This window comes from Erinaceus europaeus, chromosome 19, assembly GCF_950295315.1.
Source record: "Erinaceus europaeus chromosome 19, mEriEur2.1, whole genome shotgun sequence".
NCBI classification, from domain to species: domain Eukaryota; kingdom Metazoa; phylum Chordata; class Mammalia; order Eulipotyphla; family Erinaceidae; genus Erinaceus; species Erinaceus europaeus.
The window spans coordinates 57,903,991-57,960,631 of record NC_080180.1 but is presented as its reverse complement, the minus strand read 5'-3'; the positions used below and the strand labels follow the sequence as shown (position 1 = coordinate 57,960,631).

General features: G+C 44.9%; 1 protein-coding gene across 2 annotated transcripts; it reads right to left on the bottom strand.

The window, feature by feature from the left end:
- Positions 1 to 5,259: 5,259 nt before the first annotated feature.
- GYPA (glycophorin A (MNS blood group)) lies at positions 5,260 to 32,555 on the bottom strand. Of its 2 annotated transcripts, none has more exons than XM_060179023.1 (7): positions 32,454 to 32,555; positions 27,786 to 27,878; positions 26,374 to 26,433; positions 15,971 to 16,042; positions 15,205 to 15,240; positions 12,781 to 12,866; positions 5,260 to 6,457 (listed from the first exon to the last, which is right to left on the bottom strand). In XM_060179023.1, exons 1-7 carry the CDS (start codon positions 32,488 to 32,490, stop codon positions 6,446 to 6,448), a joined length of 396 nt encoding a protein of 131 aa, XP_060035006.1. In that variant the 5' UTR covers positions 32,491 to 32,555; the 3' UTR covers positions 5,260 to 6,445. The 2 variants fall into 2 exon arrangements, with proteins under 2 accessions (XP_060035006.1, XP_060035007.1); XM_060179024.1 differs by lacking the exon at positions 15,971 to 16,042 and adding an exon at positions 10,543 to 10,599.
- Positions 32,556 to 56,641: the final 24,086 nt, after the last annotated feature.

Here is a 56,641-nt window from a genome sequence, read left to right as displayed (position 1 = left end):
TTTCATCTTTACTGATGGAGTGAACGGTAGGCTCATTCAAGTCATAATGCGGGCAACCTCCATGGTATCTTTGCCATCTTTGATCACATCCAAGAGTTTCACCTGCTCTGGGATGGTGAGCATCTTCCTCCAGCCCTTAGTTTCATTGTCAGAAGGCTTAGAAGAAGCAGCATGTTTAGAAGCCATCATGGGACTTAGAGAAAGGTTCTCAGAAAAAGCAAACACAAGAGCAAAGGTGCTTCCCATGCAGAGTGATGGAAAAGCATGTCTGAGAGAAACCCGCTCTGAGCAGCTTGTTCTCCCCACAGCTGATTTCAAACACACACAAGGAGTGGCTGAGCGGCTGCACCTGGCGGTGAAGGATCTACAGGGGGTCCTCGAATACGCAGGCCTGCAGTCCACACGGACAGTCATTTTAATTTTAATAGCAACATGGGGGTGTGTAATTGACTCAGACAACCGAGCAGGGCGCTGTGTCATTTTTTCTTTTTCTTGCCTCCAGGGTTGTCACTGGGGCTCGGTGCCTGTATTACGTATCCACTGCTCCTGATGGCCATTCCCCCCCTTTTTGTTGCCTTTGTTTTTGTTGTTATTTTTGCTATTACTGTTGTTGTTGTTGTTGTTGGATAAGACAGAGAGAAATTGAGAGAGGAGAGGGGGAGAGAAAGATAGACACCTGCAGACCTGCTTCATCGAAGTCTGTGAAACGACCCCCCTGCAGGTGGGGAGCCTGGGGCTCAAACTGGGATCCTCAAGCCCATTCTTGCACTTGGCACCATATACGCTTAACCCACTGTGCTATCACATGGCCCCCTCGATCAACTTTTAAATGAATATGTTTGAAAAAAAGCACTACAGTGTGTAGCCAAACAAGTCGAAGCACAAAGTGGTAAGAGAGGACTGAATATTATTATTATTTTTTATATTTATTTATTTATTCCCTTTTTGTTGCCCTTGTTTTTTTATTGTTGTTGTAGTTATTACTGTTGTTATTGATGTTGTCATTGTTGGATAGGACAGAGAGAAATGGAGAGAGGAAGGGAAGACAGAGAGCGGGAGAGAAAGACAGACACCTGCAGACCTGCTTCATCACCTGTGAAGTGACTCTCCTGCAGGTGGGGAGCTGGGGGCTCAAACCGGGATACTTGTGCCAGTCCTTGTACTTTGAGCCACATGTGCTTAACCTGCTGTGCTATCACCGGACTCCCTGAATATTATTATTTTTAACTAGAGCACCACTCAGCTCTGCTTATGGTAATGCAGGGGACTGAACCTGAGACTTTGGAGGCTAGGGCATGAGTCAGTCTCTTTGCATAACCATTATGCTATCTATCCCCACCCAGAAGGTTTTGCTTTGTAAAATGATAAAGTTTGACATTCTATGGCTTCAGAGAGACTGCTGCTTGTAAATTGTGACTTCAGAGCCTAAGTATAATATTGAATTTCACCCAAGCCATTCAGATAAAGCCAAGCATCCAAAGAAAATTAAAAGTCTGGCTTTGTTTAAATGTATTGATTGTGGATTCACATGAGTATGTCAAAATGGGACACACCTCCTCCAATTTGTATGTAGCCCATTACTTTGGGTCTGCAAAGAAATCTTTGGCATGTTGTTTAATTTCATCTTAAACAAGCATTTAGTTAGGAAATATGATCATGACTGCCTTCTTTCCCCTTGTGAGAAGAAAGGAAATAATAAACAAATGTGGCCGATCACTGTTACTCAGTACAAACAAGCAAGCTAGCAATCAGACGGAAACAATCTCTAGAAATGCACCTGATCTCTGGGGAAAGGAGACCAACGCAATTATTGAACTAGACCTTCTGGAGTGGAGAGTAGCTGAGGTCTGTCTATACCTCTGATATGCTCTGGAATTCTTGGAGGGGAGATGATAGAGATGGGGGTTGAGCTGGGTATTGCTTCATGTTCCTAGATCATTTGAGTTTCTTTTCATGCTTTTTTGTTTTTGTCCAGAACACTGCTCAGCTCAAGCTCAGGCTACTGACGATGACAGAGACTCAGGCTGGGACCTTATACAGGCCCTATGCTCTATTACTGTATTTTTGACCCTGGATCATTTGAGTTTTCTTTTTTAAAATATTTAACTTATTTTTAATGATATATATATATATCATTTTGTATATGTATATATATATATATATATATAATGGAGGAAGGGAAGAGGAGAGAGAGATATCATAATGCTTATGCAAAGAGACTCATGTCTGAGGCTCCAAAGTCAGAACCACCATAAACCAGAGCTGATTAGTGCTCTGGGAGAGAGAGAGAAAGGGAGAGAGAGAGAGAAGAGGGAGACTAGAGCACTGCTCAGCTCTGACTTTTGGTAGAACAGATTTCTCTTTGTGGTTTGATTTAACATGTGATATATTTTAATATTTATTTATTTATTTATTCCTCCAGGGTTATTGCTGGGCTCGGTGCCTGCACCATGAATCCACCGCTCCTGGAGGCCATTTTTCCCCCTTTTTGTTGCCCTAGTTGTTGCAGCCTCGTTGCGGTTATTATTGCCATTGTTGACGTTGCTTTGTTGTTGGATAGGACAGCGAGAAATGGAGAGAGGAGGGGAAGACAGAGAGAGAGGGGAGAGAAAGACAGACACCTGCAGACCTGCTTCACCGCCCGTGAAGCGACTCCCCTGCAGGTGGGGAGCCGGGGGCTCGAACCGGGATCCTTACGCCGGTCCCTGCGCTTTGTGCCACGTGTGCTTAACCCACTGCGCCACCGCCCGACTCCCAATTTTTATTTATTTTATTTCAGCAAGAGAGACAGAGAAAGAGGCAGGAGGGAGGTGTTTATCAGAGCACTGCTCAGCTCTGGTTTATGGTTGGTTCTGGAGCTTGAACCTGAGAACTCAGAGCCTCAGGCATGAGAGTCTTTTGCATGACCATTATGCTTCCTCTCTAGTCTCCCTTTAATTTTTTTTTTTTGAAGATTTATCTTATGTACTAGATAGATCTAGACTAGAGTATTATCACTCTGGCATGTTCAGTGCTGGGCATTGAACTTGGGACATCGTACTTGCAAGTCCAACTGTTTGTTCATCGTGCTACCTCCCAGGCTACACTGTTTTCTGATGTGCACATTTTAAGTTTTGATGGAATTTGGATTGCTTGTTTTTTTTTTTCTTCCTGTAGATATTTAGAGATATTTCCTGACTCTGTGATCATGTGTTCTTTTAACAACTCTGAAATTGTTCTTTGTGTCTTCATCCTCTTTTTTTTTTTCTTCCTCCAAACTTTTTCTATGTAAGCTTTTTATTAGTAGCATATGAGGTCAGCTACTAATTGAATTTTCCCAGTGCCCTGGATCTGCTTATGCATAGGGATGTCTTCTGCCTTTCTGCTCCTCATCATCGATCAGTCTTTCCACACCTAAGATCTGCCCTAGTTTCCATGACTGCACTTCTCCAATATGCTTTAACATAGTTTAAGACAAGTTCATTTTCTGTTGTTTTTTTAAAAGTTTGTTTAAAAAATTCATTTTTTCAATACCAAAGGAGACCACCTGGGACCACAACAAGACAGGACTAGAACGACCATAATGCTGTCTCCCCCACTCACAGTGCTGTCTTCCCACCTTCCTTCCTTCCTTCCTTCCTTCCTTCCTTCCTTCCTTCCTTCCTTCCTTTTTTTAAAGTTCATTTCATTTGGGTGTGCTCTTACAAACACTGCTCATCTTCTGTGAGATTCATCCTTTCATTTCTGCCTGGAAATTGTGACTTTTTTTTTTTGCCTCCAGGGTTATCGCTGGGGCTTACTGCCTGCACTATGAATCCACTGCTCCTGACAGCCAATTTCTCCATTTCATTGTCCTTGTTGTTTTGTTGCCATTGTTGTTGTTGTTGGATAGGACAGAGAGAAATGGAGAGAGGCGGGGAAGACAAAGAGGGGGAGAGAAAGACAGACACCTATAGACCTGCTTCACTGCTTGTGAGGCAACCCCCCCCACAGGTGGGGAGCTGGGGGCTCGAACCAGGATCCTTACACCGATCCTTGCACTTTGTGCCATGTGCGCTTAACCCGATGCACTACCTCCAGGCCCCTACAGGTAGCTTTCCTCCCCTCCTCTCCCCTCCCCTACCCTCCTCTTCTTTTTTTGCTTCCTGGGTTGTTATTGGGGCTTGGTGCCTGCATTACGAATCCTTTAGGTTCATGATTAGTCAGCAACTTGTTTGGCTTTGTATGTAAACTCTCATTTCAGTCACCAGGTTCCAGATGCTGCCATAATGCCAACCAGACTTCCCTGGACAGACAACCCCACCAATGTGTCCTGGAGCCCCGCCTCCCCAGAGCCCTGCCCCACCAGGGAAAGAGAGAGACAGGATGGGAGTATAGATTGACCTGTTCAGCAGGGAAGCAATTACAGAAGCCAAACCTTCCACCTTCTGCATCCCATAATGTCCCTTGGTCCATATTCCCAGAGGGATAAAGAATAGGAAAGCTAACAAGGGAGGGGATGGGATACAAAGTTCTGGTGGTGGGAATTGTGTGGAGTTGTACCCCTCTTATCCTATGGTTTTTGTCAGTGTGTCCTTTTTATAAATAAAATTAAAAAACAAACAACAACAACAACAACAACAAAACCCACCCAGGCCTGTGAGACACATTTTTCTAATCAATGACCCTTCCATTCTCTACTCAGTTCCATTTTTAAGAAATTCACTGTGTACCATTTGTGGGTTATGTTGGCTTACTACAGTTTTATATTTCTATTAATTTCATTATAAATATAGGAAGAAAATGAAGGCCATTTGTGTCAATAAATATTGGGTTTAAATGTAAAAAGTCTATGGCGAAAAGCACAGAGCTATTGACTAGAAAAATTCAATGTTTTTGAACTTCATTTTGAATTTTAGCAATTCCTACTTTGGTCTCTAAGTTGCTTAGTTCTGCTGCTAAGGCACAGTTGGTCTAATCTCTTGTCTTAAGTTACAGAGCTAAGGCTAGTCTCTCATTCTCTTGGTCAACATTGCATTTGTTTGTTTTTCAAGATCTTATTTTTAATTGAAAAATTGCATTTAAAGTTGCGTTGGCGCCTGGTCATTCGATTGAATGATCCAAATTGTTAAAACTACTGGACAGGATTTACCCAGAGAAATGTGCTGTTATTTTTCTTATAATAGTCAACTTAGTACAAGAACACTCTTTGAACACACAAGTAGGTTAAGATTTAGATTTTGTAATTTATTGAAAAATAAATTTAATATACATACACATTATGTACTTATCACACAACAATGGGAAGAAATTCATGGTTTTATTAATTTGGAAAGAGACTGTCACAATAAAGCACATCTTTGCTCTTATATTGTTTTTCAAGTCTCACTGCAAATGAGTGACTAGTGTATAGTCACAAATACTTAGTGACATATCTAGAAGTTTCTTTTAGATTATGAACCAATTTCCAAGGGTTTAATAACAAGAGAAACTAGGACTGGAGGAATTAAAGAATTTGATTTAATTCTTCATTAAGAATGTGGTTAATCTATAATGTACATTTGGTTTTTATGAACAGAACCTACAGGGATTTGCTGAAATACTTCCCTGTGTGTCAAGTTTGCATAACTTGCAGCACTTGCAGGAAAGGTTTCTTTGCGAAGAAAACTCATCAATTCTGCTGTTTCTTAGGATACAGGGGCCCCTTAGATAAACAATTCTTACAGTGGGTCCTGGTGCCCTAACGGAGTTAATGTTCTCTGGGCAGACCAGTGATCTCAAATAGGTCATTTATACCTGTATCACATCTTAAGATTTTTTTCAACTTTTTATTTAAGTGAAAAAAAAATCCTTTGTGTTGATTTATTTGCAACAGATGAGTGTGAGTGTACTCTCAAGGCATATATTTATAACTACTGATAGGTATGCAAAGCATATTCAAACACAAGCTTTAATAGTGTGACGGAGATATCGTCATCATTAGTGTAGTATCATGTCTTGCCAGTTCAGCAATGGAGGGGATAATACACTATATATATTCCTGTGAATTACTGAAAACAAGAAAAACAGAGTCATAAGTTTAGAAAGAGAACTTATGTGTCATGTAGATATTATAAGCTTCTTATTTGACAGCATAATCATTAAAAATTCAACATGATACACTAAGCTTGACTTAAAGCAGATGCAGTTTACAAGATTTAGATCATAATTCTAAATCCATTAATTCTAAAAAAAAATAGCACTAAGATTAGGCAAAAGCAAGCATGAAAGGGAATATTCGTTCTTCATTTTGAAATAGTCACGAGTGGAGATATTTCCGACCACTGAGACACTGAACTCATTACAATGAAGCTTTCATCCAGAAGATGTACAACTTGGGAAGGTTTACGTGTGGTGGTGTTGTCCAGTTTAAATGTTGATGTTGCACTTGACCAAAGTACTGTGTTTTTGAGTTCTTCCAAAATTTAGCTTGAGGAGCAGGTCTTTGTTAATTTCTCTTCTGTAGAAGGATTACGGGGGGGGGGGAGCGTCAGTGGTAGGAGACATAGTTATAGTTAAACATGGCATGAAATCAAATGCCTTTTAAAGTAAACATTAGGATTCAGAATTCCTACAGAGTTGTGTTTGAATATAACTTCAAAAAAAAAAAAAGAAAGACGTCATTTTTAGATAAACTCTTAATGTTAAGTGTAAAAATGAATACTATTCTGTGAGAACTGAATGTCTTCCATGTGGAGTGTACCTATGTAGTGCCCAGGAGTGGAAATGAGAAGCATGAAGTTGACTGGGCAGGTGGGCAGGGAGGCTTCCTTGAGAGTGTGGCCAAGGACACTTACAGCAGCTCCTACCCATGAGTGTTGACTATGGCCAAGAACTTGACCTAAAAGCTTTACTTGTGGCCCATTTAGTCCTCACACAAGTCTGAGACTAACACTTTCATTCTATACATATATCTATTTTAATCTTTTGTTTTTTACTTTAGAGAAACATGCAGGGAAGTGAGCCCCACCCCAGAGATTCCAGGATTGGGAGAAACATAGGCTCTACAGAGGAAGAGGGAGATTCCTGTTGTCTTAGGGCTTAAGAAGACAATAGATAGTTATTGCAATAATCACATTGCTTGGCAATTGGGTTAACTTTGAAAAATCCCTTTGTTAGGATTTGCTGTATCATACACACCCTCGCCATATTTTATGTCCTTTGACATACATTATTTGCATATAGCTATGCCACCAGTTGCTTTTGTTCTCCCTGGACTAAGCTTTTAAGAGAGTCAACATATCAAAGACTCAGCCTATGTATTAAAAAGACACTGTGCTTTAAAAAGTTTGAGACATATTTAACCATCTCCCTGTCCACCTTGGTTTTCTCCATGTTTGTAGCTATCCTGGGGTTACACAGCTAACAAAGTGTTGGATTCAAATCCAGGTGTGAGTTAGTACTCTTTTTTTTTATTTATTTCTTTATGGGGGGGAGTAATGGTTTACAGTCAAGAGCAAAATACAATAGTTTGTACATTCATAACATTTCTCAGTTTTCCACGTAACAATTCAACCCCCACTAGGTCCTCCTCTGTCATCAAGTTCCAGGATCTGATCCCTCCCCCCAACGCACCCCAGTGTCTTTTACTTTGGTGCAATACACCAACTCCAGTCCAAGTTCTGCTTTGTGTTTTCCCTTCTGTTCTTATTTTTCAATCTCCATGAGTGAGATCATCCCATATTCATCCTTCTCTTTCTGACTGATCTCACTTGCCATGATTATTTCAAGCTCCATCCAGACGGGGTGAAGGTGAAATCACCATTTTTTAAAATATATTTTTAATATATTTTTATTTCTTTTTGTTGCACTAGTTGTTTTATTGTGTAGTTATTGTTGTAGTTATTGATGTCGTCGTTGTTGGATAGGACAGAGAGAAATGGAGAGAGGAGGGGAAGACAGAGAGACACCTGCAGACCTGCTTCACCGCCTGTGAAGCGACTCCCCTGCAGGTGGGGAGCTGGGGGCTTGAACCAGGATCCTAATGCCAATCCTTGTGCTTAACCCACTGAGCTACCGGTCGACTCCCCGAAATCACCATTTAAAAAAAATTATATTTATTTCTTTACTTTCCCTTTTGTTGCCCTTGTTTTATTGTTGTTGTAGTTATTGTTGTTATTGATGTCATTATTGGATAGGACAGAGAGAAATGGAGAGAGGAGGGGAAGACAGAGAAGGGGAAGAGAAAGACACCTGCAGACCTGCTTCACCACCTGTGAAGTGACTCCCTTGTAGATGGGGAGCCGGGGGATCGAACCGGGATCCTTACACTGGTCCTTGTGCTTCGCACCACCTGCGCTTAACCCGGTGCTGCGCTACCTCCGGACTCCCGAAATCACCATTTTTATTTGCCTCCAGGGTTATCGCTGGGGCTTGGTGCCAGCACTACGAATCCACTGCTCCTGGAGGCTATTTTTTCCCATTTTGTTGCCCTTGTTATTATAGCTGTTGTTAGATAGGACAGAGAGAAGTCGAGAGAGGAAGGTAAGACAGAGAGGATGAGAGAAAGATAGACACCTACAGACCTGCTTCACTGCTTGCGAAGTGACGCCCCCTGTAGGTGGGGAGCCAGGGGCTCGAACTGGAATCCTTACGCTGAAGGTGGGGAGCAGAGGGCTCGAACCCGGATCCTTACGTCCATCCTTGTGCTTTGCCTGGTGTGTGCTTAACCCACTGCACTACCGCCTGACCCCCAAGTACTCTTTTTTTTTTTTTTTTTAAGCCCCTTTCTCATTGACATCTTGCAGAGCTTTTGTGATAAGGCAGGAGGAGCTGGGATGGTTGTGGTAAGCGAAATCGGTCAGGAAGTGAAAGGCAACTTCTGGGTAGCCCCAAGCAGGTGTGGAATATGAGAGACTGAATCAGAAACAGAGGAACTAGCACAAACCGACCAAGCGAGCTCTGAGACTCTGAGAACTATGGCACTTACCAGAGGGAAGAGAGAATGAGCAGTTGGGGACATAGTTCAGTGGGTAGAGCACTGCACTCGCATGGCTCAGGTTCCTGGTTCTATTCCTGGAGCGGCATGTACCACAGTGGTGCTCTGGTTTACTTCTTTCTCATGTGAAATGCTTTTTTCTTTCACATGCAATAAATAAATAAATCTTTAAAAAAAATAAAGGAAGGGGGCGAGCAGGTGGTACAACTGTGCACAGATTATCATGTGCAAGGACTCAGGTTCAAGGCACCAGCATCTCCACCGGTGGGGCGGGGGGAAGCTTCACAAACGATAAATCAGTGATGCAGGTGTCTTATTTCTTTGTTTGTTTACTTTTAGCAGAGCACTGTTCAGCTCTGGCTGATGGTGGTACAGGGGATTGAACTTGGGACTTTGAAGTCTCAGGCACTAGAAACTCTTTGCATAACTATTATACTATCTACCTCTGCCTGCAGGTGTCTCTCTTTGTCTCTCCCTATCTTTCCCTTCTCTCTTTCAATGTCTCTGTGTCTATCCAATAAATGAACACATTTTTAAAAATTGAAGAAAAAGGGGGCCGGGTGGTAGCGCAGCGGGTTAAACGCAGGTGGCGCAAAGCACAAGGACCGGCCTAAGGATCCTGGTTCGAGCCCCCGGCTCCCCACCTGCAGTGAAGTTGCTTCACAGGCGGTGAAGCAGGTCTGCAGGTGTCTATCTTTCTCTCCCCCCTCTCTGTCTTCCCTATCTCTCTCGGTTTCTCTCTGTCCTATCCTGCAACAACTGCAGTGACAATAATAATAATGACAACAACAAGGGTGACAACAAAGGCAACAAAATGGGGAACATGGCCTCCAGGAGCGGTGGATCTGTAGTGCAGGCACCAAGCCCCACAATAACCCTGGAGGCAATATATACATACATACATACATATATATATATATATATATATATATATACAAAAAAATTGAAGAAAAAGAAGAGAGGGGGAGAAAAAGGAAAGAGGTGGGAGAATGGGTGGAGGAGTCATTTGGAGAGTGGGACAGTGCAAGCTGGCTGGTGAATGCTGTGAGGAGATGCATGTTGGAGACGTGAAGTTGTGTTCCACAAATTCCACAGTATTGTCAGCCATCATTCATCAGACACTGGATGAAAAAACATTAACTAGGGAGTCGGGCTGTAGTGCAGCGGGCTAAGCGCAGGTGGTGCAAAGCGCAAGGACCGGCGTAAGGATCCCGGTTCGAACCCCGGTTCCCCACCTGCAGGGGAGTCGCTTCACAGGCGGTGAAGCAGGTCTGCAGGTGTCTGTCTCTCCTCCTCTCTGTCTTCCCCTCCCTCTCTCCATTTCTCTCTGTCCTATCCAACAACGACAACAACAATAATAACTACAACAATAAAAAACAACAAGGACAACAAAAGGGAATAAATAAATAAAATAAATATTAAAAAAAAAGAAAAAACATTAACTGGATAGGGCAGCAGGTATGCGTACACACACACACACACACACACACACACACACACACACACGTACACATACATCCTAACTGGGCACACTTCTCCCAACTCAGGCATGAGCAGCTCAAGAATTTATTTCTCTTCCAAAAAGTCAGAAAACAAGAGCCACCAACCTGTATTTCTTAAATGGCGGCTGTGTCATTGGGCATTTGTATATCATGTGAAGTTGTCTATGAAAAAAAAATTCCAACAGAAACATGTTAATATCATAATTCTTTTTTTTTAATTTAGGAACTATTATTTTGCAAGACTATGTCTCAATACAATTATACATTTATTTATATTGGCTACAGACAGGGAGTGGAGGAGAGGGAGAGGGGAAGACAGCTGCAGCACTGCTTCACCGTTTCTGAAGCTTTCCCCTTGCAAGTGGAGACAAGGGGCTTGAACCCGGTTCCTTGTGCACTGTAATGTGTGTGCTCGACCAGGTGGACCATCACCCAGTCCCTCAACATAATTTTCTTCTTTTAAAAAATATGTTATTTATTTATTTATTTATTTACTGGGTAGAGACAGAGAGGAATTGAGAGGAAGGAAAGAGAGAGAGGGCGAGAGAAACACCTGCAGTACTGCTTCAGCACTTATGAAGCTCCCCCCACCCACTGCAGATGGGGACCCAGGGGCTTGAACCTTGCATCCTTGAGCATTGGAACATGTGCACTCAACCAGGTGTGCCACCACTCAGCCACTCAACACAACAAACTGAGGACACTGTGAAGAAAAATGCCCTCGGAGTAAAAAAAAAAAAAAAAAAACATATCTATTTTTTTCCTGAACTTTTTTTTTGGTATGTGAATATGAACTTAATGGGGGGAGTGTTTGAAAAAAGTGGTTAATTCATAGACACTGAAAAGCACTAATTAAAACTTGTCTTTGTTTTTGTGATAGTATGTAGAAGTAGTAAAAAAAAAAAAAAGAAGAAGAAGGAAGAAAAAAAAAGGACAAGGAACTCAATGCAGATTAAAACCAGTCCTGTTACAGTCCCACTGCGGTGTGCTAATACTTCTAAAGAAGAAGAAGAAGAGAAAGCAGGGCGGTAGCGCAGCGGGCTAAGCGCACATGGCCGGAAGCGCAAGGACCGGCGGAAGGATCCCGGTTCGAGCCCTCGGCTCCCTACCGCTTCACAGGTGGTGAAGCAGGTCTGCAGGTGTCTCTCTGTCTTCCCCTCCTCTCTCCATTTCGTTCTGTCCTATCCAACAACGACAACAATAATAACTACAACAATAAAAAAACAAAGGCAACAGAAAGGAATAAATAAAAGAAATAATTTTTTTTTTTTTTAAAGAATATGTATGGAGTAGTTCATTATAGAAGCCACAAGGAAAGGTCAAGAATAGAAGATGAGTGAGAACTCAATGTCCCCAGGTACTTCTGACTGAGGATTGCGGTTCCAGCTACAGCCTCATAAGCATGCTCACCAAGGTTGTGTCTTAGATGGAAGGTTAAGGTAAGGCTGTATGTCTTGGAAGTTCATGGCATAAAGACTTGAAATGAGTGTCAATAGTGAAAAGAAAAATCACTTATGCCAGAAAATTTATGGTGGGGGGGAGAGTTAAAACGCTATTTAAAAATGTCAATGTCTTTAAAATTTATTTATTTATTGGATAGAAACAGAGAAACTGAGGGAAGAGATAGAGAGGGAGAGAGACAGAGAGACACCTGCAGCCCTGCTTCACCACTCCTGCTCCTGAATCTTTCCCCCCGCAGGTGGGGACCAGGGGCTTGAATCCTGGTCCTTGTGCACTGTAATGTGAGCATGTAACCAGGTGCGCCACTGCCTGGCCCAAACATGTAGATGTTTTAAACCTAATGTTCTGAAGGCTTTCCATACAAACAGTAAATAAACTACATAATATAGTTACTAATTTGACAGTTTATGTACAGCTCTTGAAATATATTAGCTCAAGCTAGACAAAAATATTTAAAATATTTTTTATTATTTATTGGATAGAAATAGTCAGAAATCAAGAGAGTGGAGGGAGATAGAACACACACACTCTCTCTCTCTCTCTCTCTTTCTCTCTTTCTCTTCTAGTGATGGGCTGGGAGGTAGGGCACCTAGTTGAGCACACATGTGCAAGGACCTGGGTTCAAGCTCCCAGTCTGACCTGCTTCATGAGCGGTAAAGCAGTGGTACAGGTGTCTGTCTCTCCCTCCCCTCTTAATTTCTGTCTGTATCTAAAATAAAAATAAATACATTTAAATTGTACTAGAGTAGTTCAGTGTCTTCTGCGTGGCTTATTGAAGGTGGAGTTTTTACCTTTCTTTGAGTTTAAGTATCTGGTACCATCACACCCTCTTAGAGCTGTGCACACTAGTGCTTCCAACAAAACTGAAAACCAAATTCTTACCTTCCATAGCCGGCGCACAGCAAAAGCAATTAGGAGGATGATTCCAATGATGCCAGCCATCACCGCAAAGACAATGACCGTTATCACTACGGGAGGAAAGTTACCAAAGCATGAAGCCAATCACCACACTGCCAGGCTATCCTGGGGCTCAGTGTCCAATACTCCACCGCTCTCACCAACCTTTTTTTTTTTTTCTTTCCTCTGGGCTATGGGTGGGGAACTTTTTAATTTTATTTTGCAAAAAGCTATTTGGATATTTATAACATCATTCCTGCAAATTGTCAGCCTAGAGGCCAGGCGGTGGCGCACCTGGCTAAGTGCTCACATTACAGTGTGCAAGGACCCAGGTTCAAGCCTCTGGTCCCCACGTGCAGGAAGAAAGCTTCATGAATGGTGAAGTCTTCAGGTATCTCTCTGTCTCATTCTGTCTCTCTATCTCCCCCTTCCCTATCAATTTCTCTCTGTCTCTATTCTATCATTTATAAAAATATTTTTGAAAATTGTCAGCCTAACAATTCATACTTTATGTGGCTATGAAAAAACACAGTTGACTTCTCAGGATTGGACTATCTGACCTGAAGGCCAGATGTCCTCTACCCCTTCTCTAGAAGGAATATAAGAGACAAAGAGATAGAGGGAGAGAGACTGAGAAAGGACAAACACGGGGCTTCCATGTGGTGAACTGGGGCTTGAACCCAGGTCCTTGCAGGTGATAATGTGTGGACTCTGCTAGGGGAGCCACATGCCCGCCTCCAATGTTCAGTTGTTTGTAGAGTGTTAAAAGGCCTTTCTCAGGGTCAGGGAGATGACTCGCTAGTTGAGCACATGCCTTCCATGCGTCAGGCCCTGGGTTCTACCCCCTGGTACCAAATTATCAAGAACGACAAAAAGAGCATCTCACACATAACAGAGTGGTACTGTTGTTTTACTCATGAAAAAAAATATATTTCTTGGGGGTCAGGTGACAGCGCAGCGGGTTAAGTGCACATGGTGCAAAGCGCAAGGCCTGTAGCAAGGATCCTAGTTTGAGCCCCCGGCTCCCCACCTGCAGGGGGGTCGCTTCACGAGCAGTGAAGCAGGTCTGCAGGTGTCTGTCTTTCTCTCCCCCTCTCTGTCTTCCCCTCCTCTCTCCATTTCTCTCTGTCCTATCCAACAATGACGACATCAATAACAACAACAATAATAACCACAACAACGATAAAACAGCAAGAGCAACAAAAAGGAAAAAAAATAGCCTCCAGGAGCAGTGGATTCGTGGTGCAGGCACTGAGCTCCAGCAATAACCCTGGAGGCAACACATATATATCTCAAATACTGATAGTTGGTCAGATAGCTAAAAGGTCTAACTTGAAAGAGGAAAAAAAAAAAAAACCCTGCTTTTTAAGACTTATTTTATTGACTTCAACTGAAATAAATATAAGATTTCACAAGAGAGAGACCAAAGCATGTTGCTGGTACAGGCATTGCTGGAGGTCAACCAGGACACTGCAAGCATTCAAGACCCGTGTTCTAAGGCTGAGCGAACTCCCCAGTAACAAAAATAAAAAGAGTATCAAGTTACACATTGCTATTTCCAAAATGTTTAAGAAAATAAGAAATGCTTATTTTCATTTTGCAAAAAACATGCTTTGTTGATCTTTACAGAGTGGGTGGCCAAACGCCCATATAGAACACATACTCTAATTTTCTAAAATGGAAGTTTCTTATAGAAACTAGCGGCATATAATTTTGAAAAAAATAATTGCTGGGAAATTGTGCAGATGCAGTCACATCTGCCATGTTGTCCCCTCAGGCTACTGCTAGTTCCCTCGAGGGTTGGGACATTCTCGGAGAGCCTGTTCTGCCATGTTGTGCCCTCAGGGCATTGTCAATTCCCCGATAGCTGGAGTGCTCTGGTTACTCCTCCCCCTTCTCATTCTCAGGAGAGCTATTCCCATAAAAGCCCTTCTTCTTCCACCCCTCGTTCTCTTGCCCGGTGGCGCGTAGCAGGAGGCGGCCATTTTGGCTAGCTCCACGTGGCCCCAACTGCTGCGTTCCCACCCCAACCCTGAGGTCCCCAACCCTGAGGTCCCCGCGCCAATAAAGGATTGTGTTCCTTTTCTGCTCCAAACCACCACAGCGAGCAACAAATAATTATTCGGATTTTTCCTTTTTTGTTTTTAAAACTATTTTAGATAGTTTAAAAAATATATTTAGGATAGAGACAGAGAGAATGGAGAGGGGAGGAGGAAATAGAGAGGGAGAGAGAGACACCTGCAGCCCTGCTTCACCACTTACGAAGCTTCCCCCTGTAGGTGGGGACCAGGGGCTTGAACCCAGGTCCTTGTGCACTGCAATGTCTGTGTTCAACCAGGTGTGCCATCACTCAGCCCAGTAATACATACGTTTAAGTGAATTATCCTTCCCCTTCAAATATTTACATACCTGGCATGGAGAAAGCATGGACCATTTGTTGTTTTTCTAAAAAAAAGAAATTTAAAATCAAGTCACAATACATGGGTATGTCAAAAAGTCCCAACCAATGAGATGGTTGCTGGAGGCTCTTTTTCCTAATAATAAGTATTCCCACCTCACCCCCTTTGTCTTTGGTCACTCGGGTTACTGCTAGAGCTTGGCGCCTGCACAATGAAACCACCACTACTGGTAGCTCTCCACCCTCCTTCTTTTATTGGACAGGACAGAGAATGAAAAGGAAGGGGGAGCTAGAGAGAGAGAAAGAGAGATACTTGCAGCATGGCTTCACCATCTGTGAAGCTTCCTTCCTGCAGGCGAGGACCTTGTTCAGACTGAGTGAAGCGGTTCTGTTCACATTATATTTGATGGCTGTGGGGTCAGCGTCAGTCAGGCCCTGCTTCCCACTGAAGAGGTTGGGGGGGTTTTGGGAGTCTTGGGCTTCAACTCACTTGGGGCAGCAGTGGGGGCATGGCTGAGCAGGGCTGAACGAGAGACCCTTGACCTGCCCCACACCCCATTTCACGTTCACAGTCCTATTTCTGTGCTAGGCCAGATTGCTCTGCCATCTTGAATCTGCAGGGTGATTTTTGTGAGGGGTTCTGAGGGAGGAACTCCTCAGAGCGGAAACCATGTCACAGCACTTAGCTTCTGCTGCTCAGTCTTTGTCCCGGTCCCCACAGCGACAGGTCCCTCAGGATAGTGACCCCAGAGCAGGCAATTTATGGCAGGAACATACCTTCTCCCGGGGTGTCTTGGTCATAAGGAACAGCACCTTTCTTTTTAGGAGGAGTGGTCACTGGTGGCTGTCCTGAGGTAACAATTTGTAAAAAAGAAAAGGAAAAAAAAAAAAAGGAAAGAAATGAGGAATGAGTAACTCAGAGCAGGGGGAGCTACCATAATGGTTATGCAAAGAGAATCTCATGCCTGAGGCTTCAAAGCCCCAGGTTCAGTCCCCCATACCAAACAAACCGGAGCTGATTAGTGCTCTGCTAAAAGAACGAGAAACTCAGTCATCGAGAGCTGGAAACAACCAATGTTCTCACTGCCTAATGAATGGATGAAGAAGGGTGGTACTTAAAGACAGGGGAATACTACTCAGCACTCCAAAAGATGAAAACCTGTCACGGGCAGCAACACAGAGTGGAAGACTATTAAGAGAAAGGAGCAGCTCAGGCCGAGAAAGATAAACACTGTGATTTCACTCAGACATGGAAGGTCGAGAAATGAAATAAAGGGGCCAGGTGGTGGTGCACCTGGTTAATGATGCACAAGGACACGGGGTCAAGCCCCCGGTCCCCACCTGTAGGGGGAAAGCTTCATGAGCGGTGAAGCAGGGCTGCGGGTGTCTCTCTGTGTCTCACCCTTTCTTTTTATTTATTTATTTATTTATTTATTTATTTATTTATTTATTTTTCCTCCTCCAGGGTTATTGCTGGGCTCGGTGCCTGCACCATGAATCCACCACTCCTGGAGGCCATTTTTTCCCCCTTTTGTTGCCCTTGTTGTAGCTTCGTTGTGGTTATTATTATTGCCCTTGTTGACACAATTTGTTGTTGGATAGGACAGAGAGAAATGGAGAGAGGAGGGGAAGACAGAGAAGGGGAGAGAAAGACAGACACCTGCAGACCTGCTTCACCGCCTGTGAAGCGACTCCCCTGCAGGTGGGGAGCCGGGGGCTGGAACCGGGATCCTTACGCCGGTCCTTGCACTTTGCGCCACATGCGCTTAACCCACTGCGCCACCGCCCGACCCCTGTCTCACCCTTTCTATCTCCCCTTTCTTCTCTTTTCTGGATGTCTTTATCCAATAATACATAGAGATAACAAAAATATTAAAACATTAAAAAAAGGGAAAGAAATGAAATAAACGAGGGAGGGCAAAACAAAAGGCAACCTTTAGGCTCTAACTGGATCATGGTAACCAGAAGGGCAGGAGCAAAAGGCACCAGCTGCATGGAAAGGAAACTAAACTGGTTTTTTTTTTGGGGGGGAAATAGGGGGCCAGACATTATGTCTAATATACGAGTGGAGGTAGATCAGACCGTCCACCGTCCAGCACACGGGAGTCGCATGGAGGGAGAACTCCCTGTCAGAAGAGCTCTTCTCTGTCACTCTCATTCTTTTTTTTTTAAATTTATTTATTCCCTTTTGTTGTCCTTCTTGTTTTATTGTTGTATTTATTATTGTTGTTGTTATTTATGTCATCATTGTTGGATAGGACAGAGAAAAATGGAGAGAGGAGGGGAAGACAGAGAGGGGGAGAGGAAGATGGACACTTGCAGACCTGCTTCACTGCTTGTGAAGCGACCCCCCTGCAGGTGGGGAGCCAGGGGCTTGAACCTGGATCTTTACGCCGGTCCTTGCGCTTTGCGCCACGTGCACTTAACCCGCTGTACTACTGCTTGACTCCCTGTCTCTCTCATTCTTGTCATAGTTATCTTTCCTCTCATTTTACTGAAAAAAGAAAGAAAGAAAGAAAGAAAGAAAGAAAGAAAGAAAGAAAGAAAGAAAGGAGAAAGAAATACTTTGGAGGCATAATTAGATTGGCAAAATTACTCTCATGGGCAGTGTACTGCTTCATCATTTGCCAAGCACGTGACCCAGATTTGAGCCAGGACTCCAGCACATTGAAGGAGGCTGTGGTCTCAATCTCTCTCCCCCTCCCCTTCCCTTGCTCTCTCTCTCCCCCCCACCTTCTCTGTCTAAAACAAATTAAACACATCATCACAGGAATGCCTGTGGTTTCTTAGCGGTATATGAAAACGGTCCAGAGACTCCTGACTCAAAGTCACAGCCAAGTTCAGAGTCAGCCAGAGGGACAAGAGCTCTGACTCCCATCCAGATGCTGACCAGGTCCCTCTCTCTTGTCCCCACTTACCTTGTGAGACCTGACCATAAAATGACTCAGTATTCAGTATGGTCAGGAATCTTAAGCACATTCAAGGTGAAGTGGCTGTCGGCGAGTTATGTCAATTTGTTATTACACAGATATACTTTCATATTTTCTACTAGGAATATCTAATTCAAGTCTTTGGAGATTAAAAATTTTGATTGCATAAAAATGAAATGACAATCTCAGGTAAGAGCAGCACCAGGTCCTAATTCTGCAGATGCCAGCAGCGTCCCGTCTGGCTGATGTATCGCCAGCAAGATTACTCTCTATTCTTTAAAATTACTTCCTCTCTCTCTCTCTCCTCCAGGGTTACCACTGGGGCTCAGTGCCAGCACTATAAATCCACTGCTCCTGGTGGCCATTTTTTGGATCGGTCAGACGGAAATTGAGAGAGGAGGGAGGGAGAGAAAGAGGGAGAGAGAGGGAGAGAGGGGGAGAGAGAGAGACGTCTGTCAGATGAGGCTTCCTCCTGCAGGTGGGAAGTGCAGACCTGAACCATGATCCTTCTGCGAATCCTGTGCTTCATACCACGTGCGCCTGACTGGGTGTGCCACCACCACTGCCCACCAGCAAGATTTCCCCAGAGTTGGTCAACAGTGGGACACAGTGCACAAGACAGGACAACTAAACTCCCGGAGAGTCCTAGACCTAGGCTCGCCTAGATACCTAGTTCTGAGTGCTTGACTTCTAATCATCATCCTGCTGTCACTGCATTGATGACTTTTCCCCCACACACTAGCTTAAGGCCCTGCTTACATTATACGGCTCAGCCCTCTGCTGTTTTCAGCTCTAGCAACATGCGGCCATGAAGGGGAGTTTCTGAATTCCATGACTTTCAGAGCAGGCTACATCTCCACAACACCTGGAAAATGTCTCCTGGGTCCCAGGGAAGAGGATTCACCCAGAGGCCTTTGGAGGCTGGGTCCAGCTTCTGCCTACCTAGGAATGAGGTCCACTGTCATACCGTGGAAAGGTTCCCCCAGAGTCCTTGCCTCACGGCCATGAGCAAAGCATCACTGACTGAGCCTTGGAGGGTGGGTCAGTGCTTAGGTGGTGGAGGGAAGGGGAGGTTCAGAAATACAGTGAGGGGAGTCTACTGTGTGTCTAGTCTCTTTAGCCAAAGGTGGGCAAACCTCTCAGATTGACAAGGACTCCGAGTCCGAATGGGAAGATAGGCCAAGTGAGACAGAAGGGTGGGTTCAGTGAGGCATCAGACTCTAAGTTTATTTTTCAGTCCCTGTACTCGGACATGGCATTTGCTACAGTACTTTCTAGAAAGGACATCATTTGTGACCTGAAATGAATCATGTTGTTTCGAATTTGGGGAAGAGTCGCATGAATCAGTAAAATTACTCAATATTCAGTATGGTCAGGAATCTTAAAGGAGTCATTGGGGGCTGGGAAGTGGCACACCTAGTTGAGTGCTCATGTTAAGAAGCACAGAGACCCAGGTTCGAGCCCCTGGTCCCCACCTGCAGGGGGAAAGCTGTGGGAGTGGTGAAGCAGTGCTACAGGTGTCTGTCTCTCCCTCTCTATCTTCCCCTTCCCTCTTGATTTCCGACTGTCTCTATCCAATAAATAAAGACAAAAAAAAGAAGTCCACGGATATGAAATATTCCAAATTTACATGGCTGTAAATTTACTTGACATCTGACTTATTCCAGAACGTTCTCCCCCTTTTGCCGTCCATCCTTTCTGCTCTGAATTACTCAGGAAGACTCTACCAAGTGTGAGGTGATGAGGTGTTAGGAGAGGGAGGGTGGGGAGGGCTCCTGCCCCTGTTCTCATTGCACCAAGAGGTGAGGTGACTTGTGGACCCCTGATTCTGTCAGGGGTGCAAATAGGAAGGAAGAGTATGGCCTTTCACCATCCTGCTCTCTGTGCTAAGCTGCACAGCTTCCTCAGCTGACCTTTCTAGGGCGCAGTGTCCTTAGGAAGAAGAATGGTAGTAAGAGACAAGGCAGAAGGAAGCGGACCAAACATCCAGTGCTGAGCTTCTGTGGAGTTGTGATAAAGTCGGCTCAGGCGGCAGGCTGCTGGCCTGGCTGTGGTTCCCGCCCAGCTTGAAGCTCATAGATGTCTTATCTTGCCCAAGCAAACTCCTAGGAAGGTCCGCCCACACAGAAAATGCTTCAAGTTGTCTTCATGCCAGAAAAGCAATCGCTCTAATGGTTTCTGCAGCCTTCAGGTGACCACAGAAACTGACGGCACTGTTTCCCTGTGGGAATTCTATGCTATTTTGTGGTGAATCTGGGTCAAGAATCTAGACCTGCTGACTTCCAACTCAGTGCTTTTCTTGGGGGGAAGGAGGACTGTCTCGGCAGAAAGGCTATGTAAACAGAGGGCCCACCTGTCCCGAAAGACATTTGGAGAAGACTATGGTCGTGAGGCAGTATTTCTGGAGTGTTCAGTTTTCCTCTTGACTGACTGACAAACCTGGTTCAAGCAGTGAGAGGAAGAGTCAGGTGCCCCTCATATCATTTTTCTATTTTTTTTTTAAGGGCTTTAGCAAATCAAAGCAACTAATTACAATTTAGAATCTTTCTTTCTTTCTTTCTTTCTTTCTTTCTTTCTTTCTTTCTTTCTTTCTTTCTTTCTTCTTCTTCCTTTTTTAATTACCAGAGCACTACTCAGCTCTGGCTCATGGTACAGGTGGAGCCTCAGGCATGGAAGTCTCTTTGCATAATGATTATGCTGTTTACCCCACCCCTCTGCCTGCTGTTTAGAAAAATTTCACTTCTATAAAAGAAGTGTTTGGTGCCAGTGGTGGTGGTGGTGGTGGTGGTGGTGGTGGTGGTGGTACACCCAGTTAAGCTGAAGGAACAAGGTTCAAGCCTCTGGTTTCCACCTGAAGGGAAACGTTTCGTGAGTAGTGAAGTAGTGCTGGAAGCTCTCTCCTCGTCCCTCTGTTTCTCTGGCCTTATCAAGAAAAAAAAAAAAAGATGGGGAGAGTTGTTACCAGGAAAGTCATCTGTCACACAGGTACTGAGCCCCGATAATTCTGGAGACAAAAAAAAAAAGTGTGTGGTGCAGTTTTATTTGAACCTTCTATTTGAAGCAGCTCTTCATATTTTTGTCTAAGCTCTGTAAATCAGCAGCAGCTAGAGAAGTGTCACCCGGCTAACTGTTGGTGTTAGCAGTTAAATGGTGCAATCGGCAGGCCAGTGTCTAATGCAAATACACGGTGACCCTCCCTCTACAAAGTCTGCAGGGGACTGGGAAGGGGGCGAGTGGTTATGCAAACAGACGCTCATGCCTGAGGCTCCCTGGTCCCAGGTGCAATCTCCAGCACCACCATAAGCCAGAGCTGAGCAGTGCTCTGGTTTTAAAAAATGAAAGTCCTCACTTCTGTCCTTGTCACCCTGAGCTAGAACAGCCCTTGGAGTCTGGCTGGAAGCTGCTGTGAGCCAGGAGCTGAACCTCCTGGCTGCCCGCGTGGCTCAGCTTATGGTTCTCCACACAGACTCAGGGCAAAGGCAGAGATGCAAGTAAGAAGAGAGGAGGCAGAACTGGGCAGTGGCACATGCATCTGAACACACACATTACTATGCATAAGGCCCAGGTTCAAGCCCCGCTCCCCACCTTCTGAGGAAAATTCTTGTGAGCGGTGAAGCGGTGTTACAGGTGTCTCTTTCTTCCTCTCTGTCTCTCCTTTCTCTTTTCAATTTCTCTCTGTTTTGTTAAGTAAAATAAATAAAGCAAATAGAATAAAAAAAAAAATCCTTGGGAGTCGGGCGGTGGTGCAGCGGGTTAAGCGCAGGTGGTGCAAAGCTCGAGGACCGGCCTAAGGATCCCGGTTTGAGCCCCTGGCTCCCCACCTGCAGGGGAGTCGCTTCACAGGTGGTGAAGCAGGTCTGCAGGTATCTGTCCTTCTCTCCCCCTCTCTGTCTTCCCCTCCTCTCTCCATTTCTCTCTGTCCTATCCAACAACGATGACATCATCAACAACAACAATGATGACATCATCAACAACAACAATTACAACAGTAAAAAAAAAAAAAGGTCAACAAAAGGGAATAAATAAAAAAAATCCAAGAAGAAATTAAAAATTAAAAATTCATTAAAAGAGAGAGTGGGGTCCCGGGTGGTAGTGCAGCAAGGACCTGCATAAGGATCCTGTTAGAGCCCCAAGCTCTCTGGTCTGCAGGTGTCTGTCTTTCTCTCCCCCTCTCTGTCTTCCCATCCTCTCTTGATTTCATTTATTTATTTATTTATTTATTCCCTTTAGTTTCCCTTGTTATTTTATTGTCGTAGTTATTATCGTAGTTATTATTGATGTCGTCTGTCCTATTCAACAACGATGACAGCTATAGCAACAATAACAACAAGGAACACAATAATGGAAAAATGGCTTCCGGGAGCAGTGGACTCGTAGTGCAGGTACTGAACCCCAGCAATAACGCTGGAGGCAAAGAAATAAGAGAAAGAGAGAGAAGAGTTAGGCTGGTAGCCCTGGGAGGCTTCATCATCCCCAGATCTAGAGGTGCACATGCCTGTGATAACATTTACTATGTATTTACTGCATTTCACACTTGGTCTCTTGTCATTTTCAAAACAATTCTCTAAGAACAAAATTGCTGTACATGATTTACTCTTTTTTTTCCCCCACCAAAGACAGAGACAGACCAGCGGAGAAGCAATCACAGGAGCCAGAACTCCCAACTTCTGTACCTCCAAAATAATTTTGACCTATACTCCCAGAAGGAGAAGAATGATAGGGGGAAGATGACCAGAGGGCTCTGCACTCCAACTCCTTTAGGACCTGGAGAGAGAAGAGGAAAAAGGGAGGGACATGTGGATGTAGTGATAGGTGTATGTGTGACCTGAAAAGGAAGAGAAGGCAGGACCATAAGAAAAGGGGGAAATATATATAAATACAGACAAATCGTTATAGAAATAATAGTCAACCCATATCCACAACCTTGGGAGAACTGCGGTAGCTTCCAGTGGAGGGAATGGAGACACGAAACTCTGGTGGTGGGAACGGTGCAGAATTAGACCCGTTATTTTATAATTTTGAAAATCAATATTAAGTCACCAGTAAAATGATAGAGAGAGAGAGAGAGAGGAAGGAAATGCATGAAAAGGACCATAGCACTAAGACTTTTTTCTGTGCAGTGGGGGCTGGGCTCGAGCCTGGGCAGTGCACATGGCAAAGCAGCACGTTGTCCAAGTGAGCTATTACTGACTCTTTTTTTTTTTTTTTAAAGAATTTATTTATTCATGAGAGAGATAGAAGGCAAGAAATAACCAGACAACACTCTGGTACATGTGCTGCCAGGGATTGAACTTGGGACCTCATGGTTAAGAATCCAATGCTTGGGAGTTAGGTGCCAGTGCAGTGGGTTAAGCGCAGGTGGTGCAAAGTGCAAGGACCGGCTTAAGGATCTCGGTTCGAGCCCCCGGCTCCCCACCTGCAGGGGAGTTGCTTCACAGGCAGTGAAGCAGGTCTGCAGGTGTCTATCTTTCTCTCCCCCTTTCTGTCTTCCCCTCCTCTCTCCATTTCTCTTTGTCCTATCCAACAATGACAATATTAATAACTACAACAATAAAACAACAAGAGCAAGAAAAGGAAATAAATAAACATTAAAAAATTTTTAAAAAGAATCCAATGCTTTATCCACTGTGCCACCTCCTGGACCACAGCTATGACTACCTCTTCATTGAAGAGAAGAACAGAGATCAGATCACTAACCACTGTTCCAAGGGTTTGGACACATGGGCATCAGCACCCGTGCCCAGGGCTTCCTGCAGAGAACCCTCTGTGCTGCCCCCTTCAGCCTCTGTCTTCCTCGCCGGCAGATGGGACAGCTCCCTTCTGTGCCAGCATTCACGCCTCTCACAGGGAGCGAGGACCCAGCCTAGATCCAGTTCATCTCACTCCATCCACTGCTCCTGGAGGCTATTTTTTTTCCTTTTGTTGACCTTGTTGTTTTATCTGTTTGTGTTTATTATTGTTGTTGTTATTGATGCCCTTGTTGGATAGGACAGAGAGAAATGGATAGAGGAGGGGAAGGCAGAGAGGGGGAGAGAAAGACAGACACCTGCAGACCTGCTTCACCGCCTGTGAAGCGACTCCCCTGCAGGTGGGGCCAGGGCCTCAAACCAGGATCCTTATGACGGTCCTTGAACTTTGTGCCATGTGTGCTTAATCTGCTGCGCTACCGCCTGATCCCTCACCCCCAATAATATATATATATATATATTTTACCAGAGCACTGCTCAGCTCTAGTTTATGGTGGTGCAGGGGATTGAACCTGGGACTTTGGAGCCTCAGGCATGAAAGTCTCTTTGCATAACCATTATGTTATTTACCCCTACCCCCAATAATATATATATATTTTTAATTTTTTTAAATTTTTAAAAAATATTTATTTTATTTATTTATTCATTCCCTTTTGTTGCCCTTGTTGTTTTATTGTTGTAGTTATTATTGTTGTTGTCATTGTTGGATAGGACAGAGAGAAATGGAGAGAGGAGGGGAAGACAGAGAGGAGGAGAGAAAGATAGACACCTGAAGACCTGTTTCACCGCCAGTGAAGCGACTCCCCTGCAGGTGGGGAGCCGGGGTTCGAACCGGGATCCTTATGCCGGTTCTTGAGCTTTGCGCCACCTGCGCTTAGCCCGCTGCACTATAGCCCGACTCCCTCAATAATATACTTTTAAAAAGAGCCAGAGAGACAGCACTGTGGCAGTGCACTGGACTTGTCTGCCTGAAACTTGCGGGTTCCGAGTTCAATTTCTGGTACCACCATATGCTAGAGCTGAGCAATTTTCTGGTCTCTGTCTCTCACTGAATAAAATCTTTTTAAAAAAATGTGTCAAAGACCTAAATATAAGATCTAAAACAATACAACATTCATTCAAACAAAAACCTCCAGCTTCCAGCAGGTGGGGCTTCATACCAAGCCTTCCATCCACAGCAAGTGGAAACAATGAAGAAATTTTATACAGTGCAGAAAAGCGCCTTCCTTCCTTCCTTCCTTCCTTCCTTCCTTCCTTTCTTTCTTTCTTTCTTTCTTTCTTTCTTTCTTTCTTTCTTTCTTTCTTTCTTTCTTCTTTCTTTTTCTTTCTTCCATTCTATCTTTCTCAGTTGCCACCAAGGCTATTGCTGTGGCTTGGTGCCTGCCTACACGGTGGATGAATCTGCTGCTCTGGCAGCCATGTTTTTCGCCTTCCCCTTTTCTTTTGGTAGGATAGAGAGAAGCTGAGAAGGGAGTGAGAGACAGAGAGGGAGAGAGATAGACACCTGCCGCACTGCATCAGCACTTGTGAAGCTTCCCCCCTCCAGTGAGTACCTGGGGCTTGAACCCAGGTCCTTGCACATGACAACATGTGCACTCAATTGGGTGCGCCACCAGCCAGCCTCAGGAGAGTGCATTTCTGAAGAGACTAGAAAGAGTGTTGGGCATATTGCATCAAAGTAAAAGATGCAGGTCCAAGAAGGATGGCAGAGGACCTAGTGGGGGTTGTGTTGTTATATGGAAAACTGAGAAATGTTCTGCATGTACAAACTACTGTATTTACTGTGGAATGTAAAACATTAATTCCCCAATAAAGAAATTAAAAAAAAAAAAAAAAGAAAGTGCCTTGGATTTCTCAGGCAAGGAGATAGAACAAATCAGAGAACTGACAGTCAAAAACTGGTTTTGGGGGCCAGGTCATGGCGCACCTACCTGGTTGAGTGCACACACTGCAGTGTGCAAGGACCTGGGTTCAAGCCCTCTGTCCCCACCTGCAGAAGGCAGACTTCATAAGCAATGAAGCAGTGCTGCAGGTATCTCTCTCTTCCTTTCTATCCTTTTTTCCCTCTCAACTTTTCTCTCTGTCTCTATCCAAAATAAATAAATAAATAAATTAAGAAAACCTGGCTTTGTAGTCCGCTAACAGTATGGAACTATGCAAATTTAAAAACATCTGTATCCTCTGATTTTCCACCTGTCAGTGGGAGCAGTGATGTCTACTCTGAGGAGTTATTGTCAGGATAAAGTGAAACGAACCGTGAAAGGCCTCAGCCCGCCACTTGATAGTTCAAAAGCATTCAGGAAGAATTGTTGAGAAGCTTTAAATTCAAATCTTCACTTTTCTTAAGTGAAAACTTAAACAGACACAATGACCCCTACTTCCCCCCACACACACACACACTCAGAAAGAACCAACAGACGGCAAATCATCTCTGCCTGGTGTTTGTGAAGTGGAAGACGGATGTTCTCTGATGCGAACGCTTTTTTGTATCAGCAATACACACCTGGAGCCCCGGAGTACGTTGGGTCTACGGGATGGCTCCCTTTTGCTCCCTGTGAGGTGACTGTTAAGGACATCAACAAGTTAAGGTCATAGGAAGTGATAGGTACCAAGGCCTAATAGTCCTCAAAAAGAGCCCCTATATTTAAGTGTGTATTGGAAAGAGACACAGTCATGGTCCAGGAATTGGTGCAGTGGATAAAGTGGACTCTCATGCATGAAGTCCCGAGTTCAATCCCTGGAAGCACAAGTAACAAAGTGATGTCTGGTTCTTTCTTTCTCTCTCTTCTCCTATCTTTCTCATTAATACATAGACAAAATCTTGAGGCTGGGTGTTGGTGCACCTGGTTGATCGCACATGTTACAATGTGAAAGGATCCGGGTTCGAGTCCCCAGTCCCCACCTGCAGGGGGAAAGCTTTGCGAGTGGTGAAGCAGGCCTGCAGGTGTCTTTCTCTCTCTTTCTCTCTCTCCCCTTTTGATTTCTGGCTGTCTCTATCCAATAAATAAGTAAATATAATTAAAAAATTTTTAAAAAGTCTTAAAAAAAAAGCTCAGTCTAGCAGGACACGTATGACTCTCCCTGCTCCCCTCCCCCGCCGTGGTCACCAGGGATGTGACCTTCTCTTTCCTCACTCCAGCGAGTTTGCTTTGCTTGCTCTCCCTTGTTGAAGACTTAAACTTCAAGCCCCTCTCTAGGGCTACAGAGAGCTTGGAGAGAAGCTCAGACCTTTTTAGTTCGCACCTGCAACGCCAACCCCTGAGTGTGATCTCAACCTCAAGCAAGGGTCAGGGCCCTCTTCCTGCATCTTTGCACTGAGGGACTGGACTGGCTCTTGGGGCAGGGGTAATGTCTTATGACAAGGGGCATACAATGTGTTGGGGTCCTTTGTTTTTTTATTTTTTAATTTTTTATCTGAGACAGGTGCCAGCCAGAACTGCCTGACTCCCCTGATGTGAAGAATAGTCTGGCAAATAGAGTGCAGTGAGGTTTCACAGGCTGCCTCCCACTTTCAGATCTGCTTTGCTGCTGGAGAATGGCAGCTGGGGACATGGGGGTCAGTTACTCTATGGTAACAAGCCAATGTTATAGAAAACGGGGGCGGGGATCAGGGGTTTGGGCGGTGGTGCACCGAGTGAGTGCACACGCTACTATGAGCAAGGACCAGGGTCTAAGCTCCCCCTCCTCACCTGCTGAATGACAGACAGCATATAAGAGGAAGAGACTGTGTGTGTTCAGATAACTTTCTAAAAGAAATTTCAGCTTGTCCTGGCTCTCTTCTGTGACTTCATGTGCACCAGAGACAACCCTACCCTGTTTGCTGGCAGTGTGTTTGGGCTTGTTGTTACTGAGTTCATTTTAGCACAGATCTGATGATAATGACCGCAAACCCACCTGCTTGTGCCTGACACTTACCAAGTTTTTCTTTTGTGTGAGTCACGCTGGCTTTAGTAGGCAGCTTAGAGGGACTGGCTGTGGTCCCATCAGCTAGGGTAGAAAGCACACAGCCTAGAAAGACAAGTTGGGGAAGTAACTTAGTGTTTCCTGGGGGCCGGGTGCCCGTCACTACACACAGAGACTCAGATTCCAACCCCAGGTCCCCACCTGCACAGGGGAAGCTTTGTGAGTGGTGAAGCAGGCTCCTCTCTATATATGTCTGTCTGTCTCTCTCTCTCATCCCTTTCACTCTCGATTTCTAACTATCTCTATCCAATAAACAAATAAAGATAATAAAAAAGAAAGTGTTTTCCTGGGGGCCGGGCAGTAGCACACAGGGTTAAATGCACACAATGAGAAGTACAGGGACCGGTGTAAGGTTAGAGCCCCCAGCTCCCCACCTACGGGGGTGGAGTCGCTTCACAAGTGGTGAAGCAGGTCTTCAGGTGTCTTTCTTTCTCTCTCTCTCTCTCTTTTTTTTTTTTTTTTGCCTCCAGGGTTATTGCTGCGGCTCGGTGCCTGCACCATGAATCCACTGTTCCTGGAGGTCACCCCCCCTTTTGTTGCCCTTGTTGTTGTAGCCTTGTTGTGGCTATTATTGTTGTTGGATAGGACAGAGAGAAATAGAGAGAGGAGGGGAAGACAGAGAGGGGGAGAGAAATATAGACACCTGCAGACTTGCTTTACCGCCTGTGAAGTGACTCCCCCCCCGCCCCCGTGCTACCTACCACCTGACCCCCAAGGTGTCTATCTTTCTCTCCTCCTCTCTGTCTTTCCTTCTTCTCTCAATTTCTCTCTGTCCTATCCAACAACAGCAGCAGCAACACTAGCAGCAACTACAGTGGAAAAAAGATGGCCTCCAGGAGCAGTGGATTGGTAGTGCAGGCACTGAGGCCCAGCAATAACCCTGGAGGCAAAAAGGAAAAAATAAAGTGTTTTTCCAAAAGGTTCATGAGTCTTTCCAATGATATCCTAGAAACCAAAGTGAAAACAAGTCGTCACAAGAATGCTAAACAGCCTTTCACCCTGCAGTCGGCTGGCATTAGTCTTGAGGTGCTGTTCCTTCTGCCTCCTCTCTTGGGTCTCAAAGAAAGGGTGCCTCTTTCTTTCTAAAAAACCCAGTTTTGGGGCCAGGGAGATAGTTCAGTAATAACCTATTGGACTTGCAGGAGGTACCAGGTTCAACACTTGGCACGGAACATGCCAGAACTAGAACTAAGGGGAACTCTGGACTCACTCTCTCATAGAAAAAAATAAATAAAGACTCAGTTTTACCTCAAGTCAGGGGTTAATGGATTTGAGTTAGTTTATGGTTTATCTCAGATTCCCCTGCAAGGAGTCACTGAAATATAGCGATGGAGGTGACCATTGATCAGTTAACTAGTTCTGCAACTGTGGCAGACCTCCAGCCCAAGCCAGGGGACTTTGTGAGGGATGTGTAAGGATGTTCCAGCCGAAGGGGCACCTGGCTGGATTTGCAAGTTGTCCTTGGCATCAAGACATTGGATTTTCAAGTTAAAGCTCTGCCTTTCCCTGGAGGTCATGAAGCCTTCTCCTGCCTTGGTCTGTACTCCTGAATCTCCACTCGCCCTTCAGTTCCTTCTAGTCCCACTGTCCCTTCCAATTTTGCAAGGCTGGTTTCTTTTCCTTGTGCAATTCTTAGCATCAGTCATTACTCAGCACAAAATACTCCACTCCCCTTTGGTTTCTCACTTCTGTTTTAAAGAGAGAAAGAAAGGAGAGGGGGGAGTCAGGCGGTAGCGCAGTGGGTTAAGCCCAAGTGGCACAAAACTCAAGGACCGGCGTAAGGATCCTGGTTCCAGCCCCCGGCTCCCCACCTGCAGGGGAGTCACTTCACAGGTGATGAAGCAGGTCTGCAGGTGTCTTTCTCTCCCCCATCCCTGTCCTCCCCTCCTCTCTCCATTTCTCTCTGTCCTATCCCACAGCAACAACATCAATAACAATAACAACAATAACTACAACAACAATGAAAAACAACAAGGGCAACAAGAGGGAAAATAAGTAAATAAATATATTAAAAAAAAAGAGAGAGGATGAGAGGCAGATGGAGGAAGAGGTGAGACATTGTAGCATGGCTCCACCATCCATAGACCTACCCGGGGGCCTTGTAGGGTACTCCCGTGTGGTGCCGGGGATTGAACCCAGGGCCTCGAGCATGGAAAGTATGCTCTGGATCAGGCGCCTGTGTCCTACTCTCCGGGACCTGGCTCTCAAGACACCTCCAGTGTCATGTCTACCACATCCCTGGTTTCACCGTCCTCGTGCACATTCTTTTTCCTGCCTGTTCTTATTTTACGACTTTCTTGCCTGGGTTTCCCACTCACCCCAATCCTCAGAGCTCTGCGGGCTTTTTGCTGGGGCATTTGGCCTCAGCACCTGACTCGCCGTTACAGAAGGGAAAGGACGAATGGGTGGGTGGACTGGACTGTGAGGAGACCAGCTCATTCTGCAAAAGCTGCCTCTCCTTTGGGAGAGACTGTCTCAAGGCAGAGTGAGAAACACTGGGATTTCCCCTTATCTACTCATCTCTCCCAGCTCCTGGCACACATTACAGCGCATAAGGACATAGGTTCAAGCCCCCAGTCCCCACCTGCAGGCGGGAAGCTTCACAAGTCAGCAATGCTGCAGGTGTCTTTCTTTCTCTCCCTTTCCCTCTCAATTTCTCCTTGTCTCTATCCTAAATAAATTATTTAAAAAGAAAACTTCCTTTAAAAACAAAATAAAAATGGGAGGCAGCTGGGGCTGGGAGGCAGCACAGTGGGTTAAGCACAGACGGCGTGAAGCACAAGGACCAGTTTAAGGCTCTCGGTTCGAGCCCCTGGCTCCCCACGTGCAGGGGGATCACTTTACAGGCGGTGAAGCAGGTCTGCAGGTGTCTATCCTTCTCTCCCCCCTCTGTCTTCCCCCTCTCAATTTCTCTCTGTCCTATCCAATAAAATAAAAAAAAGGCTGCCAGGAGCATGGATTAGTAGTGAGGCACAGAAATACCCTGGAGGCAAAAAAAAAGAAAGTTTATTGTTTTGTCAAGTGCCCTGACTTATACCCAGGAAAAACTTGAAGATTGCCACCTCTCTTGTCTGGGTGAAGCTCCATAAACATTAGGACATGCTACCCATCCTCTCCACTTGTCTTGTCTCCCTCACGTCAGATGTTTTCCTGCTTTACTACTTCAAAACCCAAACTCAGCAGCCAGGGTGTGGCACAGCGGCAAAGGGGCGGGGGGCTTGCATGTGTGAGGTCCCAAGTTCGATCCCCGGAGTGATACTCTGGTCTCTCCCTCCCTCCCTCCCTCTCCCCCTCTCTCTCCCTTTCACTCTCCCTCTTTCCCTCTCACTCCCCTCTCTCTCCCTTTTTCTCTCCCTCTCTTTCCCTCTCCCTCTCCCCCTCCCCCTTTCTCTCTCCCTCTCTCGCTCTCTCTCTTTCCCTCTCCCTCTCCCCCTCTCTCCCCCTTTCTCTCTCTCCCCCTTTCATGAAATCAATAAGATAAACCTTGATAAACTCGGAGACTGTGTTTGACCTGTGTTTCCCTTCTCTCCCTGACTACTCTGAAGTCTGCAGACCCCCAGCCAGGTTTGCTTCCCGGCCTAAGACCACAGTCCCAACGGCAAGGTGACTGAGGATTTCTGGGATATTGCAGCCACATCAAAGGTGGCTCAGGTGGTAGGGCACAGGACTTGGAAGCACAAGGTCCCGAGTTCAATTCCTGGGACTGAATATGCCGGGATGGTGCCCTGGTCTCCCTCTTTTTCTCTTTCATGAAAGAAAATAAGTTAATCCCACGAAAAAGAAAATGCTGGAGCTCTTCCCTGCCTCACATGGAGCTGCCCAGCAGAACCTTGCTCTGCCCTAAGCAAAACCTGTTTAACCATACACAGTTCAAGTGTCTACCCCTTCCTTGTCTCTTTCCCAGTGCTTTGTAAGACATCAACGGCGCCTGTGAGAAGCGTTAGCCAGAACGTTCTTAGGGAGAGGCCAGAAGCGCGCCATTCGAATGCACCTTAAGGAGACCTGTGTTCTCTCCTTAGTTTCACGAAGTCATTTCAGGTTCACCTCAGCCATTTAGTACCCAGGTCACTCAGAAGGGAATCCACAAATGTCTTCCTCAGGGTCTCAAGACCCCTGCTTGCTGTTGCCCCCTTTTGGGTAGTGAGAAGAGGAAATGATAATTAAAAAAACCCCAAAACACCTTGAGAACAGAAGGTCCTATAACCATCATTCATCACCTTCACCAATGGTCCTTCAATTTGGATATCACACTCGCTAAAACTCAGAGTGGATCTGTATGTGGATCCACCCAAGGTGTTGCTGGAAAGGTGGGCTAGATTTCTTTTAATTCTGCTCAGGTTCAGAACTGAAGCCTGTTTCTCCTCATCCTGGAGAATGGTGAGCTAGTCATAACGACCCCCTTTCCCCTACCCTCACCACCCTCCACCAGCTTGCCAATGGACAACTGAGCCCCCCAAAGTCTACCCAACAGCCTGGGGGCTCAGGAGCTGAGTGAATGTCCTATGGCTTACTAATCTCTTCAGTAATCCCAGGAGACAGAACCTAAGGTGGGCACGTTTGTCCTTCAACCTGCCATCTTCAACATACCAGCTTCAGGCTGACAATTTTTCCCCCACTTACTTGACAAAAGGATCACGATGAGGATTTCCCTGTGCATCCTGGGATCCTGGAGCTAGCTGGCTCAGAATGTCAGCGCAGGAGGGCCACGGTGGTGACTGTGAGTGCCTGTACTCACCCCAAAGGGAGGCCCTCGGCTGTTATCTTCCTCTGCAGGCACAGGGTTGAGATAGGGCTGAGCTGCCTTTCAAAAGATGCACAACCACCGCCCGCCTGCCAGCACAGATAGGTGGCTGCCAGCTTGCCCGGGGTCGGCTGAAGGCTTGGGGACCTGTGGGCATTGCCCGGGCCTCTGCTGGGGCCCCCAGGGCAGCCACACAGGTGCTGGTGGAGGACATCTTAGACCTGAATCCTATGTGATACTCTGAGCCAGGAGAAAGCATAATGGCTCTACAAAAAGACTTTCATGGGGCCGAGTTGAGTGCACGTTATAATGTGCAAGAACGCGGGTTCAAGCCCCTGGTCCCCACCTGCAGGGGGAAAGCTTTATGAGTGGTGAAGCAGTGTGGCAGGTCTCTCTCTCTTTCCCTCTCAATTTCTGGCTGGTTATCTCTATGCAAGAAATATACAGATAATTAAAAAAAAAAGACTTCTATGCCTGAGGCTCTGAGGTCCCAGGTTCAATTCCTAGTACCACCATCAGCCAGAGCTGAGCAGGTTCTGGTCTTTCTCTCTATATCTATCTATCTATCTATCTATCTATCTATCTATCTATCTATCTATCTATTTATCTTTCTTTCTTTCTGTAACTCTCCTTTATAAATAAATAACTTAAGAGAAAAGAAAAGCATTCCAGTGGCCTGGGAGGTGGCACAGTGGATAAAGCACTGGACTCTCAAGCATGAGGTCCTAAGTTCAATCCCTGGCAGCATATGTACTAGAGTGATATCTGGTTCTTTTTTCTTTGTCCTCCTATATTTCTCATTAATAAATGAATAAAATTAAAAAGAAAAGAAAAGAAAAGCATTCCAAATTTTGATCACCATTTGAGTGCTCTGAAGTTGGAAAAAATTCTCAAACTGACCACTGGGTTTATTTGGCTTTGCCAGAATACACAAGACGTCAGCAAGTTGTAGAGTCTGAACTCCACAGCTGTTCATGAGCTGTTTCTCTCTCAAACCTGCCCCACTAAGGAAACTCGAATTAATGCCAATGCAATAAACACCGACACCCCAACCCAGACCCTCCCCCTCCCCCAACTTGGTTGTAAAGTATGTTGAGCTGAGGGATTTGGCAAAGGAAAAACAGAATGAAATAGACCTGGAACCGCTCTAAAGAAGTCATCTGGCTGTGCTACACAAACTGTCTCACTGCCCATCAGAGACATTTATGAGAGTCTTCCATGGCGGACCCGGAAAGTCTACCTGCTAAGTCAGCAGTGTGTGAATAGTCGCTCTTGATGTCCTTCCCCCTCCCCATAATGTGGTTTAAAAAAAAATAACCAGGATCCAGGATTTGTGTCTTCAGGGAAATAAAACCGAGAGAGAGGGAGAGAGAGAGAGAGAGAGATTGAAATTGAGAGAGAAAACCAACAAAAACATACTCACTTGGGGGAAAGGTGAAAATAGATATTAGCGGCAGACCCAGAGAGAGGGTGAGAGCTTTAGAGGGTGTGTGTGTGTGTGTGTGTGTGTGTGTGTGTGTGTGTGTGTGTGTGTGTGTGTGGTGTCTATAGCTGAGGTGCAGACTCTGTGAGGAGAGGCTGAGACTCTGAAACAAGGCACCAGCATCTAGCAGCTCCAGAATCCTGCAAAATGAACAGTGAAGTTTAGCCACTGGATTGCAAAGCCACACCGTGTTTAAAAGCAGTATCTGAACGGTCAGGTATCAGGTGGGGTCATGTGGCGTGTCCTCAACAGACAATCCGTAAGAGACATTAATAGACACTTTAAAATTTTTTTCTTTATTGGGGGATTAATGGTTTACAGTTGACAGTAAAAATATCATACTTTGTACATGCATAACATTTCCCAGTTTCCACTGAGCAGTTCAACCCCCCACTAGGTCCTCGTCTGCCATCCTGTTCCAGGACCTGAGCCCTCCCTTCACCCAGAGTCTTTGACTTTGCTGCAACATGTTAGCGAGCATAAATCAAACCACCATCCACTGTAAGGAAGCAAAGATGTTTATTGACGAATTGCAATCCGGGCCGAGATGGTGACTGGTGTTAGTCTACCAAGCTCGGCCCCCAACAGGGCTCAAACCATACAATTTATAGGAATTCAGACTACACTCAGGGAGGGGGAGCACATCACCTTATCAACCTACATCCAATAACAGGCTATAGCAAACACAAGATCCAATCATTTCAATCTTAGCAAAAGCATGATCCATTCAAAACAAAGTGCGGGCTAGTTTCAAATATAGTAAGATCACACAACCAATAGAATTCAACCAGGCACATCCTCCTGCCATGGGCTATGACCACCCATCCGGTAGACAGCACACCACAAAGTCTGTTCAAAGGTCCTGATAAGGCTTGTCCCCATGTAGGGTCCTTCGAACAATGGGTGGCCTTCACTGATGAGGTCCTGATAAGGCTTGTAGCACAGCATTCTAATTGTCCTGCAATATAGGCTGGAGATCTGTAAGAACTTGGTAACAGTTGTGGGATAGATCAGAGACAAGAGCATCACAGATCATGACAGCAGCAGTCTGCCAAAAACCATTTCAAAGGGAGACAGTTTGTTTACAATGGGAGACAGTGTACTCTCAGAAGGGCCTGAGCCAGGAGCGATACCCATCCCCTGCCAGTTTCAAGGGTTAATTTAGTTAAAGTCTCCTTTAAGGTCTAATTTATCTCTCTACCTGCCCAGGGATATGGGGCTCGTTAGCATAATGAAATTCCCAATTTGTTCCCATTTCTCGGGTCACTAGCTGAGACACAAAAACAGTGAATGTCTGCTTACCAGAACCAATGGTGAGAGGGAACTCTCCACCTGGGCACTGTTTTATCTAAAATTTTCTTGCTCACCATCTATGCCCCCTCAGACTTTATTGGTTAAACCTCTACCCAACTTGAAAATGTGTCTATAAATATCAGCAAGTACTTATACCCAAAAATCTCTGATTTTACTTCTGTAAAATCTATTTAGTCTCTAGTCCTAATCTCTTGCCCATCTTATTTCTCCTTACTGTATCCAGGGTCCTTTGGAAGCAGGGAGCCTAATAGAATCAATGTCAAGGCTGGTTCTGCTTGTTGTGTAGCTGCACAAGTGGCTTCATCTGCCCTCTAGTTTCTTTTCTGATGTCCGGAACAATGGGTCACGGCTGCTTCTTGCAGGGTCCATGCGGCCTCCAGTAGGTTCTTTTGCTGGATCATCTTCCCGGTGGGAGTCAGGAATCTTCTCTCCCCACATGCTCCATGCACACGCCATGTAGCAAAGGCATACCTCTTGGCAGTCATGCATTTGTAGGGAGCCTCAGGATCCGTCTCCAACATCAAGGTGGCAGGGTTCAGGCTGGTGGCAGCACTGAATTTCACTCATGGCTGGTCTAGGAACAGAACTTGGTAGCAGGTTAGGTGGGCATTGGACTTGCCCCAGTGATGGCTTGTCTGCTTTCCTTACCAGCTGTGCCACAGGTGCTATTGTCCTCAGGCATTTTGTCCATCCAGCAGCTACAGGGTCCAATATTTGACAAATAGGCAACGGGTCTGTGCCATGGCCCAAGGTTTTTGGGTCAGCACTCCCCGGCTTATGCCTTTAAGTTCATCCACAAGCAGTCTAAATGGCTTGTTGATAAAACAGCCTTTCTTCCAGTGTCCTTTTTCTTTGCAGCAACATCACTGATCTTTCTCTTCCCTTAGCCCCAATTTTCTGACTTTCCTTTTCCCTCTGGGCACTGCCCCAACTTTCCCTTTCTTTCTTTCTTTCTTTCTTTCTTTCTTTCTTTCTTTCTTTCCAAAGTCTAATGTCAAAACATTTACCAACTTCTTAAAAACCCTCTGAGCAATCTCTCAGCTTTTCTTTAAAATCTTTCTGTCTTCTGTAACTTTTTTCTAACACCTGGGGCAGATTTGAGCAACAAAAGGCCAAATTTAGTGTCATTCTATTTACCTTAGAGAAATTTGTGGGCCATTTTACTGCCTCTTGGAGACCCCCTAAGAGAACCTGGCAGTATGATTGAAGGGGTATCACTGCCGTACTCTTACATTTGTAACCAGTAAGACATACACAAAACCAGATTAAGAGTTTACCAAAACTGACAATCTAATGACCAGAATTTGCCTATACATCTCTATGTAATTTTAGAAGGTCTTTTTAACAAACAGATATACCAGTATAGTATATAAAGTCAATATCTAATGTGTTGACATAATAAAATGATCACCATTTTTTAGCATTATTTTAAACTGCTTGGACAATTTAAGCACAATATCAAAACAGTTTTTGTTAAGATCTTTACTCATCACAAAGCTATCATGAATAAGTGTAGATATAAAACTCTTAATAGATTTTACCCCTTAGAACTCTAATATGGCAACTTAAAAGGCTAAAATAAACCTCATAACTTAAATATTCAAAATAATAATTTTGTTAAATCAGGATTTGCCAAAACAAATCTTCTATCAGACAAAAAATACCATTTGTCAAGAATAAATCTCTGACAGTGTCTTAAAAAAAACCAGATAATTTTTAAAAGCAGAAAGATATAAAGAGGAAAACCAGAGCAAAAGTCTCAGGCTAGAAAATCATTAATATAACCACTGTGTTATTTTTCACTCACCTAAGCCAGTTCTACTTCTTTAGTTGAGAAGGTATTTTAAAACGTTTACATGTCAATAACCTTTCTGTCATTTTTCACACAAGAGATAGAGACACATCTTCAGTGTGTGATACCTAACTTGAGAGACTCTGTTTGAATTTTAAAGAGCATACATTTAAAAGTTTTTTTAACCTCCTGTAGCAATTTCCATAACCAGGATCTCTAAACCAAATTCAGTTTAACTAAATTTTTCTTTAAACTTTAAACAAACTCTAATTACTTAAGAGAGTTAACACATACTAGTGACTTCTCAAAGCATTTTCAATGTCAGACAAATGCCAAATTTGCTGTGGACCAATATCTATAAAATAGATCATTTGCATATCAATTTGGAGAAGATGAATTGTCACATTAAATACTCAAGACTTTAAATCTTTAGCTGTCTTAGCAAATGAATTTTTACCCTTATATTACCACATAAGAACTGTATTGAGAACTCTTTTTTTAAAGAACTTTGATAAGAATGCAGCTTTAAAGTTACTTACACTTTTAACCTTAAGATTAACATTTTTAGGCCACAAAAACAAACCTAAAACACACATATAAACATGTAAGACATCTCATAGCCACCTTTTTATCATTTATATATCTGGGCTGATTGCTTAGGGGAAAAGAGCTGCTTTTAACCAGTACAGACACATCTTAGCAACATACCTGGTCAAACACAAATTTAGATCTGCACTCACACAATTTTTCAAGATGAAACATCTCACATTTATATACTAAGATTTTTTCTTTTATCCAATAGCTCCTAGGACAACCTTAACTAGCCCTAAATAAATAAGGAGAAAGAAACAAATTCTTTCAGCTTCTCTCCACGAGGACCAAGGGCAGTTTTCAGACAGTTCCAGTCAGCTCTGGGGGCATGGGTAAAGCCACACACATGCTAGCACTATCACCCATCTGCACCCATGGGCCCGTCCCAGGTCACAGCCACACCAAGGCAGGGCGGGGTGTCGCCCCTGCACTAGAGCTGCTGCCTGGCCGGCTCCAGGCCCCTGCTGTGACCAGCCCTCCTGACTCCTGTGAGGGCGGGGTGGCACCCTCAGGGTCCTGCCTGGACTAGCCTGAGGACATGATTCTGCTACTCAGGCTTAAAAGAGAGACAAAGACAAGGCAAAATTCAGCTGGCAACTTCAGGCCGGAACCAAATCTGGTCCCGTCGCTCTGAGATGATTTCTTAATGTTGACCAAAAAGACACAGGGACACAAAAAGCACAGAAACACATCTTACATCGAAGGTGAGCCTCTCTGAGGAACAAAAAGTCATGAGTTTATATTTATGCACTCCTACCCCCAAACTATGAGTAACCAGGTCCAGTGGGATAGATGCCGCCTGGCCCATTCCTGCAAAGTGAAAGTGAGTGAACAAGAAACACAGACTGACAAACAGACAAGACACACACAGACAGACGAGCGCGCTTAACAAATGTCCAGACAATACCTAACACCCCAGATTTCACGGGTTCTTTTTTATACTTTTTCTTACAGCCAGCTGGCACACTGTTTTCTCATTCTCACACAGTTTTTCCCTATCAACCCAAAGGGTGTCCACTTGGGACCTTCTTCCCTTTTTAGGTTGCAAGAAGTTTTTATTAATGGAGACTCCAGTTTTTCTAAAATTTTTTTAACCTTTAACCTCCTGTGGTACCGTAACACAAAATAAGGGAAGGAGACAAACGAAGAGACAACCAGCTAAGACTACAAGGCCGACAAGACAGATAGTTAGTGGGGAAAATGGAACTGACATCCGAAGGACGTCAGACACTCAACTGTGCCCGCCTGGCCGGGCCCCTCGCGGGACCTTAAGGAGTCTTAGCTTTAAGGGTAGCCGTATAATCCCCGGCCCTGGTCTCAACTAAGTTGAGAATCCCCGTTTAGCTGAAACGACTCCACGGACACGCAGGTTAGGGCCCACTCAGGCCCCGTAGCCTTAAGGCCGTGAGGCACGCAGAATTCACACACACACACACACACACAACACATGCAGCAGATCACTCACTCAGTCAAGATTGGGCAATTACCATTCCGGCCGCCGCTACTAAGGAATGTTGCCAGTTAGGCCTTCAGGAGTCACCGGAGAGTAGCTCCGGCCAGACCCCCTCAGTTGCACTAATAGGCTCAGCCTTTTCGCAAATTGCCAAAGTGAGGAGAGTAAAGGAGACAAACACAAAGTGGCCACGAGAGACAGTTCGGAAGCGGACCCTGTTACAGATCCTTAGGGGACCCTGTTTCAGGTCCCGGGTGAACCCTGTTTCAGGTCCCGGGTGGACCCTGTTTCAGGTCCCGGGTGGACCCTGTCTCAGGTCCCGGGGCGACCCTGTTCCAGATCCTTACCCCAGCAGCCTGGGAGTCGTCACTCCCCATCGCTGCGGTCTGGGATTTTTAACGCGGCGTCCCGCAATCCACAGACCCCCAGGCCCCGCGGGGACTTACACAAAAATCAAGCTTGACTCACTGATCCTCCGGAGGTGCAGAGCTGGAAAAGAAATGGTACCATGCAAAATTCAGGCCTGACTTACCGGCGCCGGGCAGGACTTCCAAGGCCTCCGAGGGTCCGGACCCAGGATGGGGTGTCCTCAGGAATACCCGTCTGAGGGATCTCGCTGGAGCCTCCAAATGTTAGCGAGCATAAATCAAACCACCATCCACTGTAAGGAAGCAAAGATGTTTATTGACGAATTGCAATCCGGGCCGAGCTTGGTAGACTAACACCAGTCACCATCTCGGCCCGGATTGCAATTCGTCAATAAACATCTTTGCTTCCTTACAGTGGATGGTGGTTTGATTTATGCTCGCTAACACAACACACCAACTCCAGTCCAAGTTCTGCTTAGTGTTTTCCCTTCTGATCTTGTTTTTTTTCAATTTCTGAATAGACACTTTCATATGACTTTATTAATAAGGGGAGAGAAATTATCAAGAGCCTTAAAGATATTTATAAATGGGCAAATAGGACTGGGGGAGATAGTACCAGAGTTATGCAAACAACTTTCATGCCAAAGGCCTTAAGTTTCCAAGTTCAGCCCCCAGCACCACCCCAAGTCTGAGCTGAGCAGTTATTCACACATTGCACACGCCAAGGGGTCAGGATTCAAGCCCCCGTTCCCCACTTGTAGGGACGAAGCTTCACAAGCAGTCAAACAGTGCTATATGTGTCTCTCCCCTTCTCCAATCTTTACCTCCCCTCTCAATTTCTCAGTCCTATCAACTAAAACAAGAAGGAGGAGGAGGAGGAAGAGAAGGAGAAAGAGGAGGAGGAGGAGGAGGAGGAGAAGAAACAGGAACAGGTTCTTTTTTTTTTTCTTTTTCTGGGAACAGTAGACTTGTCTTGGAGACTCCAAGCCCCAGTGTTAACCCTGGTGGCAAAGAAAAAAAAAAAAGCAAATGGGGAGTCGGGCTGTAGCGCAGCGGGCTAAGCGCACGTGGCGCAAAGCACAAAGACCGGCATAAGGATCCCAGTTCGAACCCCGGCTCCCCACCTGCAGGGGAGTCGCTTCCCAGGCGGTGAAGCAGGTCTGCAGGTGTCTTTCTCTCCCCCTCTCTGTCTTCCCCTCCTCTCTCCGTTTCTCTCTGTCCTATTCAACAACGACGACATCAATAACAACAACAATAATAAAACAACAAGGGCAACAAAAGGGAATAAATAAAATAAATATAAAAATAATAATAATTAAAAAAAAAGCAAATGAACTAGTCACTACTCTCACTAAAATCATGTTTTCAAAAACAGTTCATCTGGAGACTCAGAAGTGGAGAGAGAGATATCAAGAGCCCAAGCTGGACATGGACAAACAAACTTTGACTGATCCTCTTTCCCTCTGGGCGCTGACACTCTTCCTTGGGACACTCCTGCTCTCTTCTTACTTTGTCCACCTCCATCCTCCCTAGGGTCTTGCTGTAGCAGCACTGCCTCCAGAAGCCCTCCCTGACTGCCTACTCTCCGTATGTTTCATCCTGTTCCTCTTTGGTTGTAAGACTTATCACACTGTACATCAACCATCACTGTCACCCCAAGGCTAATTTTTTCACTATTTTATTTATTACTATTATTATTTTTATTTATTTTATTTATTTATTTTTTAAAAATTTTATTTATTTAATTTATTTATTCCCTTTTGTTGCCCTTGTTGTTTTTTTATTGTTGTAGTTATTATTGTTGTTGTCGTTGTTGGATAGGACAGAAATGGAGAGAGGAGGGGAAGACAGAGAGGAGGAGAGAAAGATAGACACCTGCAGACCTGCTTCACCGCCTGTGAAGCGACTCCCCTGCAGGTGGGGAGCCGGGGTTCGAACCGGGATCCTTATGCCGGTCCTTGTGCTTTGCGCCACCTGTGCTTAACCTGCTGCGCTACAGCCCAGCTCCCTATTTATTTTATTTTAATGATAGAGACACATAGAGAATGGGAGGGGTTGGGTGGTGGCACACCTTGCACCATGTGCAAGGACCTGAGTTCAAGGCCCCCCCCCCATCTCCACCTGTGGGAGAAAGCTTCATGAGTGGTGTAGTACTGCAGGTCTCTCTCTTTCCCTCTATCTCCTCCTTCCCTCTCAATTTCTCTCATTCTTGATCCAATAAATTAAAATAAATGACGAGAGAGAGAGAGAGAGAGAGAGAGATACAGAGATACAGAGAGAGACCAGAACACTGCTCAGCTCTGGCTTATGGTGGTGCTGAGGATTGAATCTGGGGACCTCAGAGCCTCAAGCATGAGAGTCTTTTGCAGAATCATCCCCAGCCCAGGACTCTAACTTCTTCTTCTTTTTTTTTTTTTGCCTCCAGGGTTACTGCTGGGGCTCGGTGCCTGCACTATGAATCCACTGCTCCTGGAGGCTATTTTTTCCCATTTTGTTGCCCTTGTTGTTGTGCTTGTTGTAGTTGTTATTACTGTCATAGCTGTTGTTGTTGTTGGATAGGACAGAGAGCAATGGAGAGAGGAGGGGAAGACAGAGAGGGGGAGAGAAAGACAGACACCTGCAGACCTGCTTCACTGCTTGCAAAGCGACTCCCCTGTAGCTGAGGAGCTGGGAACTCGAACCGGGATCCTTACACCGGCCCTTGTGTGGACTCTAACTTCTATCTTTTCAGTGGGCATGCCTCCCCTGTGACTAGCCTGGAAAAAATTCTAAGATTCAATGAATGACAAATGAATACTGTGGTCAGAGGACAGCAGTATCTCCTGGGAAGTTTGGGGAGTGGAGTCTGACATCTACATGTACCCTACATCCTGTCTGTTTCAGGCTCCCCTCAGATAGAGGTACCTGCCCTACGCAGGAAGAAGAAAAGGAAGCTCAGTCTAAACTCCAGCCCACCTTGGTTTGAATTGATGGCCTCAAGAGGACTTCTTTTCAGGAGAGAACCCTTTCCTCAAGCGTTCTTGCAAGCCCTGTGTCTTCTACACACCATCTCAGTCTGTAAGAGGGACAGTGAGTCCTTGCACCTATAAGGCCTGCCTTCCTTGTTCTTTTTCTACATCTTGCGGGAGGACAGAGGTGGGGCCCGTGAATTGTCTGCAGCTGAGTAAAGACGGGCAGTTTCCCTGCGGCTGACTGGAGGCCAGGCAGGGCATGAGGGAACATAACTGCAGCGACCTCTGGCGGGCATATTTGTGTAGTGGAAGGAAAAATGTGAGCGCAGCGGGTTAGGCGCAGGTGGCGGGAAGCGCAAGGACCTGAGTAAGGATCCCGGTTCAAGCCCCCGGCTCCCCAACTGCCGGGGGATGGGGGTTGCTTCACAGGCGGTGAAGCAGGTCTTCAGGTGTCTTTCTCTCCCCGTCTCTGTCTTCCTCTCCTCTCTCCATTTCTCTCTGTCCTATCTAACAATGACAACATCATCAACAACAACAACAACAACTACAACAACAAAAAAAGTAGAGCCACCTTAGTGGTCTGGGAGGTAGTGCATTGATAAAGCTTTGGACTCTCAAGCATGAGGTCCTGAGTTCAATCCCTGGTAGCACATGTGCCAGAGTGATGTCTGGTTCTTTCTCTTTCTCATAAATAAATAAAATCTTAAAAAAGTCCTTTTAGGCATTTCCTCAGTTCTCTTTATTCAAGACATTTTCAAGATAACCCTCAAATATTTTTATTGTCTTTATTTATTTGATAGAGACAGCCAGAAATCAAGAGGAAGGGAGAGACAGAAAGAGACAGAGAGACACCCGTAGCCCTGTTTCACCACTTGTGAAGCTTCCTCCTTGCAGGTGGGGGTCAGGGGCTCAAACCTGGGTCCTTGAGCACTGTAATGTGTGTGCTTAACCAGGTGCGTCACTACCTGGCCTTGATAACCTTCAAATCTTACCTCTGATCATGCAAATGTGTCAGACAGCCATGTGCCTCAAGAATTTTGAATCTATGCTGAAAGTGAAATAAATACTTTTTTCTCTTATTTTTTAATTAGAATATTTTTGCAATATTTAGTCAAATACATTGAGCTCTTGGTACTATGTAGCCTCAGGCCACCTTTCCAGTGGTCACTAGTAAATAAGGATAAAAAACAGCTGCAAACAATTTGGAAAGTCCACCTGGCCTGGTAGCCTACCTTGCACCTGGTTCACAACAGAGACCAGCTGCTTTTAGGTAGTGACCTCTGCCCTGACTCAGGCTCAGCACCCTCCTGAAGACGGCTGAGTATCTGGTCTGCTGGTGGAGAAGTCTGTCTTGGGTTTTGTAGGGAGGACTACACAACAGGACACTGTCAGCTACTTGCTTCCTTGGTGCTTTGCCACCTTGGGAACCTTCACTCTGCCTGGCTCCGTTGGTTCACTGTTTGTTCTTGTCAAATCAGCACACACTGAGACAAATGCAACACCCGAAATAACTGTGTCAAGACTCTCTCATTTTATGCAGGAGTGAATTAAGAAACGAGGTTGAGCACCCTTAGGCATTTATACAAAGGTCAGGAAAACACTGTTCTGGAAGGATAGGTACACCCTCACGTTCATTCACAGTGGCCAAAAAATGGAACAACCTCATTGGGTATGGATGGTTGAACGGACAAGGCAGCTGTACTCAACAGACTACAACCCAACCATTGAAAACAAGGATATGCCTTTTAAAACAACATGGATGGAACTGGCATCTACTATGCTAAGTGCAGTAAGTACAGAAATGAAAGAGGACCATCAGATGATTTCACTCTCGTGTGGAATCTAAAAGGAAATAATTCTCTTGCTCAATGAAGCTATTCTGAAGTGGACTCAGGAGTACTTTAAGTTACTGGAGGAATTTAATTAACTAACTAATTAATTAAACTAAGCCTTCATTAATGTCTCTAATTGAAGAATCACAAAGACAATGATGCAGAGGCCCAGCGGTATTGGGAAGAAACCAAGATGGCGACCCTACAAGTCTCCAGGACCAGAGTGAAGCCTGGGATGGCTGGACTCTCGGAAACCACGGCTATAAATTGTCTCCAAACGATCAGAGGGCCCTTTCATGCACAGCTAATCAAGTAGGAAAGTTTAACACGACCCGAATATGCCTCTCACTCCTGCCACCGTGCTGCCCCCAAGAGAGAAGCCAGCCAGCCTGTCTCTTCCAGACAATCCCTGCTGGGATTTTTACTATCTGTCTAGCATAGAAGAGATTCAATTACCCTTTAGCCCTAAAATAATGCCAAAGGATGGTTCTGGCCTTCTGAGGCTTGGAGAAAACTCCTATTGCACACAAATCTGTTTCTAATTTCTATGGTTCAGCCGAATTTCAGGGTTGTTTTTTATTTCCCCTCATAGAATGTGACACTACAGAGGCTGACTTCCTTTTTTATTCGGGAATTCTACTTAGATCCTGGACATGGGAAGTGGAGAGAAGGAAAAGGCCTTACTGGGAAAAAAAATGATGTTGCTCTTTACAGGACAAAGATTCTCAGAATTAGAAGCCATTTTCAAACACTCGTTTAATTTCTACGCTCCCATCCCATCCTCCTGTTTTTATGAGCTGGGGGGATGTGATGAACACATCTATTAAACCCACTCTTGCAACACAAAAAATAGTGACTGTTGCTCCATGTAATTTAAAAGAACTTTGCTTGTGGGTGCAGTGGGTCCAGTAATCTTATAGTTTTGTAAGAAAAGAAGAGATACGAAATATAAAAATACTACACAATAAGAAAGAAAACACAGCTTAAGTAACATGCCGCTTCAATAGCAGTTTAGAGACTAACCTACTTAAGTTTTATAGATTTGTTTAATAACTTTGCAAGATGCCAGTGTTAGGAAAAAAAAAAAACCTTATAATTAGCCTAAAGTCATTTCTTGAAGAGATACACCATATAAGTCAATGGACATTGTTGGCGTCATTACTTCTCTGGAGAGAATGTTACAATACATCAGCCTATCATTTTGGAAATGTGTCTGGCAAGTAAAACACACTTTGGCTCTTTCTAGAATCGTTGCCTCAAGTAAGCAGGACTGAGGGGGCACCTTGTGTAGATCCCACATGGAATTCTGTGAGGAGGGTCTCAAACATAGACTTGGGTATAGCAGTAGGTTAGGAAGAACCAGAAAAAACACATTTCAAAAGAATGTTCTGGGTGGTAGTGCAGTGGGTTAAGCGCACATGGCACAAAGCACATCCTGACCGGCGTAGGATCCTGGTTCGAGAGCCCCTGGCTCCCCACCTGCAGGGGGGTCACTTCACAAGCAGTGAAGCAGGTCTGCAGGTGTCTATCTTTCCTTCTCTCTGTCTTCCCTTCCTCTCTCAATTTCTCTCTGTCCTATCTAACAAGGACAACAATAACAATAACAACAACAATAAACAACAAGGACAACAAAAGGGAAAACTAGCCTCCAGGAGCAGCAGTGGATCTGTAGCGCAGTGCGGGCACCGAGTCCCAGCCATAACACTGGAGACAAAAAAAAAAAAAAAAGAATGTTCTTCCTCCCTGTCTAACCCTATGCTGCCAACGCCACCTGGAAGTTATTTATCTTACAGAGGAAGGGGAAAAAGAACACCATACACTGGCCTTGCAGATACAGAGGCAATACTGAGCAAGCCAGCTCACAGTACTTTCTTTTAAATTAGTGATTTAATATTGATTTACAGAACGATGAGATAACAAGGGTATAATTTCACACAGTTCCCACCACCAGAGTTCTGTGTCTCCGTCCCCTCCACTGGAAACTGCAGTAGTGCTCCCAAGGTCACTGGTATGGGCTGAGTCTATAACTACCGATATCTATGTCTATGTCTGTCTCTCTATATTTTTCCTTTTCCTTTATTAGCAGAACACTATTCAGCTCTGGCTTATGGTGGTGCAGGGGATTGAACTTTGGACTTTGGAGTCTCAGGCATGACAGTCTCTGTGCATAACGATTATGCTGTCTACCTACACCCTATTTTTCCATTAAAAAAAAATTATTTACTTATTTCCTTCTGTTGCCCTTGTTGTTTTATTGTTGTAGTCATTACTGATGTTGTTGTTGTTGGATAGGACAGAGAGAAATGGAGAGAGGAGGGGAAGACAGAGAGGGGGAGAGAAAGACAGACACCTGCAGACTTGCTTCACCGCCTGTAAAGTGACTCCCCTGCAGGTGGGGAGCCAGGGGCTCTAACTGGGATCCTTCTGCTGGTCCCTGTGCTTTGCGCACTTAACCCACTGCACTACTGCCCAACTCCCCTTCACTTCCTTTCTAAGTTACCCATATACCTACTACTTCCAGGTGTCTTTCCTTTTTTCCTTTTCTCTCTCAGATAAGAGAAATAATGCCTGGCTTCCTCTGGTATTTTTCATACTCACCTCCCTTTAATTGACTGTATAAAAACAAGATTCTTGGTGACAAACCCTTCAGGTCCAGGTGGAATGGGAGTACAGAGCCCTCGGGGTTGCCTCCCCTATAGTTTACCCCTCTGGGAATATGGACCAAAATTCTTTATGGGGAGCAGAAGGTGGAAAGTCTGGCTTCTGTAATTGCTTCTCCACTGGACATGGGCATTAGCAGGTGGATCCATACCCCTAGCCTCTCTCTGTCTTTCCTTAGTGGGGCAGGGCTCTGAGAGGTGGGGTTCTGGGACACACTGGTAAAGTCATCCGCCCAGGGAATTCAGGGTGACGTCCACGATCTGTTTTGTGGAGATTCACCTACTTTGATTTGTTGCTGGGACCTGTCTGTAAACTCTTGGAAATAACACTGAGAAGTACAGACCCTCAGTTAATAATTTTAGACTTTTTTTTTTGTTTATTAGATACTCTACCATGAGGAAAAAAACTGTTTACTAGTAAGAAAAATGAATTGTGGCTATGTTTCTAAGGGCTGGATGGAAAAATCATAAAAAACAGCATGATTTCTTCCTTGGGCAGATTCTTCTTCTCTAGAGGAAAAAAACAAAACAAACAAACAAGATGGGTGGGCTTTACAGTTCACAGTATTTCTATACTTTCCCCATATTTGGGGGCTACTCTCTGCCTCCATCCAGCTTTCTAGTCCTGTTCCCAACTCTGATACTCTTTCCAGACAGTACTTTTATCCCACCTACATGTTATCTGTGGGGCTCAGGCAAAAATTAGTAAAGTTGGCTCAGGCAAAAATTAGTAAAGTTATAGGCCCCTTAGAATAGACCTAAAATTGACTTCCTAGCTTCTTCAAACATAAAGACCCCAGAATCTCATCTACTAGATGTTTACATCTACGGCCCTGATTAGTAAACAATTTGTTCTGCTTTATGTCTTCATACTTTTTCAGACACCAAGTTGCAGATGCCAACAATGATGTCAACATGACTTCCCTGGGCAGACGACTTCACCAATGTGTCCTGGGACCTCACCTTCCCAGAGTCCTGCCCCACTAGAGAAAGATAGAAACAGGCTGGGGGGATTGATCCACTTGCCAACACCCATGTCCAGCAAAGAAGCAATTACAGAAGCCAGACCTCCCACTTTCAGCACCCCATAAAAATCTTTGGTCCATATTCCCAGAAGGATAAAGACTAGGGACCTTTACACTGGAGGGGAGGGTATATGGAACTCTGGTTGTGGGAATTGTAATGGAATTGTACCCCTCTTATCCCACAATCTTGTTGATCATTATTAAATCAATAATAAAATAAAATAAAACAAAACACCTTAAACCAAAGAACAACCCTGATAAGTTTATTCTCCATTTTGCTCACGAGAGGGCGCCAAATCCATAAAAATTACTAGTAATTTCTTTTTCTTCCTGGTGTGGAGTAACAGAAGCCTGTTTCTGGCTTCTGCTAAGCATTTTTGAAGCATTTGCTGGAAGACTTCTTGCTGCTTCATCTTACAGAAAGTAAACAATATGAACTCTCCTCTCCCCCCCCCAACATGAAATATTCCCTGGAACAGACAGCCATCTATCTATGGGACTATTCAAAGCAGATGGGCATTTCTGGAGGGGGGTGATTTATTTCCTCTTCTGATACTAAAGGGGGGGGGGCTGTTGGCAGGTCACCGCTGCTGAATGTGAGTTCTGAGCACTGCTGGAGAGACAACCACAGAACACCCAGCAACATACTCACCATTTCAAATGAAACAGCATGGACCATTTCAAGGAAAAAAAAAAAACACCAGGCCTTGACTGGGAACATGTATGATGTATGAAGACTTCAACGAAGCAGAACCTTCCAGAACACCCACTGCATCTCTGGAATAACAGACCACACTACCTTTCCCTGTGCTGATGAGCCTGCGTGCTTGGAATTCAGTGTCAGCCCGAGTCCCTTGACTGGAAAATTATAGCAAGGCCAGAAGACTCAAATACTAGACTGGAACTCTACGGACACCGAAGGAAATGGCTTCTCTCCTAATGCCTCAATGAAAAGAGAAAGAAAATTGTCATCACAAATTTCGACGTCCTTAGCACGCCCAGAGTCAGGGTGAGGTGACTGTCTTGGGGGGGGGGGGGGCTTCTGTCATTCAACAAGACACTCAGCAGTGTGGAGGGTAGATGCCGGCCAGGGATTGAATAAGTGGGGCAAAGATGCAAGAGGTGTGATGCCTTGAGTCAAAAGACCAACAAATAGATAAAAGTCATTTACCTGGTCAGCCTGCTTAATGAGTGAGTCTGTGTGTGAATTGTTTCTGGGAGAAACTACACAAACCATTCTCTTCCAGCCAGCAAAATAGCTCACTTGGATAGTGTGCTGCTTTGCCGTGCTTATGACCTAAGTTCAAGTCTGGTCCCCACTGCATTAAAGGAAACTTCAGTGCTGTGCTCTCTCTCTCTCTCTCTCTCTTTCTCTCTCTCTCCAAAGATAAATAAAATAAAGACAAAGAAAAAGAAAAAGGATGAACGAGAGAGAAGAAAGAGAGAGAAATCAAATCATTCTCTTCCATGGCAAACGCTAGAAGAAGAAGATTCTCTTCCATGTGAATGTCTAGTGCTTAGCCAAATCCAAGATCAAGGCTTTGCTGCGAGCTATCAAGTGAGAGACTTTCAAGCCCATATCAACGTGATCCATTTTGCATTCAGGCTTGATCCTTTGTCAGTGGACTTTCTTTTGACTTTGATCTTGGTTAACTTTGAACTCTTTCAGGTTCCCACTCTCCAAAAGTCGTTCTTCTCCTCCTTCTCCTTCTTCAAGTTGAATCAGACAGACAGGCGAAGGGAATCTCAACCTTTAAAAGAAGAGAAAACAACTAGGCACAGCCAGTCATCTGCTCTCGCTACTTTGTTTAAAGTAGCACACTGCTGTACTTAAAACACTTCACATCCCTGAGTTATTTATTAAGTCGTAAATAAAAGTCACATTTCCCATTGGGTCTTGGGAGGCAGCACATGGAGCACACAGTTGGGAACCTGTTGCCTGAGTCACGTGAAAACGCTTAGTTAAATGCAAGACTGCAGACTAAAAGTGACTGCTCTGAGAGATCTGTTAGCCTAACGGAAACACTTCTACAGGCATTATAATACTGGAGATCCTAAATCTGAAGGCTGCTCCTCCTTCGCATTCCACAGACTGTATTCCGAAACTGACGACAAACTTGGGCTACACTTGCGTGTGTGTGTGTTTTTTTAATTTTATTTATTTGTTTTTCCTTTTGTTGCCCTTGTTGTCTTTTTATTGTTTCTGTAGTAGTTGCTGTTGTTATTGATGTCATTGTTGTTGGATAGGACAGAGAGAAATGGAGAGAGGAGGGGAAGACAGAGAGGGGGAGAGAAAGACAGACACCTGCAGACCTGCTTCACCGCCTGTGAGGCGACTCCCCTGCAGGTGGGGAGCCGGGAGCTCGACCCACTGTGCTACCGCCCGACTCCCTACACTTGTGTTTTTTAAAATGATTCAGATCTGCAGCTCAAACACTCATTAATGTTGCTCTTAGCAGATTTCTGGGACTATTTTTCTCAGTACCATAGAGGCTATCTCATAGAATAGCCACGCCTGAAAACATCAGCGCGTAAACACAGGCGCATGAGTGTGAGTTATCATTTGGCACGAAAACAGAATCAGTTATGCATTGTTTAGAAAGTTTGTCTTGGGGGAGATGAAGAGAACACATTGGAGCCACTTAAAACATCCAGCCCACCCAGGTGTAAGTTATCTCTTCTGTGATTTCTCACTCACCTAATCACCCCCCTTTAACTAAATCTGCCAAGTGGAACTTCCCTCTAATAAAGAAAACGGTGAATTTATGTTCTAGCAGGTCATTAGTCGAATATCCTGGGGGTGGGGTGCACCTGATGATACTGTTTCAGTCCTAATTCTAGCCGGCAGCTTAAAGTACGGCTGCCCTAGAGGTCATCTTGAGGGGCTCAGTTCTCTCATTGAGAACAAATCTGCTGTAGCTGCGAGCTAGATAATCTGAACAGCAGGCCTTGTGAGAATTTGGAGCAGTTGAGATTTAATATTGATTTACAAAATCCTAAGGTAATAGGGGTATAATTCTGTACTGTTCCCACCACCAGAGTTCTGTGTCCCAGCCTCTCCATTGGAAACTGCAGGAGCTCTCCCCTGGTTGCTGTTATGGGCTGATTCTATAACTCTCTATATCTATATAAATATTGAATTGCCCCATTTTCCCAATGGTCCTGCCTTCACTTCTTTTCTAGTTCACCCCTACACCTATTACTACTTCTAAGAATCTTTCCTCCCCTGCCCCCCTTTCTCTCTCAGATAAGTGAAACAGAGCCTGGCTTCCTCTGGTGTTTTTCTTCATATTCACTTTCCTTTCATTGATGTTATGAAAACAAGATTCCTGGCAACAAACACTGCAAGTCCTGCTGAAATTGGGAGTTCAGAGCCCTCTGGTTTACTTCCCCTATCATTTGCCCCTCTAGGAGTATGGACCGAAATTCTTTATGGGGAGCAGAAGGTAGGAGGTCAGGCTTCTGTAATTGCTTCTCTACTGCACGTGGACATTGCGAGTCGATCCACACCCCCAGCCTCCCTCTATCCTTCCCTAGTGGCACAGGGCTATGGAGAGGTGGGGTTCCAGGAGGCATTGTGAAGTAATTATTATTGTTACTATTTTTTTTTTTTAAAAAGCTTCTCAGGGATATTTGATGGGAAGTGAAAAAAAAAAGAATTTATTTGCTTGTTCGTGAATGGGAAATTTCGAGATAATCTTTTAAGAAGAGGGTTCAGAGACGAAGTGGAACTGTGGCTAGTCATGGCAGCCCCAACCCCTTCTGCCAGGTGACAACGGACACCCTGGAAGGAAACCCAGAGCCGGTGTGTGGTCACCCATCTGTGGCTCTGTTCTTTGGGGCACCGTGAGAATCAGCACACAGGCAGGAATGCCAGGCAGCTCAGAGGCAGGACCTTCCCTCAGGCTCTTCATTCTCTCACTGAGGATCTGACTGTGTGATACAAGCAAGATAGTCAGCCTCACTGACCCTCAGCCACCCCTACAAGAAGGACATGTGGCAAAAAGAGAAAGGGGACAAGGCCAGTTGGTCAGTGTGGACAGGGGAGACAAGCACACGCTGACAGGCTTTCAGCGGTGAGCTCCACACAGCACGTATGCACGTGGACTTTCAGTGACACAGACCATGTGCAAGGATGCTCAAACACTTTTGGAGTTAGAAATATTTTAAATGTGATGGCCACAAGAAATGATAACATGAGTGGGGCCAGGTGGTGATGCACTGGGTTAAGTGCAGACATTATAGAGCACAAGGTCCTGGGTTCAAGCCCCTGTTCCCCACTTGCAGATAGGAAGCTTCATGAGTGGTGAAGCAGGGCTGCGGGTGTCTCTCTGTCTCTCTGTCTCCCCTTCCCTCCTGATTCCTGGATGTCTCTATCCAATAAATAAATAAATATATATAAAAAAGAAGTGATAACATGAATGTGATAGAGGTGTTGGCTAAGGTGGTAAACATATTGCATTATATAAATGTATCCACCAAGACTTCACCGTAGAGATTCTATGGTATTTTTTAAAATGTATTTACTTAATTTGGACAAAGAGAAACCAAGTGTGTGTGGGGGAGATAGGGAGAGAGAATGAGAGAGAGAGAGAGAGAGGGAGAGGGAGAGAGAGAGAGAGAGAGGGAGGGAGAAAGAGAGAGGGAGGGAGAGAGAGAGAAAGAGAGAGAGAGAGAGGGAGAGGGAGGGAGAGAGAGAGAGGGAGGGAGAAAGAGAGAGGGAGAGAGAGAGAGAGAGAGAGAGAGAGAGAGAAACACCTGCAGTTCTGCTTTACTGCTTGTGATGCTTCCCCTCTCAGGTGGCGACCCGGGGCTTGAACCCTGGTCTTTGTACATCGTCATATGCATGCTTCACTAGGTGTACCACTGGCAACCCAGCCAAAACACTCGTTGTTCTACTTTAATTTTTCCTCAATAAAGACAATGTCTAAATTACTTCAAGCTGCAAACAAAATGGACACAGTACTTGCCTTGACCGCTGAGATGAAGGATCTACAAATACAGCACTTACACTGCGGAACGCACAGTGCTCTCATGATGAGAATTTGGCTCCTGGGGCCAGGCGGTGGTGCACCCGGTTAAGTGTGCATCTTACCATGCATCAAGACTCAGGTTCAAGCCCTGGCTCCCCACCTGCAGGATGGAAGATTCCTGAGTGGAGAAGCTGTACTGCAGGCCTCTCTCTCTTTCTCAACCTCCCTACCTTCCTTGTCCTCCCATCTCATTTTCTGTCTTATCTAATAAAAAATAATAAAAGTTTGCTTGCTTCCATAGAATGGTGAAGCATCAAATGGCCTAACATTTGTAAGTGTTTTGCCAACTCTAAAGTACTCATTAAATACGATTGATTATTTACTGCTGCTGTTAATCTGTATGTGACCAAGTTATTTTGGAGAAGACTTTGAACAGTAAAATAGGTGGTGGACTAATATAGAAATCTTTTCTTTTAAAAATATTTATTTACTTACTTTCCCTTTTGTTGCCCTTGTTGTTTTTATTGTTGTAGTTATCATTGTTGTCATTGTTGGATAGGATAGAGAGAAATGGAGAGAGGAGAGGAAGACAGAGAGGGGGAGAGAAAGACAGACACCTGCAGACCTGCTTCACCGCTTGTGAAGCGACTCCCCTGCAGGTGGGGAGCCGGGGGCTCAAACCGGGATCCTTATGCCGGTCCCTGCGCTTTGCGCCACATGCGCTTAACCCGCTGCGCTACCGCCCGACTCCCTAACATAGAAATCTTTCCAGATAACCCAATACCACACCGATGAAAACATCTGTTTTTCTCAAGAAAAATCTACATCCAGTTAAAAGGAACTAACCGAACTGTGTGGGAGCTCCCCTCTTCTTAAGTCTAAAAACACTCCAGAGTTGGGCAAGAAAATGCACCTATGTTTGGGTCAAGGGGAAGGCAAGAGAAGACCAGAGACAATGGAATGTTTCTGTTTGTGCATGATTACATCTGGCTTGTAGTGTTTAATTAAAAAATTTAAACTAAATTATTGCTCAATTTAGGTTATTGGTGGTGTTGGCATTGAACCTGGGCCTATGGAAGCAAGTCCTCTGAGCTACCTAGCTACACATCTTAGTTATAATAAGGAATAGGAAACTGGCTAAAAATGAAGTTTATTTTTAAAAGGTGTACTTATTTGACACCTCCAGTTAAACAAATTGTAAGTCAGTCTAGAAAAACACTGATCATTTTGGATTGAAAAACCACTTTTGAGAAGCAGGGATGTTGGGCAGGGGATACAGCATAATGGTTATGCAAACAGACTCTCATGCCCGAGGCTCCTAAGTCCCAGGTTCAATCCCCTGCACCACCAGAAGCCAGAGCTGAGCAGTGCTCTGGTGTTTCTCTCTGTGTGTGTCTCTCTGCATCTCTCTCAAAAATAAAATTAATAAAATAAAAAAATTAAAAAAAAAAGAAACAGGGATGCCTTTCTTTTTTTAATTTATCTGGACAGTGTTATTTTGTGAGATAGTTGCTGTCTGAGGGGTACAATCTTGTATCGCCCCAAAGCCTGTGTGAAGAGCAGCAGCTACTTGTGTGTCTGTGCAGAAAAAGCTGAAATTGTGTGGACCAAGTCAGAAGTCCATTTTGGCTAAGTTTGATGCCAATTCTGTGTTAGACCCTGAGCCTTCGGTGCCCTGGGAGAAAGAGTATCAAGTTCCCCTGAGGGGACACGAAAAGGAGAAACTGAGTGTGCAAGTAACTAAATACCTTGAGGGCAGAACACACACACAGGCATCCCCTGTGGACAGGAAGCAATTGGAATTTCCTAAATCCAACTTAATACTCTGTGGGGATGTTCTTCATAAATCAGGTTCCTAACGTACACGACTGGTTCAAAGTTTCTGAAGCAGCAAGGTCATAAGTCAATCTGATAGGGGATTACCAGACGACGAGGCAGCGGAGAAGAAACGGCACTGAGGCGAGAGGACTTGCTTGGAGTCTACCCAGTTGGCCAGCCCTGTGCTCAGTGTGCTCACACCAGGACCGCCCATGTTTGCATCTTGACCATAGTGTCAACCACAGAGTAGAAGGACTTCCTAAAAACACTTGTTAGCGCTTTACCCAATGTCATCATGAGTGATGATGATGATGATGATGATGATGATGAAAAAGTCACAAAATACACTGAATTGGGAGAATAGGGGCCTCCAACCGAGGACCCTTTGTGGAAGTATGTTAGGAATGCAGAAGCTGTCCTGGAGAATGTTCTGTGCTAATTTTAGCTGAGAGTGAAAAATGACTGCTTAGATAAGGAGAACCAAACAAAATGGCGATCTTACTCGACTATGTCTTTGACTGTTTCTTCAAAACGATTGCTGCATTCAACCAACCAGAAGCAGCCCTGACCTAAAATCTTGTGAACTGTGCAAATTTGTACCGGTAGGACTGGACACATACTATGTTTTTATTTTTTTGCCACCAGAGTTATTGTTGGGGTTGGTGCCTGCACTACTAATCCACTGTTCCCAGAGGCCTTTTTTTTTCTCTCTCTCCTTTCTATTTTTCCTTGACAGGACAGAGAGAAATTGAGAGGGGAAGAGGAAGACAGAGAGAGAGAGAGAGAGAGACCTGTAGATCTGCTTTACCGCTCATGAAACACTCTCCTTGCAGATAAGGATGGGGGGTTTGAACCCAGGTCCTTGTGCATGGTGATATGTGCTTGGCCCCTAAGACATCATTTATAAAATGATCTAAATTCAGTATTGACTGGTTGACCAAGGCAGTGCTAACAGTGGTGGCTACACTATTGTGGTGAATCTGTGAAATGCCTGCCACCTTTTACTTGACCTGCCTTTAGTTCCTGTGGGTAGCCTCAGCCAAAATAATAAACAAAACCAGATAATATTAATGATGAATAAATAGGAATAAATAATAACAAATGATACAGGCATACCATGCTCAGTTTCAGATAGCATCCATTTTCTCTCCCAAGAAAAGAAAATTACGATCAAACGAGAGTTAACTTCCTTGCTTGGAACCACCCCCAGCTTTCTTCTCTGGTCACCACAGGCTCCAATGTGGGCGGGTATTCAAAGACCTGGCGGCAACAGGAGCATCACCCTGGCGTGTTCTTTCCCCCCTGTCTACACCTTACTCTGGAGTCTGCCCCCCAGTCCCGTGGGCTGTGCCAACTGTGTTGTGAAATCCACCTGGAGGGGTTGGGAGACTCCCTAAATGGAGGGGGGACAAAATCCCTGGTTGTGGAGAACCTTCTGAGGGAAGCTGACGGAGGACTGATACTCCCTCCAGGCAGATTCAGTCCTAACTCTACAGAGACTTGTATCTCCAATCCCAGAATCCTCTAGGAAACTTCCTGGACTCTGACCTTGATGCCTGTGTCCTGTCATCATGAGTGTCATGAGCGGGCATGGCCTGACCAGGTGGGGGTTTTGCTTACCCATGGCAACCATCATGGTTTTAGTTGTATGAAATATTAGCGATCATAACAGTAGAAGAATATGGAGATTACAACCGAATTAGGTTAGATTATCTCCAGTTCTTCTAATACCAACAAGTTCTGGGTGGCGAAATTGAGCACTGGAAAAGAGAAATAGAGCATGTGGAGGTGTTGGCAGTGGGGCACA

Coding starts and splice junctions, on each gene's coding strand:
- GYPA (XM_060179023.1), bottom strand. CDS start 32,490: ATGCACAGGGAAATCCTCATCGTGATCCTTTTGTCAA. Junction 16,043..26,373: donor AACGTACTCCGGGGCTCCAG/GTGTGTATTGCT, acceptor TTGTTACCTCAG/GACAGCCACCAGTGACCACT. Junction 15,241..15,970: donor CCAAGACACCCCGGGAGAAG/GTATGTTCCTGC, acceptor TCTTTTTTTTAG/AAAAACAACAAATGGTCCAT.